At 42.3% G+C, this 72,089-nt stretch overlaps 2 protein-coding genes across 3 annotated transcripts in view; both read right to left on the bottom strand.

The window, feature by feature from the left end:
- Nucleotides 1-2,336: 2,336 nt before the first annotated feature.
- LOC132895157 (SWI/SNF-related matrix-associated actin-dependent regulator of chromatin subfamily B member 1-A) lies at nt 2,337-29,369 on the bottom strand. 2 transcript variants are annotated; one of them, XM_060935425.1, is made up of 9 exons: nt 29,276-29,369; nt 25,162-25,273; nt 24,719-24,827; nt 24,446-24,583; nt 18,421-18,548; nt 18,136-18,302; nt 17,836-18,026; nt 3,258-3,389; nt 2,337-2,521 (listed from the first exon to the last, which is right to left on the bottom strand). In XM_060935425.1, the coding sequence occupies exons 1-9, from the start codon at nt 29,357-29,359 to the stop codon at nt 2,482-2,484; spliced, it is 1,101 nt and encodes a 366-aa protein (XP_060791408.1). In that variant the 5' UTR covers nt 29,360-29,369; the 3' UTR covers nt 2,337-2,481. The 2 variants fall into 2 exon arrangements, with proteins under 2 accessions (XP_060791408.1, XP_060791407.1); XM_060935424.1 differs by having other exon boundaries at nt 24,719-24,848.
- A 20,143-nt stretch (nt 29,370-49,512) lies between these two features.
- The window catches only part of entpd2b (ectonucleoside triphosphate diphosphohydrolase 2b), a 34,360-nt gene continuing 11,783 nt past the window's right edge, over nt 49,513-72,089 (bottom strand). Inside the window, exons 3-9 of the mRNA XM_060934972.1 lie at nt 70,981-71,131; nt 69,181-69,340; nt 68,822-69,049; nt 68,141-68,410; nt 63,741-63,860; nt 62,144-62,278; nt 49,513-49,875 (exon numbers count right to left, since the gene is read on the bottom strand). Coding sequence (XP_060790955.1) covers nt 49,675-49,875; nt 62,144-62,278; nt 63,741-63,860; nt 68,141-68,410; nt 68,822-69,049; nt 69,181-69,340; nt 70,981-71,131 — 1,265 coding nt within the window. The 3' untranslated portion in view covers nt 49,513-49,674. The remainder of the gene's footprint in view (nt 49,876-62,143; nt 62,279-63,740; nt 63,861-68,140; nt 68,411-68,821; nt 69,050-69,180; nt 69,341-70,980; nt 71,132-72,089) is intronic.

The raw sequence follows: 72,089 nt of genomic DNA on the forward strand, positions 1-72,089 counted from the left end.
GATGCAAATCCGTGGCTGCCATCTTTCAAACAAAGTCGGAACGAATAGGATACGAATGTGGATTTGAGGGGAAAATCGGAAACATTTTTTTTTTCAAGTTTTGAGGTGAAAAAAGCGGAATTCCGCGAATTCGCGGAAAAAATCACATCCCTGTTTCCCTGTTCGCACAAGGCATTGTGGGATACAAATTTGAAACAGGAGAGAAAATGGAGGACGTGAGTGTGCGAATGAAACGTGAAAGACCGACTACAGTAACGGAAAGAAAGCGAGAAGAAAAGACGTTATGTTCTATACAAAGGAAAGGAAACGCAGGACCAAACTAAGACTACGTTCAGACTGCACCCTGAAACGACCCATATCCGATTTTTTTTGCCCATATGCGACCTGTATCCGATTTGTTATTGACAATCTGAACGACACAGATCCGATTTTTTCACATGCGACCCAGGCCGCTTGGATATGTGGTCCTAAATCCGATGCATATCCGTTATTTTCACATGCGACTGCAGTCTGACCGGACAGGTCGCATTCATGCGACCTGCACGTCATCAACAAGAGACAAACATCACTATTCTGCGTTGGCTAATCCCGCCTCTTTGGTGGAAAACAACATTTGTACAGTTTTCAGAATTTAAATAGACTTTTATAGACTTGATCAAGCTAATGGTGGATTTGGTAGGGACCTGGATGTTGATCTGTTAGCCTGATTAAATAAAACAGTTTCTATAACTGATTTATAACTTAAACCATCCTGTATTACAAGATTATTCTGGAAATTTCCAGTAATTTGACACCTTCGGTCTCATTAGTCTGCTGCCCACATTAATCAGATTATTGTGTGAGTTCCGCCGCCGCCGCCACAAAAACCACATCGCCAGGTCTCGCCTCATCTCCATAGCAAACTGCACTGGTGTTTCTGCACCTTGAGCCAGCGCTGAGAGAAGTTGCAGAATTCAGCTGGCTATAAACAATCTAAATAAATATTTATAAAAATGTAGAAAAAGTTTATTAATATGACGAAATAAATGTGCAAATTATTAAGCCTGAATTAAGAGTTTGGTAATACAGCGGCCGTATCCCAAATGACTGCCTACTGAAGCTCGAGTGCACTATATAGAGTTTAAAAATCCATTACTTCCTAGCAACATGTAGTGCACTTATATAGAAATTAGAGACATATTTAGGAGTCAACCCTCGTTACCAGGCTACACGTTTTCATTTCGGTTCAGAAACAAACACACGAGACCTCACACTTTAACACTAACCAGATAATTAAACAAACAAAAAAAAGAAAAAATTAAACATGAAGAGTGCGCTTTTTTTTTGTTTACGTATTGCATAGATGTGCTTATTACGTGTCAATTTGCGCATGCGGGACACTTTTGGGTCGTTTTCCGTTCATATTGGAGATCGCATACAAGTCTCATATAATTGGTAATGTGAACGGCCTAACAAAAAAATCGGATTTCACAACAAATCGGATATGGGTCGTTTCAGGTTGCAGTCTGAACGTAGTGTAATAAATATCGGCGCTCAGCGAGCACCTCGGTGTGATCAGCTGTTCGTTTAGCGACAGAATGATGGAACTGTCAGTGCACGCTCAAAGGTAAACCTGCGCATGCGCGCACACACACACGGACTTCCTCTGTCTGCTTGACTGCGCGAAATAGCGAGCGATTTCACGCACATCACTTGCTTTAATCCCGTCAAATTAAATAACTTCCCAGCCACAGAATGGCCTGTTTTTTCTTGACAGATATTACAGAAATACACGCATTACAATGGCCAAATTTCAGATGGAACTAAATTTCACCGATTTTATGGAATTGAAAGGCCGTCTAGCTTTTACACAAGTGGTACATTTTACCCATTTACGGTTACATCTAATGTTGAACATACGTGAAACACTTTCGCTCTTATTATCACTTAGCTATAACACCTATAAACAATCGCTCTTTTACACCAGCTTCTCGTTTGTTCTTTTTCTTGATATTAGAGGTCTTGAAAACTTGTAGTTGCAGCTTTAAACCGAAAAATGTTCATCTCCTAAAAAAAAAAAAAAAAAAAAAAAAAAAAACAATCTCACCCCATCAACAATGCACGTTAAAAAAAAAAAAAATCAGTTGTTACTATAGAAACAATAATAACGTGTGCATGATGTGTATGCTTCATCAACGACACATCGACATACGAGTTCAGGAGGAACTTGTCGTGAAGAAGTCTGAAAACCATACAAGATATCTACGTGTGTGTTATGTACATTTAAAAAAAAAAAAATAGGTGACAGAAATTCCAGTATAAATGAATATCGAAGGGAAAAAAAATAAGCAGCAGCATATTAGTAATAGTTTATTTTATTAAAAAAAAAAGTAACTCAAATACATAGTACGTCTTAACATAAATGTCCCAGTGATGACAGGCAGATCCAGCGGCTCTGACGCCTTCAGCTTATCGAGTGGTGGATCAGAAAATGTTCCCTCTCTACCAGGCGGGGGCGGTGTTGGCAAGTCGCCGCATGCGCCTAGGAATACAAAAACAACAACAAAAAAATCTGTTTAGTGATGAAAACAAAGTCTAAAATAGCATGACAACAAACATATCAAATAATAGCACCATATATGTTTATAAACCAAATCTTATAAAACAGAATGATCATTTTTAGTGAATTTTTCAGAGCAATACAAATGAAGCCATTTTCATTTCCACACCCTGGAAATCTCGTCTCTCATACCCCTTTTCCACCAAATCAGTTCCAGGGCTGGTTCGGGCCCAGTGCTGGTGCTGGTTCACAACTCGTTCAACTTGCGAGCCAGCTGAGAACCAGTTTGCTTTTCCATAGCTCACGGTGCTAAGGGAAGCCACGTCATTACGTCGCTGTATACGTCAGTTACGTCGCTACGTTTGCATAAACCTTGGCGCGAATATCGAAGCAAAAACAACACGGAAGAAGCAGCAGCAACAACAACAATAATGGATGACTTCGCGTTTGTACAGCTGCTGCTTCTCGTCGCTTAAAAATGGCGATCTTTCGCGGTCTTGTTATTGTTGTTGGTCTTAATAACTCCGCCCCCTCCGCTGACGTAAGCGGTTCTTTCCTCTGGCCCAGCAGAGAGTTGGTGCTAGCCTGGAACCGGTTTTTCTGGCCCCAGAGCCAGTTCTTTGTCAGTGGAAACAGAAAACCCGGTTCCAAACTAAGCACTGGCCCCGAACCAGCCCTGGAACTGCTTTGGTGGAAAAGGGGCATCTCTGTATCTCACCTTGTGTTTCTGTCTTGGTCCCTGATCTTCTTTTCCATCTCTGCGTCTGTCAGAGTTTCCAGCAGGGGGCACCACTGATCAGCGTCGCCTGTGTTCCGAATGGCGATCTCAACCGTCGGTAAGGGGTTCTCACTACGGAAAAGAACGACATTGCGGTCACAGGAAGTCAGTACAGGCGCGCTAGATCATGACTGCATGTTGGAGGAAATGATATTTCCACTGGTCACCCTTAAGGCATAGTGGTGATGGAGATCTGCAGAGATGCCTTTAAATTATTATTATTATTATTAAATTATTTATAATATTAATATGTGAATATGTACATTAAATAATTGGATGATTCATGCACAAAATACCAATAAACTAAAATATCTAATTAACGCTATCAGTTTAACACATGCAGTGGAGCTACGAATCACTCAACCAAACCTCTGTGTTACTCTTAAATTTAATAATTGCAAATATTTTTGTCATTAAAAGTAGCTATAAAAAGATCCACCATTTTGCACTGGTGTCCTGGTAAAAACCAATTTACTGTATGCTCGTTGCATAGAAACCTTTAGCAACGAGCCCTGCAAAGGTGCAAGATCAAAAAAAGAAGAGATGAGGGTACTCAGCTTCCCAGGGCATGAAGGTGGAAGTGGGGGTAAACGTGGGGGTAAGGAGGGAGAGAAGGTCAAGAAATTTTGAAGTATATTGACCTGAAATCAGACCTATTGGAACAGACAGTGGGAGAAGCAAACAATTAGAAGATTACAGCAAAGCAAAAAGCAATGATGTTAAAATAGATGTTAAGATGCATCCATTTGAGAACCTGTTCATCACAATCTAAAATTTACTCCAAAACCACACCGTGTATGGTTAACACGTCAGCTCTCAACTGGATACACCCTACAAGGTTCTTTTAATATGAAGTTAATATTAATGAAAAATAAGCCAAAACTACTGTATTAAATCATTACATCATATTTTTCTGGTCTTTTCTCACTGACTAGTGATCTACAGACACTAATCATACAGCACAAACAAACAAGCCCAAGGCACTGTGTGAATATCCCAAATAAATAAAAAAAAAAAAGCAAAAAGCAATATGATGGTACATGCAGAATGATACCACACTAGCAGCACATTCAAAATAATCAGCTGTGAAAGGGAGAAAAAAAACCCCCACAAATTTGAAAATAGTAATTTTCAAATTGTTAGGGAATCTGCCATAGCGTTCACATCATGGAAAGTGTAAAGAACGAACCTGCGTGTCATATGGCTGCAACAATTAGTCAATGAGCGTACACGGTTTACAAAAAAACAAAATGGTTATAATGCAAGTTGTGAAAATGTGAAGGGACTGCTGAAACAGCGAGCATCGAGAACCACAACATGGCAAGGGGAAGAAAAAACAATAACCTGATTGTTAATTAAAATCAACAGCTAGCTTTATATTTTAAATACGGCTTGTTAAATGTTAGGTTTTGCTTGTTTTAAATTCCATGACCATTACACGGTAAATAAAGGGATCCATTAAAAGCTTTCAATTTCTGCTGCCTCTTGACTCCTTCCTTCCCATCTTTGACTTTTTCCTTCCTGCCTCATTCTTTTCTTGCTTTCCTTCCTTTTTTTTAAACTAATCAATCAGTCATCATTCCTTCCTTGCTTGCTTCCTGCCTTTTTCCTTTTGTTCTCTTTCTTCCTGGCTTTCTTTCATTTTTCTTGCTCTTTGTCCATCCTTATTTTGTTTTTTTTCTCCTTCTCACTGTTTCTTCTTGTTTTCCGTTTGGGCATCTTTTTTTTTTAATTTCATTTCTTTCTTCTCTCATTCTTCCTTCGTTCATTTCTTTCTTCCTCTCATTTTTCCTTGCTTCCTGCCTTTTCCTTCCCCCGCCTCTTCCTTCCCCTCTCCTGCCTTTTCCTTCCCCCCTGCCTTTTCCTCCCCCCCTTCCTGCCCCCCGCCTCTTCCTTCCCCTCTCCTGCCTTTTCCTCCCCCCCTTCCTGCCTCCCCCTGCCTTTTCCTTCCCCCTCTTCCTTCACCCCCTCCTGCCTTTTCCTTCCCCCCTTCTGCCTCCCCTGCCTTTTTCTTTCCCCCCTCCTTCCCCCCTTCCTGCCTTTTCCTTCCCCCTTTCCTGCCTTTTCCTCCCCCCCCCTTTTCCTTCCCCCCCTCCGCCTTTTCCTTCCCCCTTCCCTTCACCCCTTCCCTCCCCCCGGCCTTTCCCCCCCTTCCGGCCTCCCCCCCCCCTTCCGGCCTCCCCCCCCCTTCCGGCCTCCCCCCCCCTTTTCCTTCCCCCCCTTCCTGCCTTTTCCTAACCCCCCTTCCGCCTTTTCCTCCCCCCCGCTTTTTTCTTTCCCCACTCCCCACCTTTTCTCCCCCACTTTCTTTTTTCCTCTCTTCCTTCCTTCATTCAGTTTTCTCACACCCAACACTGCTGCCATCATTCCTCCCTACGTTTAGCTGTTCTGTTTGCAGTAGAACTCCCAATCAGAAAAAGTTGGGATTGTATGGAAAACACAAATAAAGAAAAGCAGTAATTTCTAAATTTAAAATCTTTCAATTTCTTTCAGATTTAAATCACAATTCGAAGTTGTTTACTGCTCTGAAACCTTGCAATACAAGGTGATGCTGTGTAACGCAAGCCTAGTGTATGATGCCACGTTAAAGAACAGATGTAGACATGTTTCATGATTTATGAAAAAAAGTGCAAACTGTGCTCTGTGAAAATACCAAGAGGAGGAACTACAGTATACAAATCATTTGTTGCAGCCATCGAATGTGTTGGAACATTAAGACGACTGTCCTGTTTACTATTCACTGTAAACAGAGTACGCGTGCTCATGTGTGTGGTTTGTGTGGATAATAAACAATCCAGGACACTAACAAATAAGGAAATAAAATAATCAGATCTGAAATGCATTACAGGGGATATTATGTTGATATGCAGAATGGAATGATGGGTCAAAAAAGGTAGCAGAGATGTCTGCTGAAAAGCAGTGAATACAGAGTATTAACCCTCGCTGTTTTAGTATCATGGCTGAAAATATTAGATAGCAAAAGAAGCAAAGGTATATACTAAAATAAAAGCACCTTTTCTGTGAACAGACTAAATCCATTTAAAAAAAAAAAATCATTTCATAAACACTCTGAATTAAGGTTGTAACTCATCATGAGGTGATCAAAATGACCTGTAATATGACCCAACAAAAATCCAAAATACTCCCATTTTTAACTTTGCACATCCATTACGTCATGCTCAACCATTTCCCTATAAACACACTCGAGTTTAAAACGTCTATGGGATCAGTTATGTAGTGCTGCCTCGGCAAGCCTGATCTCTTAAGTCATAATGCAGCATATACAAATACATTTCTGCTCACAGTGAGGTTTCATCTATAAGCTGGGGGGAAAGAATGAGCCGTTTCCACAGAACAACTGGAAAAGAGAAAAACCACAAACATGAAAGAGCTTCCTTTCCTTCCTACATCTGTGTATCCGAGGCGCAAGAGGACACTGGGATAGCCTACATGGAAATACACACACATTTATTTTGCCTTGTAAAATTTCTGCGAGAATGAAAGGCCGTTCTGGTGAGACCTGGGCATCGTTACCAGCAGGGCATTAGTGTTTAACTGGCGAGTGAAAGAATGATGAGTGGAAGCAGCTACATCCTAAACTCTTCCTGTTCTAATCACTGAATGCTTCATGATGCTTGGAGGCTCGGTCTTTATCAGCACAACGGAAACAGCACCACAATAAGCTTTACGTGTGTGTGTGTACACACACAGGATTCTCAGCTTACAACCTGAATGCTATCTGAACTCCAAATAAATATTTCAGCAACTCAAAGAGCTACAAGTTACAAGATACTGTGGTTTAACTCACAGTCCTGCCAACCTTGACGAGGGGTGATAAGTCGTCCTGATGTACGTTTCTACGGAAGCCGCAAGAGGCCCTTCATATAATCTTTTTTTATTCACCTTATCCCGAGATAACGACATAATTAATTCAGGATCTCGAGAGAACAACATGACTAATTCGAGATCTCGAGAAAACAAAACCGTTATTTCGAGATCTCGAGAAAACAAAACCGTTATTTCAAGATCTCGAAAAAAACAAAATTATTTCATGATCTCGAGAAAACAGCTGAGATTTCCAACAGAGCTGCGCCCCCCTGTGGGTCAGACAACGAAGACTTAGAAATTGGCGGACATGTAACAGAGCAGAAATGGCTTTTTACGATGTCTTGAGAGAGAGAGAGAGAGAGAGAGAGAGAGAGAGGGGGGGGGGGGGGGGTCACAGAGGAGAATTTTGAAATTATCCCTTATTAAAAGACTTAATGCAATCTCTCCGTGTCAAACCCTGATCAGGATATTGCCTTATTAGGTGATCGATTATTCCAGACATTCTAATGACCAAAGATGCGTCTATACAGAATGAGAAATAGCCCCAAAGTCAGCACATCACAAGTCTCTTGGCACACCTGAATGAACCATTTCTCAGCTGTTTACTCAAGATCATGAAATAATTTTGTTTTCTCGAGATCACGGAATAACGGTTTTGTTTTCTCGAGATCTCGAAATAACGGTTTTGGGCCCATTTTACACGGGGACGGTCTGAAACAAAAGCGCAAAAGTCCGTTTTCGTTCTCACTTTTTTCCGCGTCTACACGACCGTTTTCAAGGAGGAAATCTGCGTCTATACGGTGACGCATAAATGTGTGGAATTCAATTGGATGTGCATGCCAGGCGGTGCTGTGAAAGACCTCCGCTATGTCTGCACGCATGCGCAACGTCTTCCGTCTTGTCTGATCTGCACATCTGCGCCGCGAAAACTTTGACTACTCTGGCTATGGTAAGTAAGAAAGTAAGTAAAAAAGTAAGAGCATACTATACCCGCCTCTGTTCATTAACGGTATATGTGCAGATTCGGTATAGATGTTCGAAGGACTCCTGGACGTTTATTAAAGCTGCCAGAGCAGCTTGAAGGTCCGTTGGATCGATGTAATCAGACATGCTCTTACTTTTTTACTTCCCGGGCTGGCATGTACAGTATATGACATACGTATGACGTAAACGCGTACCCAACGTGAGCAGATCCGAGCAGAGTTTCGCGTATTGGGTAGTTTAGACGGATATGCAACGGGGGCTGTTTTTAACTTATCCACTCTGGAAGGCGTTTTCAATTTTTTCCGTTTTTCAGCCTCGGAAACGCCGTCCCCGTGTAGACGAAAGGCACTTCCGATAAAATATTTAGTCGTTTTTACCCGACAGCGTCCTCGTGTAAACGGGCCCTTGTTTTCTCGAGATCTCGAATTAGTTGTGCTGTTTTCTCGAGATCCTGAATTAATTATGTCGTTATCTCGGAATAACAAGGTGAATAAAAAAAAAGGATTATATGAAGGGCCTCTCGCGGCTTCCGTACATTTCTGATCGATCACATGTTCACAAATCACCTGTATAAAGGTAGAGATTGGAGTGTATGTAGATACAGGGCTCAACTATACTTGTGTTTAAATATGTGTATGCAAAACGGTTAATGTGCATATCCTGTGGTCTTTTGGAGTAGCACCTGCGCAGGGTTCCCGCTGGTGCTCGTCACGCTCATCACTGACGAACCTAATCCATCAACGATTGTGCTCCTTCAGAGCAGGGGTATACAGTGGTACCTCGGGTTACGAACTTAATTCGTTCTTTGACTTCGTTCGCATACCGAATTAATTTTTCCCCATTGAAATTAATGTAAATCCAATTAATCCGTTCACCGGCCCCAGAAACAGTTTTTTGGTAACTTATGGGTTTATGTGTGGAAAAAATACAGAAAGGGATTAAAAATAACCTTAATTATAGAAAAATACAGTAATACTAAAATAAAACAATAATTGTAGAGTACACTTTATCTTTGTGGTTGATAGTTGCTGGCACACGTGGATGATGGAGGAGGAGCACTATCACTAACACTTTTCACTTTCTTGGGAGCCATAATGAGGGTTAATTTAAAGTGCTGATGACACGTTTTTGACATCTTTGGCGATGTTTTATAACATAAAAAGTAATTCCCGATGATCCATATATTAATTCACGAAGGCGCCTATTTTACAAGTTATGATGATAAACGGGGCTATTTGGGCAAATTTGACGGGGCTGCAGCACCCAGGAGACGAAGGACGGGGAGGAGCTATATGACGTCAGCGAAAGAACCTTCCTCCTAACTTACCAGTTTGTTGTTGATGCGACAGGTGTTCAGTTTATCATTATTAGTATTTTTATTATACATTATTATATATATATAGTTATTATGCCTTCGCGTTGTGTTGCCGGCTTTTGCTCCAAAACCCACAAGGATGGGGTAAGTTTATTCAAGTTTCCCAGAGATCCCGAGCTGCATGCGAAGTGGGTGAAGCAAGTCAGGCGCACTCGTGACAAGTGGGAGCCCTCACCAACATCCGTCCTGTGCTCTGAACACTTCGATTTGGATTGTTTTGACACCCTTCCCAGTTTAAAAGAATCTCTTGGGTGTTCAGTTCAGCACAAACGTGTGCTGCTACCATCAGCAGTGCCTACACAGTGTTGCCAGATTGGGAGGTTTCCCGCCCAGTTGGGTGGTTTCAAGTGCATTTTTTGGTGGGTTTTGAACACATTTTGGGCTGGAAAATGTGAGGAGTATCTGCTGCCAGATACTGCTGACGTTTTCCAGCCCAAAATATGTTCAAAACCCACCAAAATGCACTTGAAACCGCCCAACTGTGCGGGAAACCTCCCAATCTGGCAACACTGCCAGTATTCCGGAGGGGGTCTACTAGTAGCTATGCCGGATCCAAAGACAGTCCTCCTGTCAGAACATGTGTTGTGAAACGACATAAGATAAAGGTACGTAGAGCTATAGATTCTACATGATAATCATAAATGTAATCATAAAGTCGGCGTGATATCAGTCATGTATTTGCTTGTGAAAGCTTGCGGCTTTCACGTAACTGCCGCCTAGCAACGAGAGGCAAAGGGTAAAGAAGGTAGGCTATCATAGATTCTATTCGGAAGAGATCAACACAATTCTGGACTCCCAGAAGAGGAAGAGCTAGCACTAGAGAGTTCACCGGCGTTTTCATGCGCCATTTCCATTGAGTAGAACCAGAGTAGAACAGCCAGTGAACCGCAGCGTGTTCTCCCGCTGACGTCACAACATGGCCGCGAGCCACGGACCCAGTTTTCTTGCGCTGTGCAATTAAAAGTTGGATATTTGCGTAACAGCTTCTTTTCACATAATTATAACAGAAATCTAACATGTTTGCCATGTTGTATAGTTTATTTAAGAAATTGCATAGAGTCATGTTCGTGTCATCAGCCCTTTAATGCAAAAAGCAAAAAAAGAAATCGTATCAACACAACGCAATGACGAACAATGTTCACAGCGTGTCACCTTGAGTACAACTGATGCTGCTGCACGCCTCGTAGTGCGGAAGCCCGCCAGTTTGTGTGTTCGTGCATCGAAGCAAAATTTGCTCGGAAATGGTGTTCGTAGCCCGATTTGTTCCTGAATAGGGACGCTCGTGACCCGAGGTTTGACTGTAATAATAATCTTAAAGGAGATACGCAGAACCATGGCCTCACTTTTTGCTTATAAATGCCTCGAGACCTCAAAAATGGCACAGGAATAGTTTTAAGCGTTAATAATAAATCTCATATAGTAATTTTTATGATTAAAGTGATTCATATAGGTAGCGGTCTGAGTGAATGACCTTGACATCTGTGACGTCACAGCAGGAATACTATCTGTCTCATTGCCATTTCCGCTATACTAAAAACACAGCTGACTGCAACTCCGAGCTTCCATTTTGAGCTAATTTATCGCCATGCCACGTAGATGTGTTGCTGGTGGGTGCAGCAACACAACAGAAGGTGGATTTATGTTGCATTCATGGCCCAAGAATGTTCAAACTGCAAAGATTTGGACGTGTTTTGTGAGAAGTTCACGGGCACACTGGGCACCTATGAAGGTGTCTCTCTTCTGCTCTGCACATTTTACTGAAGACTCGTACGAAACCTCTGAGCTGTTGAGGAGCGTTGGCTATAAGCCTGTTTTGAAAGAGGGTGCAGTACCAACAATTAAAGGAAACAAAAACTACAAGTAAAGGAAAGCGAGTTCAGTTGCACCAGTTCTCCAGGAGTGTGAGCCGAGGGTTGTTGCTAAAACCTGGGACATACTATCGCTCAGGCAGTTACCGCCCCACGGCTGTTGCTAAAACTGGTGACGTCCCGTTCTGGGTTTTAGTAATTGCCTGAGTCGAGCAGTAATGGCGGAGTACTCAGGATGGAGAATGAGTGGACCAGCCGTCTGATTTCTCCGCTGGATATGCTTGCCTCAGCAGCAATATCTCGCCCTTATGTGGAAAAAGAGAATGAACGGAGAACTGAAAGTCAGATTGTTTCAAAAAATAATTGGCCGCAAGGTCAGCCTTCAAGAAGCGAGAACACAGATGGGTAAGCTCCGACTCTCATTTGGATACAAAACACTCATTGTTTACCTGCATTTAGATTAATACATGTAACTTGTATTGTGTGTTTAAGTTACCAGTATAAGATTATTTAATTTGCTTCAGAATGCGATTGTCTCAGTTCATCTGATTTATTTAATTAGCCTTTTACGTTTTATCAGTGAAAATGCATGCATGTACGCTGCATAAGTTATAACACCTATCCTGTTTTAATGACAGTCAACCCACGATCAATGAAGTCAAATCAGTCTTAGGTTGAGCAACTCGGTAACGGTATTTCTTACTTTCACTATAAATTTTTATGACTTTGGTCTATAGCTGTCAAAGGCCTCGGCCTGAAAACCGGTTCCTGCTGTGATGTCATGCACTCAGGGCTGGCTGGCTCGGCGGGGCAGCTTGAACGCCAACTTTGCAGTCGATTTTAACTCATTATTTATATTAATCCCCATTTATGTGGCATACAAGACTCAAGGATGGAGATACTCATCTCATCTCATTATCTCTAGCCGCTTTATCCTTCTACAGGGTCGCAGGCAAGCTGGAGCCTATCCCAGCTGACTACGGGCGAAAGGCGGGGTACACCCTGGACAAGTCGCCAGGTCATCACAGGGCTGACACATAGACACAGACAACCATTCACACTCACATTCACACCTACGCTCAATTTAGAGTCACCAGTTAACCTAACCTGCATGTCTTTGGACTGTGGGGGAAACCGGAGCACCCGGAGGAAACCCACGCGGACACGGGGAGAACATGCAAACTCCGCACAGAAAGGCCCTCGCCAGCCCCGGGGCTCGAACCCAGGACCTTCTTGCTGTGAGGCGACAGCGCTAACCACTACACCACCGTGCCGCCGGATGGAGATACTATCCACTCAAATTTATTTAAAAATAAAGGTTCTGTGTATCTCCTTTAAGTAAGCTCAAACGAAAGGGGTTTATTATTTTAGCTTGATGGTTCACAGGCTGCCCAAAATCAAGTCTCTCTTATTAGAGGCTGGAGTGGAGCCCAAATTTTATATGCAATGGAGACGCCTGTACAAATATTTGAATTGTGCCAGTTTGGTTGGTATAAACCTGCATTCAGTCCACTCTGACATGCCGGTAACTAAGGAAAAATACAGACTAAGTGAAGAAAGTATCTTGGACTTGATTTTTCAAAACCCGGGGGAGAACCCTGCCTGTGCATGTCCCTGGAAATTAAAGAAACATGTCTGTATAGTGTAATCCCATTGTAAATAGAGGTGATCAGGAAAGCACCGAGCCATACTCTGTCTGCAACTCGCCAACATCATGTATCAAAGCGCATTAGCATGGCGTTATGAACTATTTCATACCATTATTAACGAGTTTTTGTATTACAGTTAGCCTTTAAACCTTCTGGATCTTCTAGATTAATAACTACTTCTGAATGTGGACGGTGGGTGAGTGATGGTTCATGACAACACTCATGTCAACAGCAGACGGAGAAAACTAACGTGAGAGTTTAATCCTGCTGTGCATGAAATCACTAAACATTACAGTTCAATTCAGAAACCAACCCCCCCCCCCCCCCCCCCCCAAAAAAAGTGCCTGGTGGTCAGTGGGAAATAGAGCCCTGCACTCCCGCGGGACCCGACGCAAAGCAGTGCGACGCGGGACAAATTTTGAAAGCTCATTGCGGGCTCGGGCGGGAGGGGGAGTGCACAATGCGGGAGCGGGCGGGAGAGGTGATAAGCTGCAGTCCCGCTAACTACAAACGTGTTTAAAATAAAATTTATAAATTTATATCTATCATATATAATTTGTGCTGGATATTTTATTTGGCATTAATAAAAACATTTTAAGATGCCTAAATTTGCGGATGTGGTCTAATCTCGCGTACGTTTCCGATTCATTTCCGCTCTTCCGTGTTTGAGATCTCCGATCATGGCAGAAGAGCAGAGCTTCTCTAGTGAAGCTCACAATGGGTATCTCTGTAAAGCCTCAGCTGCGCATGCCGCCTGGCAGCGCGCACCCTCGCTACGTGCACTAGGTGAAGGATCGGTCAGTGGAGAGCTCAGCTAAGCTCAGCATGTTTAATTCCCCAAGCCAATGACAAGAACTTTCGTGAGAAATAACGCGAATGTCTGCATCATGCGGGATTTGCGGGCGGGAGCGGGACAAAATATGGCAGGCGGGAGCGGGACTGAAAATCAGTGGTTACGTTAGACTTTTTCATTGTCCGTCATTTTGACGGACAGGGTCGTAAAAATTCCGTCATTGTCCATTATTATCTGTCATTTTATTTTAACTTTTAAATGACAATGTATATAGGCTATAAATGCTATATATTTAATAACTTGTGTTTTCATGGACTCTTTCATTTAAAAATTAATTCACAGAACAAGCTTGTATTATTTAATCATTTATTTATGTACTTATGATGCAAAAAGATTGAACAGAGATTCTGACGTTCGGTCACTTGTGAACCCATTTTCCCTCCGCTAAAAACATTGCGGCTGTTGTGCCTTAACGGGCATATGAACGATGTTATTTTACAACGTAGCAAGACAATTGCAGTTAAAATATGAACAGTCCACTACAACGATTTAAGTGACGATCTAATTTGACCTGTTTGCGTGAGCTCAAACCTTCCTTCTGGCCCACATGGATTTAAATTGGGAGCTCGCTTGTGCATAATCAAAGTCGTCAACGGAGACTGCTGCCGAGGCAATTGTCATTAAATTTTGCGTCTTTGCCTCGGACAGACGACTTCTCATTGACGTTTTAATTTTATTCTGAAGGCTGAACCCGCGCTCTGCTGCGACACTGGAGACTGGAATAACCAGCGCCACTTCAGCCAAAGTTCTGAAGTCGGGAAACATTTCTTCCAGGGAAGTGATCAAAAGCTGGCAAGAGCCTCCCGACCCTGCTAGTACTCTCTTCATAGGGAGGAAATCCTGCAGCATGCGGTCTTTCTGCACCAGTGGTGCAGCTGCACCCCGCGGTGACCCGTAGTGGGCTGACACGGAAGGTCTTAAATAAAACGAAGTTATGTTTAAATGTTAGTTTGTCTACCCGTGCTCTCATTAAAATGATAGTTTAGCAGATATTCGAGCAGTGATGTTCCTAAGCTTGCTGGGGAAGAATACACTAAATCGGCATTTGTTTCATTTTAAAAACAAGAAAACAACTAGCCTAAACGAGCGCTATTGCATTAAGACGTACAGGCAGGGAAACGACACAAACAACCCAATGCATCTCTTTTTTTAATAGCAAAAATGACGTGTCTTCTGCAGAGAAGGGAAACATTAGTCCATCTCACTGTGCTAGTGGTTAGGAAAGTCAGAGCGCGGTCAGGAGCGCGATGGGCGGAACAGCCTTGCGCAGTGGCTGCAATGTATACATGAGTAGCCTATGCACTGAACATCAAGACTGCCGCAACGTCGGCTCAGATTGAAAGTGACGGCAGTGAAGACTATGTATACTGTATGTAAGAAAACTCTGCCACAACTTGCCAATCATTTCAATTGTATGTTTCATTATGTTTTATTATTAGGCTATTATTGTTATTGGTAATGGTAATGGTAAACATCCGTCAAAATGACCGACGGCCTTCAGATTTTTCCGTCATAGCTAAAAAAAATCCGCCAATGACGGACAATTGTCGGTTAACGCGACCTATGCTGAAAATCATAATTCCTTGCGGGAGCGGGCCTGCACAATGCGGGAGCGGGACTGAAAATTCTGTCCCGCGCAGACCTCTAGTGGGAAACCCTGTCCACACACACACACACACCACTTTCTACCACGATAGGCTTGATGATGCTGTTTGAACCCGAATCTCATTTTTTAAAATCATTTTCGGATTACCATTAAAATTTCGTAAACTGTTACATTTGACATGTCGCTGTAGACGTTCTTTTTTCAAAATCACCAGTTTTCAGACTTTTTTCCTGGATTTTATTTCATATCAATGAACTCAAAACCTGTATTTGCCTTAACAGAAAGTGAGGGCACGTCAGAACATCTTTCAGGCAGGAAAATCACGGAAAGACCATCGGATGCAAAGAAAAGGAGAGGGCCGCTAATGTGAAGATGGGGTGAAGTGGGCAGGGGATCTGGGGTTGTTCGTTAATGTCGGAGAACTTGAAAGACCTACACTACCGTTCAAAAGTTTGGGGTCACTTTGAAATGTCCTTATTTTTGAAAGAAAAGCACTGTTCTTTTCAATGAAGATCACTTTAAACTAATCAGAAATCCACTCTATACATTGCTAATGTGGTAAATGACTATTCTAGCTGCAAATGTCTGGTTTTTGGTGCAATATCTCCATAGGTGTATAGAGGCCCATTTCCAGCAACTCTCACTCCAGTGTTCTAATGGTACAATGTGTTTGCTCATTGCCTCAGAAGGCTAATGGATGATTAGAAAACCCTTGTACAATCATGTTAGCACAGCTGAAAACAGTTGAGCTCTTTAGAGAAGCTATAAAACTGACCTTCCTTTGAGCAGATTGAGTTTCTGGAGCATCACATTCGTGGGGTCGATTAAATGCTCAAACGCTACGTTCACACTGCAAGGCTTAATGCTCAATTCCGATTTTTTTGTGAAATCCGATTTTTTTGTGAGGTCGTTCACATTAACAAATATATGCGACTTGTATGTGATCCTCAGTATGAACGAAAAGCGACCTAAAAGTGTTCCGCATGCGCATTGCAGGATACGACGACGTCACATGCAGTGAGCATGGCCAGTGTTTACGGAAGTAAAACCGCCCGGTTGCGGTATGACTCATCCAATCTAGCTTGAATAGCTGCATCCCCCCAAATGGAAATCAGCTCCCTAACCTCTGCGTCCTTCCATTCAGAAGATTCAGAACCTTCACAGCCCGAAGCGTCCCTCGCATTGATGTCATGCGCAGGGGCGCAGATACGTTTTTTGAACTGGGAGGGACAAAAAACTGGGGGGGGGACAAAGCTGCCAGCAAACCAACCCCAACCCCGATATGCCTGTCAAACTTGTTGTTAGTAACCATAGCAACCAAGCTCAAGCTCGCAACCTGTGCAGTCTGCGCAGCTCAACCAACCGAATATCAGTCTTTGTTTTGTTTTATGTGAGTTGTTGCAGCTATGTATACACTGCTGTGCACCTCAATAAACCGAATGGTAATTAGTCTTTTGATTTTTCCGTGAGGTTTGCCTTATGCAAAGAAAGACAGCATAGACGTTTTTTCCTCCCTATAAGTGGGGGGGACCGAGCGAGGTGAATTTAAATCTGGGTGGGACGAGTCCCACCCTCTATCTGCGCCCGTGATTATGCGCCATGTTGTTGTAACTTTTTTTGAGAGACCCGCCGCCTACTTCAGCGCAGAATAGTGACGTTTGTGGCTTGTTGATGACGTGTAAGTCGGATGAATGCGACCTGGCGGTTCAGACTGAAGTCGCATATGAAAAGAGCGGATAGGAATCGGAATTAGGACCACATATCCAAACGGCCTGGGTCGGATTTGAAAAAATCGGATCTGTGTCGTTCATATTGTCAATAAAAGATCGGATACAGGTCACATATGGGCGAAAAGATCGGATTTGAGTCACTTCAGCCTGCAGTGTGAACGTAGCCAAAATGGCCAGAAAAATGTCTTGACTATATTTTCTATTCATTTTACAACTTATGGTGGTAAATAAAAGTGTGACTTTTCATGGAAAACACAAAATTGTCTGGGTGACCCCAAACTTTCGAACGGTAGTGTACACTTGCATTCGCTCCAGACTCGTGTGCCTTTTTAATCTGGGGGAATCTCTGGGCGTATTTTTGCGCCGCATAAAACGTATAAAAAGGTTGGCAGGTCTGAGTTTAACAGCCAATTACTGACCAGTCAAATCTGAGTGTCAGGTGATGATTCTGTGTACGGAACGAAACGTTACACAGGGTTAATAAAACATGCTGTGGAGCTAAGTTTGTAGCTTTATACATAAATAAGGTCCAAGTGAGCTGACTACGTGATCACTGCATTTAAGAACACCTGACCTGAGCTTGCTTCATGGTAAAGCTCTCAGTGAGACGTTTCATTTTTGGATTTTTTTTTTCTTCCCTGCATTGGAACGAGGTGATGTGTCCGTGAATAACTGCGTGTCTCACCTGAAGGCGTATGTCCTCTGATGCCAGCTGAGCTGGCCGCGGATGCTGTAGGCGATGGTGGTGACGAACTCTCCTCCGAGGCCGAGCTCAGAGCACAACTTCAGCGCAAACGTTTCTGGAGAGTTCTCCTTCTCGGACATGTCCCACTCAAACTGGTCCACCAAGGAAATGTTTCCGACATGGATGTTCAGCTAGCAATGCAAACGTGCAGTATGTGACATTCTATATCACGGAAAGGAATTTTTCCAGTTTTAAACTTAATTATATACATCTCTCTAGCCATCTGTGCTACACACTTACCTTAATAATGACTCTCTGATCGGTCTGTTCGTCCAGGATGCTGTCAGTAGGATAGGACTCTATCTGCTGCCGGATCGCGGAGGCGATGGCTGGGACAAACGTCAGCGGGTTCAGGTCCAAATCATCACACAGTATCTCTGCAAACATCTCTGGGGTCATCAGCTTTTCTGGAATGAAAAGGATTGAGATGGCTGTGTTAAATATTCAGCCATCTGCTTCACTAGAAAACCCTGTTGCTTATTATTTTCCTTTAACAGCATGCTGCTGAATGCTCTCCAGGACTACCGTTCATATTCCAAGTGAAAGCGTCTCTGAGTTTCTGGCCGTCTATCTCCATGTCTAATCGGATTGGAACCAGAACCTCTGTCTGTGAGGCGTTTTCATGGATCACCGCTGGGTCGTGGTCATCAAAACTGCAAAGGAAGAGAAGACAAGAGAGAAGCCCTTCAACACAAACACCGTGTTCATTACACTGCTTACATCCAAAAGCTTTAATCAACCAGACACAAAGTTTTTGATTTGCAACAGGCAGTCATAAATAAGATGCCTGTTGACGCACGGTCACTACATGGCCATGCAGGATCTGTATGAAGAGAACAGAAGCGAAAAAGACACACTAGGGCTGTGCGATGTCCCCTTAATTGGCATCGACGATGTTTACAGTGCAAACATCGTGATGGACGATCATATCGTGGGGGGGTGGATTTTAATACCACATTATAAAATATTATTATTATTATAAGTATTAGATACTCATCCGAGGCTTTGGCACGTAAAGAAAAAAAAAATTCCATTGCGCTGAGAATTGTGATACTATATCCCATAGCCTACTATCTCTTTAAATTTAGGCTACCTAATTTTTTATGTTTGATCTTCACGCCACAAAATCTGAGTTGATGGAAGAGATGGTGACAGAGATCGTTCCGTCGCTGTCAGGTGCTACAACACCCGGTCCGTCACATGATGAAGGGGAGGAACCAGGTGACTGCGCCGCGGCAGTGCCTAAGAAAAAGAGAGGGTCTTTGGGCAGTCTTCTTGGGAAGAAAGCAGCAGCCAGAGCATCCACGCTTACTGATGAAGAAAAGTCTGAGGCAGAAATGACCATGTACCTGCAGGAAATTGTCATTGATGGGGGGAAGACTCCCTGATGTGGTGGAAAAGGAACGAGAAAAGACTTCCATTAATGGCAAGATTAGCATGTAAATATTTGTGCATATGCGCCACCAGTACTCCATCAGAACTGTTCAACGAGAACTGACGGAGGCAGACATGCCAACCTTTTGTGAAATCAATGCGTAGTGACACATGCATACGAGCGGAGTGCCCGCAGGGTGCGTAGCGAGTCCAATCCAGCTGGGGGTTCGGGGGGGGGGGGGGGGGGGGGGGGGCGCTATAAGCCCCCCGAGAAAATTTTGGAAATTGGTGCTTTTTTAGGGCCATTCTGAGTGAATACAGGTGACTAAAATGAACTGGGACATGTTGGTTTTGGGGGGAGAAAATTGTTGACTTGGTTTTTTTTTTTTCAATTATCTGAAAAATAAAACCAAACCACAATCACTCATGATTTTCTCATAAGTGATGCTCATAACTCACCACATTCACACAAAGTAAAGCAGAGGTGGGCAAACTACGGCCCGCGGACCGCATCCGGCCCGTTGGCGTTTTTAATCCGGCCCGCGGAAGACAATCATATAAACATGATTGAGCAGATCTATAAACTATAAGCATCAGTGTTATCACGTAGACAGGTGTTCTAGAGATCCGTCTTTCCAGTCAGTCGTATTCACGCGAGATTACATTTGCAGAGTGGTGCAGCGCGTGCCATGGAAATCATTCTGGCGCCCGTGCCACTGATGATCTCGAGAACACAGGATAAAACTTTACAATGAGTGGTCCTAAAAAAAGAAAAGTGGACAGTGAGTGCAGGGTGTTCAATAAAGAATGGACAACTCAATATTTTTTTTTGCTGAAGTCCGATCAAAGGCTGTATGCCTTATTTGCAAAGAAACCGTTGCAGTTTTAAAGGAATGTAACATCAAACGGCACTTTTCCTCCAAGCATGCTAATTATGCTAACAACCAGTCAGCGCAAGCACGGACGAATACAGCTCAGCGGTTGCTGAGTGAATGTGAGTATTAACACTTTCTCTTTTTAAAACTATGTTGGAGCTGTAATAAGATGGTAGTCACATGTTTACAGACATAATAATGTAAAAAGTATAACTCTTAGTAATTTTGGTTGTCGTGGGTGGCTGCTGTAGTGCTGGTGTTTGTTTTTATGTGTATATATTTTTTTATGTGCCAATCTATTGAACTGCAAGCATTTTTCTGCTCTGCCCTTGTTGACCGAGAACTAAAATAAATGTCAATCTGATCTGCATTTGGGTCTGTCAGTGAAGGCCTTACAATAACACTAAAGCTTTTCCAGTTTATGTTCGATATGTATGAATTTGGTGTTGGCCCGGCCCGCCTGGCAAATTTCAAAAGTCAATGTGGTCCCTGAGCCAAAAAGTTTGCCCACCCCTGAAGTAAAGACTTCTCTGGTAATTTGTATACAATCAACTTTCAAACAGTGAATATTATTTTCTTAACTTTACTACACAAATGCAGATTACATACCATCAATATTTATAGATAACATACTGGAACACTCAATTAGCAAATACTCAAACAGTTGTACTGGAACATGTCTATTTCCTTTTTATTCCCATGATTAATGTCAAGTCACTTTGATTACTTTTAATTTTTATCAACTTCCTTTCACTTTTAATCTCATCAATATCAAGTCAGAGTACTTATTCAGTTCTGATTGATTTACTTCAGAAGATGACTTTCAGTTCCAACAGTGTTTCGTTTCTTTTTGCGAATATATCGTGAAATATTTATTGCATATTTGGAACATGGTGTTTTGGGTGGATGACGACCCTGAGCTCATGTTTTGAGCGATAGTTTGTGAGGTTACAACACCCCGACAGCCCCTCAATACCTAGTGACATGGGCTGTTCGACATTCCATCGCGGCATCGATAATTAATTCGCGCATGCGCAGAACGCTTGTCAACAAAGATGGCGGCACCCATCGAAGCAAACTTTGACCATAAACACAGTCAAAATATTGAATTATCAAGCGATAATTGGCCTCAAATGTACCGAACACCGGCAAAATATTGTGAACCCTTATTGATTCACGCGTTTCGAACCGCATCCATGCTAAAATCGTATGAATCCCATATAAACTGAATAGACGGTCGTAGCCTCGTAGTGCTACTGTCAAAAACGTAGCGACTACGCACGAATCGTAGTGATCGGCATCTCTGCGGAGGAGATACGATTCAACTGAAAATAAACAAATTGTTTACAAGAAGAAAATCAACAAATGAACAACCAAGTTTTGCTCCTCATGGGAAGATCGACCCAAAACATCAATCGGAACTGGAATTGGTTGAAAACTGCGAAAGGCGACGCAATTCTAATGAGAAGTCCCAAAATTCGTTAAGGTGACCTAATTAGCAGCTTGTTAGCAAAAAATTTGACAATACAACGACCGAGTGTTGTGCAGAAGGTCTAGTTCTTTCAAACAAAACAATCAGTGTCGAGTTTCCCAAAAGCATCGTAGCACAAAGATCATTGTTAAATGGTCACGTGAGCAGCACAATGAACACTTTCTCTCCTAGTTAAAATGCTCTTAGCGTTAAGAGGCTTTTGGGAAACCCACCACGGAACTGAAATACATTGAGAATAGAGGAAAGAGATATGATTTAACTGAAAATAAACAAACAAAGCTGTAAACAAATTGTTTACAACAGGAAAAATCAAACAAATGACCAAGTTTTGTTCCTCGATGGAAGATCGACCCAAAAACATCAATCAGAACTGGAATCTGATTAGAAATCAGATAGAAGATAAAATTTTAATGAGAGGCCTGGAAAATTTGTTAACTTGGCCTAATTACTAACTCACTGTCAAATTTTTTGCTAAAACAACAACCAAGTTGTGTGTGGAGTGATGAGCTCTTTCAAACAAAACAATCAGGAGAATTGACGGAGGAGATACGATTTTACTGAACTGCGGACGACAGTCGGACGATGGACGCCATGCCACGGCAACAGCTCATCGGCTTTAAGGCCACATAAGCTAATAAACTGCTTAATAACATTTATACCACAGCGATACTGAATTCTCATATCTGATTGATCAGGAAGATTCGTTTTCTAGAACATCAGCACCACTGGAATTCAAATCGCAAGTTCATATATTACTGCACTTGTTCCAAGACGTTATCAGTTCCATAGTAATATCTCATTCACACAGGGAATTGTATGGTGGAGACGCCACATAATCTAATAATAAACCATTTATTTATTTAGCTCATGTAAAACTGAATAATTGTTGATATGGTGATGTTTTCTACAAGGATATGTTTATTTAGCATTTATGGAAGGAGCCCAGAGTCTGAGCTTTTATAAGAGCCGATGTCTTTCCCAGTGGTGCTGGAAAACTTTTCAGAACAGAGCTTTGAAGTTTCTCAATAACATGACAAGCTGGATCATTTTCTATTTTTGTCTTATTACCTTCAGTCCACAGCAAAAAAACAAACAAATAATTAAAAAAAGGCTTGCTGATAAAGATACGACTGTTTATAGCTGCTATGACGTTCCACAACGTTAATATAACCGTAAATGGATAAAAAAATGACGTTCTTTAATAATTTGAAAATTGATAATGGAGGCAAATTGATGCAGTATAACAAGAATAAAAACAGCAGGGGGTGCTGTTTGAGGAAAATAATACACAAACTAGAAAAGCACTGGGAGAGCGCAGACCTCCGCCAAGAATCCTTTAAAAAAATCCGGGATCCAGAAGGTGATCCGGATCACTGCCAAAATTTATGCCATGTACACACGTAGCCGGGTATTTTTAAAACCGAACATTTTCCCCCCCTCCGTTTATAAAAATGTTTTATCCACACCACCTCGTCTTCGAAAAAAATCCCTTCCACACATAACCGAACATCTGCGTTTTCAATCACATTCATAAGCATTCCAAACCTGTAGATGGCTATTTCCCCAAATCCTACCCCCTAATCACATCGCCTGTGCTCTTGGAGCAGCAGTTGGGCTTCTAAAATTAAACATGTAAATAGCACCTGCACTATAACGCTTTCAAGGCACTCCTCCGATCCATTACTCTTTAGCTAGCCGCACACTACGCCGATTTTCAGCGTACCGAGCCAACTGAAGTCGCGAGTCAGGCGTAAAGACTAGTTTTCGATGGTACCGACTCATCTCACAGCCGATTCGAAAAACTAATCGGGAGCCAGACTGATCGGCGAGAGTCGCTAGCAATAGCCAATCATATCTTTCGCATATAACACGTGACATCATTAAACAATTTCTAGCGCGAGAAATACGTGTTGGTAGCACCTAATGCAGGTATATACTGTAATTCCATAGACTGAAGCTTTATCCATAGACACAGTGGGCTGGAAAGCCACTCTGCTCAAGTTGTGTGGCTGAATTCCAAATCGCTTTAACTCCCCTATATAAGTGCACTATTTAAGGTTGGAAATAATAGCTCATGCAGCCTAGATAGTGCGCTACATATTCCATGTTGTGTCATTTGTAATTCAGCCTGTAGCATCTTCAAGTGTTGGATTTAACAGTAACTATATCCAATAGCCAATCACAAGGCTATTGTCACGTGTCGCTTCAATCACGACTGCACTCGTCAACAGTCGGGAGTCGGCTCTGAAATGGGTCGGTTCGGTACCGCGTGGATCGCTGTGGTGTGCAGCTAGCTTAAGTCCATGCTTAATCTGGCTTCTGCAGTAAACAAAGGTCGCACGTTTGACGTCAGGGCAGATTTGTTGTCATTTTTTTGGCGCAGATTGTGACGTTCTAAAACGCAAAACTCCGGTTATCTCTGTCTACACGAAAAGGCATACACGGAGTTTTCAAAAATCTTCACTTTGCCCGGAGTTTTTTTAAATATTCGTTTTTGATGTGTTTTCATGTGGATGACAGGCCAAAACGTAGAAAAATATCTTCGATTTAGCAGATACCCGGCTACGTGTGGACAGGGTCTTAATGGATTGTTACTTGTGCCCAGTCACACCTCTGGGAAAAATTTCAGAGCAATCTGTTCATTACTTTTTCCGTAATGTTGCTAACAGACAAACCAACGCTACCGAAAACATAACCTCCTTGGCGGAGGTAACAATGGTTAGTACGTTCCTTATGTAATTTAAAAAATAATTTGTATAACTAAAAAGCTCTAGAATATAATTTTATCGTAATGGTGGCTGCGTCTCACCACAAGGGGAAGGTCCGTTTCTTGTCGCGTCCCATGCGGTTCCGGTTGATTGTAGTGGAGCAAGGCACAGCGTCCAGGTGGTGAGAACTGTTGGGGAGTGTGGGAACCCACTGGCTGTTCCTCTTGGCCTTCTGCTCCCTGATAGCAGCAGAGAAGACGACAGAGAACTTATTTATTCATCACAATAATGACGGTGAGGTAAAAATCTATGATGTTTAAAAATACTTTCTACTTCTTTTCAGGCTGAAGGGAACCAGTGGCTCTTTTCTTTACCTGAGGTAGGCTGGAGGTTCTGTGCTGATAGACACTGCCTTGTACTTCTCATCGTTGCCCTCGAAGATCTCTTCACACTCAGACGCCTTCAGCAGAGTCACACTGGTGGCTAAAGTTGTGTAACCATGATCTAACACAAAATAAAACACTGCACAAACTGCTGTCCAGAAGCAGGACTAAAAGCGCTTACTGGATATTGAGCATGCATTCGTGAGGCTGCTAGATTACTAATCGGTTTACAATCTGCGTATCTTCCGTTCAATGCGTGCGTGATTTAAAACAAAAATATTTTCTCTTCATTAAATATGATTCATGTCACATTTTCAAGAAATATCAGTTGAATGGAAGATAGACAGATTGGTTACAACTGCTTTCTGGACTGTAAGTCATAAGCAAAGATTTAAATTGTGCACGTTGAACGCAAAGGCCAGCGAATCACTTACCGTGCGACGATGCTGCGATCTTTTTCCTCTCCTCTACGGATGCGAGTCTGCGCCACAAAGATGGGTATCTTTTGTACAGTGAACCTCTGAACATACGCAGATAATTCCCAACCTGGAGAAAACATGCCATGCAAAGTGAAACGGAAAGTCCTTTTATTGTCATGCACAGTCAGGTACAACAAGCTAGAAACAGGAGAACAGAAGCAGCAGCAATCGGGACGAACCAATGCAAAATGGAAAGCTTTCTCTGTATATAAAGTGAATGATGCAGCGGCGCTTTAGTCTTTTACTCTGTCCAGCTCTCTTGCCTCTTTATCTGTACACTCTGTTCAAACTGATCAGCTCCCAAAGCATTCACCACCGTCGTCGTCGTCTCACAAAAGACTAACTAGCCAAGTCTCTCCCAGAACGTTCTACAGGAATTCTGGGACACCAAGGCTACGTTTACATTACGTCGAATCAGCGGATCATCAGATTAACGTTCTTAAAACGATTCGCGTTTACACTAAAACCGTTAGCCGTGCACACAGCAACACCAATACACGGATACGCTCGGCTCCGCAGGCATCCTGCGCTCCAAATCACTCCGCCCTGAACAGCGAGTGCCCTCTGGAGGGTGCGCACTCCGGCCCTGCGCAGCTCACACAGTGCGAGAGTGAAGTGCACAAGCCACGATTCGGGACTGAGCCGCTGTGTGTGTGATCCCAGCGCATATCACTTACTACTTGCAAGTGGAAGGATGGCAAGCCTAAAGACAATCATAACTACACAATGGGCAGTATTTGCATCAGTATTTGCAGTATTTTCATACTTTTATACTCTTTAATGAAAGGTGATACAAGGCGGAAGTCCGCGCCGTTTTTCAGCAGTCGCGTCACATGACCAACGCCAGAGAATCAGGAAGGTGGATGTCACAGTGACGTTGTCCAATGAGGACGCCAGCTAGAGCTCAGCACAGCGTATTCGCGTATCTCAATGTTTACACAGCACCGGACCAGATACGATCTAGATTGAATACGTGGACGCTGGCGGATTCCCGTTTCCCGGCTTTTCCAGGTGGTTTAATGTAAACGGACAGTGCATCCGCGAAGAAAACGAGATAGATACGGTCTAGTGTAAACGTAGCCCAAGTCTAGCGTTTGCACCAATGTTCCTACTATTTATTTATTTATTCATTAATTTGATTTCTCTTTAATATATCGATGCACGAGTGAGAAAAGAAGTCTAGTTTTGGAAGCGAACAACAAAACCTGTTGTTATAATGGCATTTAGCAGGATATATGGTATTATAAGGGTTGTTTTACAATCAGGGTACAAAGTTTGTGTCACAGGGGTCCAAAATTCAAATTGATTCAAACTGGTTCTTGTACCAGTTTTTAAGTGAAGGACAAGTTAAAGAACAGATTTCAGGTAATTTTTTGACATGTGTATGGTAGTTTTGTGTAATCTGCATAAGATGGGAGAAATAAATGAAGTGATTCTCGGAGAGGACGTTTTTTTTTTGACAATTCAGAATCCACTACTTCCATAGTGCTTTTAAATATAAGGCTGCAAGCTTTGTGTTAGTTGTCTCTAATATTTATGTCCCGATATCTTGAACACATTTTAGGATGAAAATAATCATTTTAGATACACCACCGTTCAAAAGTTTGGGGTCACTTTGAAATGTCCTTATTTTTGAAAGAAAAGCACTGTTCTTTTCGATGAAGATCACTTTAAACTAATCAGAAATCCACTCTATACATTGCTAATGTGGTAAATGACTATTCTAGCTGCAAATGTCTGGTTTTTGGTGCAATATCTCCATAGGTGTATAGAGGCCCATTTCCAGCAACTCTCACTCCAGTGTTCTAATGGTACAATGTGTTTGCTCATTGCCTCAGAAGGCTAATGGATGATTAGAAAACCCTTGTACAATCATGTTAGCACAGCTGAAAACAGTTTAGCTCTTTAGAAAAGCTATAAAACTGACCTTCCTTTGAGCAGATTGAGGCCCTGTCCACACGGCAACGGATTCAGGTGAATCTGATAAAATTGTTTATCGTTTCGGCCTGGCGTCCACACGGCACCGGCGTTTTGGGTGCCCCAAAACGAAATCTTTTGAGAACGGGTTCCAGAGTGGAAAAATCTGGCAACGGCACCATTGCGAAGTCGTCTGGATGAGTAGAACGGATTTGTTTATGATGACGTCACAACCACATGACTGTCAGTGCTTCACGCCCGGTAGAAGTGTAACGAACTCGATGCGAGTTGTCAACAAATCCTATAACTTGGTTCATGAAGCGCGCTTACAAAATATTTTCACTGTGAATATTTATTGTGTAATGGTGCAAAGTGAGAGAGAGAGAGAGAGAGAGAGAGAGAGAATAGCCCTTAGGGCAGAGTCTTTAGTCCAAACACTGCGGAAGCAGTACCAAACCGTGCACCGCCTGTGCGCTTTCCAAAAACAAAAACAATCCTGCCAGCAAAAATAGGAAAAAAAAAAAAAAAAGGAGCCATCTCACCTCTTCAGATGTTGGTTTAAGTCCGACAATACATTCCTCAAAAAGGGCGTAGAAGAACAAAGTAATCCATCAGCGTGTAGCATTCAATTTATTCCGGACCATTAAAGAATTCTGGAGGATATCAGAATGTTGGCGTAACGGCTTCCATCTACCCCCATTCATTCCTCTTTCCGCATCTTTCATTTTACGCTACTGATTAATAATCAAAACTTTATGTGGCTGATACTACCAAAGAAGGGGTTTATGCGCATGCGTCTACTTCTTCTATTGTTCTGGTGTCTCCGATGGGACCGTCTTACAGCGCACGTAGAGGTGTGGCATGTGTATTGCATCGTTTTCAGCAAGCGTTGCGTTGCCATATGTACCTGATATTTTACTGATCCGTTGCCCATGTGGACGCGATATTTCAAAAAATATATATATCTCGTTGCCGTTGTCGTGTGGATGTAGCCTGAGTTTCTGGAGCATCACATTTGTGGGGTCGATTAAATGCTCAAAATGGCCAGAAAAATGTCTTGACTATATTTTCTATTCATTTTACAACTTACAGTGGTAAATAAAAGTGTGACTTCATGGAAAACACAAAATTGCCTGGGTGACCCCAAACTTTTGAACGGTAGTGTATGTTATTTTATATTGAAAAATTAGCTGTCTCGGAGAGGACATTTTTTTGACACAATTACATACTAATTTGATCAAAATAGTCTGAAAACTTACTGGCATTCAACATTAAAACTTAACTATGTTTCCAATGATATGGAACCAAATATTTGTTTTATGGTATAAAGAATGATTTAAGTGCATCCCTTTTGGAGCTACCTGTGGTCAAAAAAAAAAAAAGCACTTTTTCTAAATGACACAAGTAATTTTGCTAAATATGACATATACTGCCATACATTCACCAAAAATAACGTTATCACCATTTTTTTTTTTGCATGGTAAATAGAGCGATCACAGGGCTACAATAAACAAGTTTATTTAGTCAAGCCTTTTGATATTGAAGATAATAAGTGTTAAATGTGATTTTTAGCTTGCGTACCCTGACTGTAAAACAACTGTGCTAATGTCCCCCGTGTGACGTCACAGCGGGACACAAGAGCCAAGTTCTCAGGGAAAAACAAAAACAGAGCACCAAGGAATGAATTAGGACCAGAATAGCTTTACACATCGGAAATATTTCAATATAAACATGTTTATTGTGTCTCAGAGTGGACTTTAGCTTTAAATTCAAGGCCTGGTAGAGAATAACAGCAGACAAGTTTTTTTTCCCCTTCTTCTTCTTAGCCACTTCATGCTAAACAGTACAGAGATAAATTACACACACACAAAAAAAAAGGCTGGGTCGAGGTTATGAAATAAGCAATAAAACAAACCGCCTAACTATATAATTATTCAAATAAATTCACTATTTCTCATCCAATCATTGATTCCTTCATTCATTCACTCACTGTGGACGCGTCAGAAGCTACATCCGAGCTAGCATGCTAACTAACGAAGCATCAAACAACTCCTCACAATAACGAGATATTCTCGGTCAAAACTGTTAAATATCGCTGTAGTTAATTCAAACGAACATATTAGAGAGTTTAATTTCCTAATAAAAAGCATACCTCTGAACCTATCATGTAAAAATCGCCATCTTCTTCGAGCTGGAATTTTATCGGCTTCTGACCGAATGTTTTACTCAACGCCATCTTTAGAAGACACAATACTGCAGCACACTGCGCATGCGCGGTACAAAGGCACGGAAGCACAACAAACAGCCAATTCAAGTATCGACAATATCGATCATTTTTACAGGATTAACGATAACGATACAATTAAATGTTTGGTGTAAAACTGGAACTTGACTTCACAAAAAAGCATACAAATGTCAAGTCAAGTTTATTTATAAAGCACTTTAAAATAGTACAACAGAGGCAGCCGACCAAAGTGCTGGACAAGCAGGTAAAAAGACTTCAGGACACCATAAAACACAAAGACAACGTAACTTGAGGACACCATACACACAGAGAGATGACAAGATGGCCATGACAACTAAGGACCAATAACACAAGTCAGTGCAATCTTAAAACAAGAAATCATGTAATAAAAGGCACCAAGGCATAGTAATGAATTTAGAGTAATAAATAACTAAGAGTAAGTAATTAAAAAAAATAAATAAATAAAGTAAAAAGACTCATGTAACATTAAAAGAAAAACAAAAAATGAATAAATAAGTAAATAAAAGCTATACAGAGTTACAACCCCGATTCCAAAAAAGTTGGGACAAAGTACAAATTGTAAATAAAAACGGAATGCAATGATGTGGAAGTTTCAAAATTCCATATTTTATTCAGAATAGAACATAGATGACATATCAAATGTTTAAACTGAGAAAATGTATCATTTAAAGAGAAAAATTAGGTGATTTTAAATTTCATGACAACAACACATCTCAAAAAAGTTGGGACAAGGCCATGTTTACCACTGTGAGACATCCCCTTTTCTCTTTACAACAGTCTGTAAACGTCTGGGGACTGAGGAGACAAGTTGCTCAAGTTTAGGGATAGGAATGTTAACCCATTCTTGTCTAATGTAGGATTCTAGTTGCTCAACTGTCTTAGGTCTTTTTTGTCATATCTTCCGTTTTATGATGCGCCAAATGTTTTCTATGGGTGAAAGATCTGGACTGCAGGCTGGTCAGTTCAGTACCCGGACCCTTCTTCTACGCAGCCATGATGCTGTAATTGATGCAGTATGTGGTTTGGCATTGTCATGTTGAAAATGCAAGGTCTTCCCTGAAAGAGACGTTGTCTGGATGGGAGCATATGTTGCTCTAGAACCTGGATATACCTTTCAGCATTGATGGTGTCTTTCCAGATGTGTAAGCTGCCCATGCCACATGCACTAATGCAACCCCATACCATCAGAGATGCAGGCTTCTGAACTGAGCGCTGATAACAACTTGGGTCGTCCTTCTCCTCTTTAGTCCGAATGACACGGCGTCCCTGATTTCCATAAAGAACTTCAAATTTTGATTCATCTGACCACAGAACAGTTTTCCACTTTGCCACAGTCCATTTTAAATGAGCCTTGGCCCAGAGAAGACGTCTGCGCTTCTGGATCATGTTTAGATACGGCTTCTTCTTTGAACTATAGAGTTTTAGCTGGCAACGGCGGATGGCACGGTGAATTGTGTTCACAGATAATGTTCTCTGGAAATATTCCTGAGCCCATTTTGTGATTTCCAATGCAGAAGCATGCCTGTATGTGATGCAGTGCCGTCTAAGGGCCCGAAGATCACGGGCACCCTGTATGGTTTTCTGGCCTTGACCCTTACACACAGAGATTCTTCCAGATTCTCTGAATTTTTTGATGATATTATGCACTGTAGATGATGATATGTTCAAACTCTTTGCAATTTTACACTGTCGAACTCCTGTCCCAACTTTTTTGATATGTGCTGCTGTCATGAAATTTCAAATGAGCCAATATTTGGCATGAAATTTCAAAATGTCTCACTTTCGACATTTGATATGTTGTCTATGTTCTACTGTGAATACAATATCAGTTTTTGAGATTTGTAAATTATTGCATTCCGTTTTTATTTACAATTTGTACTTTGTCCCAACTTTTTTGGAATCGGGGTTGTAAAAGCCAAGGCATAAAAATAGGTTTTGAGATGAGTTTTAAAAACAACTAAGGACGGGGCTAAATGTATATGTAGTGGAAGCTCGTTCCAGAGTTTAGGGCCAATGACTGCAAAGGCTTGGTCCCCTCTACTTTTCAGTCTGGAGGGTGGTACAACTAGGCGTAATTGGTCGGCTGACCTGAGGGCCCTGGCGGGGGTGTGAATTTTTAGGAGGTCAGACAAGTAAGAGGGTGCCAGTCCATGTAGGGATTTAAAAACAAATAAAAGAATCTTAAAATGTATCCTGTAGCGTATGGGGAGCCAGTGAAGAGCAGCAAGTCAAGTTTATTTGTATAGCGCTTTTAACAATAAACATTATCGCAAAGCAGCTTTACAGAATTTGAACATGAGCTAATTTTATCCCTAATCTATCCCCAATGAGCGCGACGGTGGCAAGGAAAAACTCCCATATACCCCTTTTCCACCAAGTCAGTTCCAGGGCTGGTTCGGGGCCAGTGCTTAGTTTGGAACCGGGTTTTCTGTTTCCACTGACAAAGAACCGGTTCCAGGGTAGCACCAGCTCTTTGCTGGGCTAGAGGAAAGAACTGCTTACGTCAGTGGGGGGCAGAGTTGTTAAGACCAACAACAATATCAAGACTGCGAGAGGGCGCCATGTTTAAATAAGCGACAAGATATCATGGATGCAGTAAAGCAGCAGTCATCCATTATTGTTGTTGTTGCTGCTTCTTCTTCTTCTCTGTGTTGTTGTTGCTTCAATGTTCGCGCCAAGGTTTATGCAAACGCAGCGACGTAACTGACGTATACAGTGATGTAATGACGTGGCTCCCCTTAGCACCCTGAGCTATGGAAAAGCAAACTGGTTCTCAGCTGGTGAACGAGTTGTGAACCAGCATTGGCCCCGAACCAGCCCTGGAACTGATTTGGTGGAAAAGGGGTATCAGACGACATGAGGAAGAAACCTCGAGAGGAACCAGACTCAAAAGGGAACCCATCCTCATTTGGGCAACAACAGACAACATGACTATAACATTAACAGTTTTAACATGAAGTCAGTTTCATTGATGTTATAAACTCTTCATTGATGGAAACTTGAGTGCAAAACTGTTCATGACAACTGCAGTCCTAATTTACAGTGTGCGAAATGAGGGGGGCTCTGGGGGGGTTTGACCCTCCCAAAAGCTAAACAAGCCCCCTCAAAAGATGTATTTTAAAAGACCAGGGTGGGTCCCAAAAAGACCCCTCTAAAACCTGTGCATGAGCCTAGAACCCCCACATGAGTCAAAGCTATACCCTTATTCGGGTCTGTACGTTTATTGAACTCCCACATGAGTCAAAGCTATACCCTTATTCGGGTCTGTATGCTGTTGTGTGACGTCGCGTTACTAAGTAGTCTCTCGTGCACCAGTCAGACAGCACCAGAAACCATTTCCAAAGGCTCCAGAACTTATTACAAAATTAAAATGCTATAGCATGACTAATACATGTATTTGTCAAGACAGTAAACACATCAATGATAAAGAAAACAAATGCTTTTAATCCATTTGTTGAAACAAGTAAAGATAATATGCATCGTTACATAAAAAGTATTCTAAAACAATTTATTACAATTAATTACAAAGCCTGTGGTAAAATACAAGCCATTGAGAGATATTTCTGCTCTATATTATTATTCCGTCCTGTACTATTATTATCACTCAAGAATTTCTTGGCTATATTGTTATTTGGGCCTGCACTGTTATTAAGATTTATACATTGTTTATTTACCTTATTATTATGGTATAACATATTATTACGGTATAACAACAACTGATTTCCATAAAGTTTATTATCTAAGTTTTGGGTGACCAGGGTCACTGACACTGACCCCCCCCCCCCCCCCAACCAAAATTCATTTCGCACACTGGTCCTAAAGTTAGCAAGTCAACTGTAGTCCTCAGCCATAAAAGCATTACTGTAAGTGTCCAGAGCGTCCTCCACGTGTGACTTTCAACTGTCCTCATGGGGCCGTCCTCCACAGGAGCGATACGATGAGACTCCAACCAGACACAGGGCACCAGGATGGATCAGACAGGTCCGAGGAGCAGAAGAGGTCAGGATCTCGATCCCAGGATCGACATGTAACTCAGAGGGACAGATTTGGGGGGGGGGGGGGGGGGGGGGGGGAGAAAACACAGGTTGTTAGGTATGCCCAATGTCACCTGAATAAGTAGGAACAGTATCCATATTGCACTGAGTACAAGCAGGGACTCCTTACAAATTTACAAATGTTATTTATCTTTCAAATTAGTTAACTTCACTCAAAATCATTAGCTTAATCTTTAAATCTTTAATAAGTATACTCCTAAGTCAGCATAACTATACTAGGAGTTTAAAAAAAAACCCAAAACATACAGTACGTACATAATTACAGAGGTGGACAAAGTACCCAACTTCATTACTTAAGTCAAAGTACAGATCCCACTGGTCAAATGTTACTCCGATATAAGTGAAAGTTGTCCAGTCAAATTTGTACTTAAAGTACTGAAGTACTTGCTCTTAAAAATACTTAAGTATGAAAAGTACATTTTCTGTCAACGCATTGTTGTATTATTGACACAACGCTTATAATACCTCATGCCTCTGAAGCAACCTACTGGATTATTTTGTGAATTCATAAAATGAACGCATGCTGTGCATCATGCTGGTTTAACATTAAGCTAGCTAGTCAGTGTAGCTCCACCTGACATGCTAACAAACTCCTTTCAAACTCAAAATCATATTGGGTAGCTAACGTTCCTAGAAAAGAAAGATTTCTACATTGTTTATTTGGCAAGATTATGCTAAAACATATTTCTGAAAGGACTTCAGATAAGTTCACATTATTCATGTTAGCGTAACCCCGTTTTTATACATGCTAACTAACAGTGTCCAAGTTAACTAGCTATGTGTTAACGTTAGCCGTGGACAAGGCTACGGCAACTTGGCGGGCAAATCCATAGAAAGTCATGTGACTCACCAGACTGCATAGCTATTGCAACATTATCGCTAGCTCTAAAAGCACAGACAGCTTCATTGGAAGCTTTCTCTTGGAAAAAAACATTTACAGACCTCAATATGCTTCCGCAGGTCGCAGTTTTTGTAGGCCTTGATGTGGTTTGTTTTAGATAAACAAAGCAAACATTTAAAACGAAATGAATCTTTAATCCTTTCAGAAAACTGATACATGGGTTCTAGGTATGGCCATGGTTGTGTGCGTTCGACAGAAGAACCGCCTCCTTTCATTCTGTCATCAACTGATTGTGTTCAAATAAAGCTGCTGAGAAATCACTGAACTTGATTTTATCCAGTCTATGGACGTGACGTGACCCTAGTGATTACTGATCGGCTCTCAGTGTCACCTGCGAAGAAACCATCACATTTTAGAAAAGAAAAGAAAAAACATCCACTTTCTAAGCTGCTTCATAGTAACAAGTAACGAGGACCTTGATAGAAATGTAGTGGAGTGAAAAGTACGATATTTGTCTTTCAAATGTAGTGAAGTTAAAGTCATAAGTTTCCAAAAAAATAATACTCAAGTAAAGTACAGATACTCAAAAAGTGTACTTAAGTACAGTACTCAAGTAAATGTACAACCCCGATTCCAAAAAAGTTGGGACAAAGTACAAATCGTAAATAAAAACGGAATGCAATGATGTGGAAGTTTCAAAATTCCATATTTTATTCAGAATAGAACATAGATGACATATCAAATGTTTAAACTGAGAAAATGTATCATTTAAAGAGAAAAAATTGGTGATTTTAAATTTCATGACAACACCACATCTCAAAAAAGTTACCACTGTGAGACATCCCCTTTTCTCTTTACAACAGTCTGTAAACGTCTGGGGACTGAGGAGACAAGTTGCTCAAGTTTAGGGATAGGAATGTTAACCCATTCTTGTCTAATGTAGGATTCTAGTTGCTCAACTGTCTTAGGTCTTTTTTGTCGTATCTTCCGTTTTATGATGCGCCAAATGTTTTCTATGGGTGAAAGATCTGGACTGCAGGCTGGCCAGTTCAGTACCCGGACCCTTCTTCTACGCAGCCATGATGCGGTAATTGATGCAGTACAGTATGTGGTTTGGCATTGTCATGTTGGAAAATGCAAGGTCTTCCCTGAAAGAGAAGTCATCTGGATGGGAGCATATGTTGCTCTAGAACCTGGATATACCTTTCAGCATTGATGGTGTCTTTCCAGATGTGTAAGCTGCCCATGCCACACGCACTAATGCAACCCCATACCATCAGAGATGCAGGCTTCTGAACTGAGCGCTGATAACAACTTGGGTCGTCCTTCTCCTCTTTAGTCCGAATGGCACGGCGTTTCCATAAAGAACTTCAAATTTTGATTCGTCTGACCACAGAACAGTTTTCCACTTTGCCACAGTCCATTTTAAATGAGCCTTGGCCCAGAGAAGACGTCTGCGCTTCTGGATCATGTTTAGATACGGCTTCTTCTTTGAACTATAGAGTTTTAGCTGGCAATGGCAGATGGCACGGTGAATTGTGTTCACAGATAATGTTCTCTGGAAATATTCCTGAGCCCATTTTGTGATTTCCAATACAGAAGCATGCCTGTATGTGATGCAGTGCCGTCTAAGGGCCCGAAGATCACGGGCACCCAGTATGGTTTTCCGGCCTTGACCCTTATGCACAGAGATTCTTCCAGATTCTCTGAATCTTTTGATGATATTATGCACTGTAGATGATGATATGTTCAAACTCTTTGCAATTTTACACTGTCAAACTCCTTTCTGATATTGCTCCACTATTTGTCGGCGCAGAATTAGGGGGATTGGTGATCCTCTTCCCATCTTTACTTCTGAGAGCCGCTGCCACGCCAAGATGCTCTTTTTATACCCAGTCATGTTAATGACCTATTGCCAATTGACCTAATGAGTTGCAATTTGGTCCTCCAGCTGTTCCTTTTTTGTACCTTTTAACTTTTCCAGCCTCTTATTGCCCCTGTCCCAACTTTTTTGATATGTGTTGCTGTCATGAAATTTTAAATGAGCCAATATTTGGCATGAAATTTCAAAATGTCTCACTTTCGACATTTGATATGTTGTCTATGTTCTATTGTGAATACAATATCGGTTTTTGAGATTTGTAAATTATTGCATTCCATTTTTATTTACAATTTGTACTTTGTCCCAACTTTTTTGGAATCAGGGTTGTACTTCGTTACTGTCCACCTCTGCATAATTATAAATAATCAAGTAACATTTGATTCAATTAGACGAGAATAGTAATTCAATAACATAAAATGAAACATAAAATATGAGATATCAACATATTAATACTTGCGGGAATGGCATTACATTTATCAAGAGTCTCAGGAATTGTGGATATAGGTAAATTATTCCAAGTCTTTATTGTTCTCAGGTAAAAGGAGTATTTAAATATATTGTTCGATGTACTAAGTTGGTGAAAGGAAGCTTTCTATTCTGTCATACTCCTTTTTTCTTTCTTTTAATCTATTCTGTTGTATTGTCATGACTGTCTATTCTTTTCTACAAACTAAAAAGAATATGTGTAGCATTTTGTCGTATTCTTTTCTATGTCTTCAAAGTGCTTTCTATTCGATCACATTCCCTTCTGTTCTCTTATAATATACTCTATTATATTGTCCTAATGTCTATGCTAGTCTATATTCTTCTTTTTCCTCATGTTCTCTTCTGTTCTGTGCACATGCATTCTATTCTCTATGTTCTATCTTTATATATACTTATCTGTGATATTCTATTCTATTCTCTCCTAAGTTATCCTACTCTATCCTATTCTATTCTCGATTTCTATCCATAAAGCATTATCCTGGGTATGACTTTAAATTGCAACGGGTGGTGAGTTTCAAGTCCAGGAGGACTTGAGTATTGGGGAAAGTAAAGTTACCCCTTAATCACCATTGCTTACAGGTCTGCTCTGACCCGGAGTGGTAGCACCTGCCTGGGTTCCAGCTATGGGTTAAATAGTACATCAATAATAAGGCGCTGGCAGCAGGGCGCTTTTTGGTGCAATGTGGCAGATGAACCCAACAGGGTCAATGGCGCACCACCAGATGGCATGCAGAAGAGACACTCAAATGGCCAACTGATGGCATCACTCGGCAAGTCAGTTGTCACTGCGGGACAACGTCAGGTCTGTGGCACTTTTGTGCACCACTTGGCATCAGGTCTGGAGGTCCAGAGAGACAACACGATGGGGGCACGACACCATTTGTCTTACCTTACTGTGCAAGGCGCTTCATTAGGAAAGGAGAACAAGTCTGGTGAGCTCTGGTGTGGGCCTTGCAGCCCATCTGTGTTTCTGTGCATCCTAATGAAGCAATCATCATCGCTAGCGATGGTCAGCTGATGAAGAAGACGAAGTTGGTGAAAAGGCTTACAGTTAGGTAATCTGGATGCTTTTGTGTTACGAGACACTTCGGGTGGAAGACAAATGCCAAAATGCCCTTGATGGATCTTGGAGAACATACGCACTTGGTTATTGTTGTGACGTCCACATAGAAAACATTTTACAGGTTCTTTTTGTGTCCCACTGATCAGTCTACAAATCATGGATGTAAAATAAAGGTAAATACTTTTTAAGTGCACATACAGTATCCTCAAAAACAACACGTTTTATCTCATCTCATTATCTCTAGCCGCTTGATTCTGTTCTACAGGGTCGCAGGCAAGCTGGAGCCTATCCCAGCTGACTACGGGCGAAAGGCGGGGTACACCCTGGACAAGTCGCCAGGTCATCACAGGGCTGGCACATAGACACAGACAACCATTCACACAACCATTCACACCTACGGTCAATTTAGAGTCACCAGTTAACCTAACCTGCATGTCTTTGGACTGTGGGGGAAACCGGAGCACCCGGAGGAAACCCACGCGGACACGGGGAGAACATGCAAACTCCACACAGAAAGGCCCTCGCCGGCCACGGGGCTCGAACCCGGACCTTCTTGCTGTGAGGCGACAGTGCTAACCACTACACCACCGTGCCGCCAACACGTTTTATTTTTAATTTAAAACATTAATAAAATCTGCAAAGTCTATACCCATTACACCTAACTGCACTCTCTTTTGAAATATAGTGCAGTCATTAAAATACTTCAAAACTTGTATTATTTTTGCTTTCATTTTCTGGATCCATTTCACATCTCATGCCTGAAACATCCTTTTCCATGAGTCGACCATTATATAGGTTACGTGTACTGTGCTAGGGGTGGTGTAGTGGTTAGCACTGTTGCCTCACAGCAAGAAGGTTGTGGATTCAAGCCCAGTGGAGTGTGCATGTTCTCCCATGTCTGCATCGGTTTTCTCCACAGTCCAAAGACATGCAGTCAGATTAACTGGATACTCTAAATTGCCCACAGGGGTGTGTGTGTGTGTGTGTGTGAGTGCGTAAAAGGAACCAGCCACCATACTGCTGTAATTCTGGCCAAGCCAACCAAACATGGTTTGCCTTAAGCCTGGATCGAGTAGACAGTAATGATGATGTGCTGTGCTACTCAAACACCTTCCCCTCTACGAATCTTTGGAATATTCTACAACAGGAAGTTGCATCGTATGACTTTTCTGATGATCATGGGAAGAAAAAAAATCTTTCTGCAAACTGTTTTTATTTGTTTATTTTTTCAGTGATACTGTGATGCTGACTGATAAAATCACCTAGAAAGTATACCTCATTAACTAACATATTCATTATGTATATTTGAAACAAATTATTAAATTGTCATGAACCTCCATGTCGCTTGAGATGGGTTCAGACATTTTTTAAAGAGCCTAGGAAACACATAGTTTCCTGCCTTTACAAAATATTTGGGCTAAGGTTTGACCAAAATTGACCCAACCAAAATTAGACCAAAAAATAGGGCAAATTATTATTTTTTTTGCGGTCTGGTTTCCATCAAATCCTGCGCTCTGATTGGCTGGCGAGCGGGTCCGTATTCTACGATATGGACCCCAGTTACGGACCCCGGTTATGGACCTCTGGTGACTCATTCTTTCACAACAATGTGGCAGCGGGGGCGTGGTCAAGCGCCGGTCTGTGACAGGAGGGCGGAGTCAGGGAAGGTGAGTGGCAGAATCACTACACCTGAGAGCAATTAACTTGTGTTTGTGTGTCTTCCCAGTGACCGCGCCCTATATAAGGAGGGAGAGCAGAGAAGCGCTTCCCTGAACAGACACCCGTCGTGTGTGTCTGAGTGACTGTTATACTGAAAAGTGTGACAATAAATGCTAAATTTGAACCTGATCTCTGTCCTGCCGTCCTCTGTGCTCCACCCACCTGCTCCGAACTGCCACAGTGGTGCTGAAACCCGGGATCTGGAGCACAGCAGCCTCACAGCCCCATGGAGTCCTCCCCGTTCGCTGAACTGGTCCACGCCCTCGCCACGGCCCAGCAAAGCCAGCACCAGGCGCTACTCACCCTCCGAAAGGAGCAAGAAGAGCGGTTCAAGGCCCTGGTGTTGGCCCAACAAGAAGATCGACAGGCGTTCCGGCACCTCGTCGCGTCGGCGGGGCCCACCAGCGCTCCTACCGCAGGCCCGTCTCCCCTCACCGTCACCAAGATGGGCCCGCAGGACGACCCCAAGGCGTTCATCATGCTCTTTGAGCAAGTCGCCGAAGCCTAGGGGTGGTCGATGGAGCAGCGCGCGGCGTGCCTCCTCCCCCTGCTCACGGGATAAGCACAGCTGGCCGTACTACAGCTCCCCGCCGACCGCCGGCTGGCCTACGCGGACCTCCGCCGGGCTGTCCTGCAGCGCGTGGGGCGCACTCCAGAACAGCAGCGCCAGCGCTTCCGCGCGCTGCGCTTGGAGGAAGTCGGCCGGCCGTTCGCGTTTGGCCAGCAGCTCCGGGACGCCTGCTGGCGGTGGCTGAGGGTCAACAACCGCGACGCCGAAGGAATCCTCGACCAGGTGGTGCTGGAACAGTTCGTCGCTCGCTTGCCAGCAGGAACTGCGGAGTGGGTCCGGTGCCACCGCCCGGCGTCGCTGGATCAGGCAGTCGAGCTGGCGGAGGACCATTTGGCGGCTGTCCCGGCGGCAGGACAGCAGATGGCATCTCCTCTTCTCTCCTTTTCTCTCTCTCTCTCTCTCTCTCTCTCTCTCTCTCTCCAACCTCCTCCTGTGTTCCGTCCTCGCCCCATTCCCCCACCGCGGAGGCGGGGGCCGGCACCACCCCAGCCGGCCCGCCGCACCCGCGGTGCCCTCCCGTTTCTCCCTTCTGTGTCTGTCTCTCCCCCACCTCAGGTGAGTGAGCCCCAGATCACCGGTGCAGAGGGAAAGCCCGGGCCGGTTTGCTGGCGCTGCGGGGAGCCGGGCCACCTTCAACAGCAGTGCACGGCAATGGAAGTGGGCGCGGTGGTTCGGATCCCCGACGCGCCAGAGGCCACCCTCGATCGGGCCAGAGCGTATCGCATACCGGTGAGTATCCAAGGGGATACATATCAGGCGTTGGTGGATTCTGGTTGCAATCAGACCTCAATTCGCCAAAGCCTGGTTCAAAACGAGGCATTGGGGGGAGCACAGGGGGTGAAGGTGTTGTGTGTGTGCACGGGGACGTTCACCGCTACCCTTTGGTGTCAGTCCACATTTTTTTCAGAGGGGAAAAAGCCATAGTGAAGGCAGCGGTTAATCCTCGCCTTACCCACTCTTTAATTTTGGGGACTGATTGGCCGGGATTTCGGGATTTAATGACACATTTAGTGAGGATTGGGTCCTGCCATTTAACAGGGGGAGGTCCCGGTGTCGCTTTGGTGGGAGCAGCTGTCACAGAGCCATCTACGTCATCTCCGCGTCAGAGTGAGGAGCCGCCGGCTCCTCCTCTCTCTATAGACCCCTTTCACATGACGTCACCGCGCCGTGAGATTTTGTTAGGCGCCATATTGGAAGACCAAGTACATGCACTCACAATATAAAACAAAGTACGAGCGAGAGTAAAGTGACACGATGGATGATAATTCTGGTTATGTGAGTACATTACCAGCTGCAGAAAGGGCACGGTATGTGGAGAAACTGGCTGTGATTGATGGGTTTGACCCATATGATAAGACTCAGAAAAAATGATGTGAATCCAAGCACACAGTTTAACGCAAAAGTTCGTTTATATCCCGACCTTGTCAGCTGTCAGATTTATGTTAATGGACCCGGTAAGCTGGTAAATAATATTTATTTTTTTTCTTTACCAAATTCTAACAGAAAACGAGAGCACCCGAAAGGGAAAACCGAGCCGAGCCGCCTCACGGCTGTAATGCAAATTGCTTTCCTCCTCAGTATACAAGTGCGCTTCCATGGCAGGGAAAAAGAAACTACATTCTGCCGCCTATGTAGTCCCCTATTTAAACAAATAGGAGTCATTCAGGATTCAGCCATGTTTTTGCTCCGTGTTTTTACTCGACCAAAGTTATACAGTATTATGAGCTTTAAATTGCATAAATAAAACCATTTGGTGAAACTTTGAAGAAGAGATTGTACTGGTTTAAAGTTTTTACCTAACGTTTTCATGTCAACTCCAATTAATACACTAGTAGAATCGATGACTAGTTTAGTAGGCCAAAACCTTTTTCAATTTTTGACTGTACCAGCCTGAAAAAACTTGCGACAGTCAAATGGAAAAAAGCAAGCTGGTCATGTTGTACTGGACTAATCTATGACTGATGAGTATAGTAAGTGATACTAGTACTGATACAATAAAACAGACGACTGTAATCTGGTAGGCAGCACGATTTATATTATTTCTCCGTGTCAGATACATAAGGAGGACCGGACACCAATTCTGCCATCTGTTTGCTACCCAGACATTGTAAACTATTTGTTGTTTACACCCAGTGCCTACACTGCTGATGACTTGAAAGCCTACAAAGGGCTACAGGCTTACAATTATGTTGTTAGTGGCTTGGGTCATGATATTACAGCTGTTATTAAGAATAACCTACACATAGTTATGGCCAAGGTAATCTTGTTGATATTTATCTTTTAATATCTTTTCAGTTGAAAAATTAATACTTTTTGTTACTATTAAGGTATCCATAATTTAGGTTAATTTATCCAAATTATACATATATATTTATAATATATGCCTACACAACAACTATGTTTTATTTATATAATAGGAGGGAGAGCAAGCCCCAAACCATCCTTTATTATTATTATTATTATTATTATTATTATTATTATTATTAAATTGTAGAAGTCTGGGAGGCTTGCTCCTCATACAGTTATCAACTTGAGGCCAATTTAGCATGTTTTAAATCTGAATTTCTTGCGTTTGCTTACCTCAGTGTCCGCAGATCATGCACAGACTTATCCATTATATCCACAGTTTTTTGCCAAGTCTCACACAGGTTTCTTTCAAGTCTACTGTTGGGCCAATAAATCATAAATAAAACAGCTCAGATTTGTTTAAGTCGTTTGCCACTCTACTTTATTCTCGTGGGTTCACGTACCGCTGCCGTTATTTCCCCCTAATCACGAGTTGGTTGGTCTTCCAATATGGCGCAGGGTCTGTTTACTTCCGGTTTGGGGTGACGTCAGTGAAAGATTAATACTTTTTGTTACTATTAAGGTATGGGGTGACGTCAGTGAAAGGGGTCTAATGGGAAATCCGCGAGGGATTCCCCAATAGAACAGTCGCGAGACGAGAGACTCTGAGGCATGCGTTTGACCAAGTGAGAGTAATCGATGGTCAAACGCTCCCGCCGAACGCCACCCTGTCCTTCCCTTACTTCGCGATTATGAAGGATAGGTTATACCGAGAGACGCAGGACACTCAAACTAAAGAGCGAGTCATGCAGCTTTTGATTCCGAAGAGCCGCCGGGAATTGGTATTCCAGGCGGCTCACTTTAATCCCATGGCTGGACACTTAGGGCAGGATAAAACACTAGCCCGAATAATGGCCCGATTCTATTGGTCGGGGATTCGCGGCGATGTCCGTAGGTGGTGTACGGCGTGCCGCGAATGCCTGTTAGTAAATCCAGCGGCCATTCCAAAAGCGCCTTTGCGCCCTCTACCATTAATCGAGACCCCGTTCGAAAGAATTGGGATGGATCTCGTCGGGCCATTAGATCGGTCAGCACGAGGGTACCGCTTTATATTAGTTCTAGTGGACTATGCAATGCGATACCCAGAAGCACTGCCTCTTCGCAATATCTCAGCACGCAGTATTGCGGAGGCACTCTTCCGCGTTATCTCCCGAGTTGGAATCCCGAAAGAGATTCTGACTGACCAAGGCACCTCGTTTATGTCACGTACACTGAACGAACTGTATGGGTTATTGGGTATTAAGCCGATCTGCACCAGCGTGTATCACCCACAAACGGATGGTTTAGTTGAACGGTTCAACCGCACCCTCAAGAACATAATTTAAAAATTCGTAAGTGAGGACGCACGTAATTGGGATAGATGGCTTGAACCCTTGCTCTTTGCAGTGCGAGAGGTCCCCCAAGCCTCCACGGGGTTCTCCCCGTTTGAATTGTTATATGGGCGTAAGCCGCGCGGCATCCTAGACGTGCTGTGGGAAAATTGGGAGGAGGGACCTTCACCAAGTAAAAACGAAATCCAATACGTTATTGACCTGCTCGCAAAACTCCACACGCTCATGCACCTAACTCAGGAGAATTTGCGGCAGGCCCAAGAACGACAAGCCCGCCTGTACGACAAGGGTACGGGCCTTAGGGAGTTCGCACTGGGAGAGAAAGTACTCGTACTGTTGCCCACATCGAGCTCCAAATTAGTCGCCAAGTGGCAAGGACCCTTTGAGGTCACACGGCGAGTCGGGGACGTTGACTATGAGGTGAGGCGGACGGATGGGGCGGAGCGCTACAGATTTACCATCTCAACCTACTCAAACTCTGGAACGAGGAGGTCCCCGTGGCGTTGGTGTCAGTGGTTCCGGAGAAGGCGGAGCTGGGGCCGGAGGTTCAAAAAGGGACATTGGCATCACGTACCTCTCCGGTCCCCTGTGGAGACCACCTCTCCCCGACCCAACTCACGGAGGTCGCCCAGTTGCAGACCGAGTTTTTGGATGTGTTCTCGCCCCTGCCTGGTCGCACTAACCTCATAGAGCACCACATAGAGATGCCCCCGGGGGTGGTAGTGCGTAGCTGCCCTTACAGGCTACCCGAACACAAAAAAAAGGTGGTTCGGGAAGAACTTCAGACCATGCTCGAAATGGGCATCGTCGAGGAGTCCCACAGTGACTGGAGCAGCCCGGTGGTCTTGGTACCCAAGGCCGACGGGTCGGTCTGGTTCTGTGTGGACTATAGAAAAGTCAACGCGGTGTCTAAATTCGACGCGTACCCAATGCCTTGTATTGACGAGCTGTTTGATCGACTAGGCACGGCTCGCTTTTATTCGACACTGGATTTGACGAAGGGATATTGGCAGATCCCCTTGACTCCACTATCCCGAGAAAAAATGGCCTTTTCCACACCGTTTGGGTTGCACCAATTCGTCACACTTCCGTTTGGGCTGTTTGGGGCGCCCGCTACGTTTCAGCGGCTGATGGACCGGGTCCTCCGCCCCCACGCCACCTATGCGGCCGCCTATCTTGATGACATCATCATATATAATAATGACTGGACGAGGCACTTGGAACACCCAAGGGCCGTCCTTAGGTCGCTGAGGCGAGCGGGTCTCACAGCCAACCCAACGAAGTGTGCGATTGGGCGGGTGGAAGTACGGTATCTGGGCTTCCACTTGGGCAACGGGCAGGTGCGTCCCCAAATTAACAAGACCGCAGCAATTGCGGCCTGCCCGAGGCCCAAGACCAAAAAGGGGGTGAGACAGTTCCTGGGGCTGGCTGGCTATTATCGTAGGTTTATACCTAATTATTCGGACGTCACCAGCCCGCTGACTGATCTCACTAAAAAGGGGGCACCAGATCCGGTCCAGTGGACGGAGCAATGCCAGCGGGCTTTTTCGGAGGTAAAGGCTGCACTGTGTGGGGGGCCACTTCTACACTCCCCTGACTTTTCTCTCCCCTTTATGTTGCAGACCGATGCGTCAGACAGAGGGCTGGGGGCGGTTTTGTCCCAGGAGGTGGAGGGGGAGGACCGCCCCGTCCTGTATATCAGCAGGAAGCTGTCGGTGCGTGAGGGGCGCTACAGCACCGTAGAGAAAGAGTGTCTGGCCATCAAGTGGGCAGTCCTCGCCCTCCGGTACTACCTGCTGGGGCGCGCTTTCACCCTCTGTTCGGACCACGCGCCCCTCCAGTGGCTCCACCGCATGAAAGATGCCAACGCGCGGATCACCCGTTAGTATCTGGCACTCCAACCTTTAATTTCAAGGTGGTCCACAGACCGGGGCGCAGATGGTCGTGGCGGACTTCCTCTCCCGTCAAGGGGGGGGGGAGTCGGCTGCAGGCCGGATGACCGCCCGGCCTGAGTCGGGCGGTGGGGGTATGTGGCAGCGGGGGCGTGGTCAAGTGCCGGTCTGTGACATGAGGGTGGAGTCAGGGAAGGTGAGTGGCAGAATCACTACACCTGAGAGCAATTAACCTGTGTTTGTGTGTCTTCCCAGTGACCGCGCCCTATATAAGGAGGGAGAGCAGAGAGCAGAGGAGCGCTTCCCTGAACAGACACCCATCGTGTGTGTATGTCTGAGTGACTGTTATACTGAAAAGTGTGACAATAAATGCTAAATTTGAACCTGATCTCTGTCCTGCCGTCCTCTGTGCTCCACCCACCTGCTCCGAACTGCCACAAACAACAACAAACATAGTAGCAATTTTTGTCAACATTTATTTTCGCATGGAGAATAGCATTAATTTTACATCATGGATAGCGATAACGACAGTGTTCACAGCGAAAGCGAGTTTTACTACCCTGAGGAAGAAGAAATAAAAGAAAACATTTCAGGAGAAAGCTAAAAACCTCTAACTGTTGCTAACGCCGAGCAAAAACATGGCTGAATCCTGAATGACTCCTATTTGTATAAATAGGGGACTACATAGGCGGCAAAATGTAGTTTTTTTTCCTGCCATGGAAGTGCACTTGTATACCGAGGAGGAAGCCATTTGCATTACAGCCGTGAATGAGGATTCAAAATGGCGGTTCGCCTTGGCTCGGTTTTCCCTTTCGGGCGCTCTCGTTTTCTGTTAGAATTTGGTAAAGAAGAAAATAAATATATTATTTACCAGCTTAAGATCAGTCCGTATGGTGAAGTACTGTGACCTCGGCCTTGAATACTGAGCGAGGCCCTCTGGGCCAAGGTCAGTATTCAAGGCCGAGGTCACGGTATTTTACCATACGGACCGACCTTAAGCTGGTAAATAACATATGTATATTTAAATGAGCTTGACCAAAATGTGGTTTAAATTTTGGTCGAGTCTTGAGGCAAATTTTGGTTTACAGTTTGGCTTAATTTTGATCTAGTTTTGGCAACATTTTGGCTTGACTTTGATTTAAAAAAAAAAAAGAATTCTCAGTTTCTCATGTTCTGGTACTTAGAAATTTTTTGAGCTGAAGCCTCCTCCAACTCTGGACTTGTAATGATTCACCTCAGACTCTTGACCAAAATTTGGTCAAAGGATAGCTTTTCATTCCTGAGAGCATAAACTGGTCCACTGAGCAAGGTTGTAAACCAACATTTGACTTTGGGACACAAGTGAAAATGTGGTTACGACTGAATTTTGTACTAATTTTGGTTAAAGAACAGGGAATAAGCCAAATTTAGGTCTAATTTTGACCAAATTGTTTCGTACGGGTGATTTCAATGCTGAAAAAAAATGCATTCAAACCAACTTTGAAGTAGATTTATTAATTTTTGCAAAAAGGATAGCAAATTTCATGATATTACTAAGTCCAGATGAATTTGTGTTACAACTTATTAACAAGACCATTATTGTATCCGACTGAAATACATTCCTGTAGGCATTTTTGTAGACTCGTAGAGAAATTTTCAAAGACATTGAATTTTCAACATAGGACATATTAATCACAAATAAATGATCATACAGTAGCCTCAATATTAGTGTTGACAAAGTGAATATGGTGACATTTTTCTGTGAAAACTAGCAAAAAAAATCCTTTGAGGAACAGCAGCTCATCTTGGATAGCCTACCATTTCAGCAATTTATACCTCCTTGGTTGCAATTCCTACTTTAAAATCTAAGTTAAAATAAACAACGGCAGGATTAATAATCCATCCATTCTTTATCTGTAGCCACTTATCCTGTGCAAGGTTGTGGGGTGAGCTGGAGCCTATCCCAGTTGACTATGGGCGAAAGGCGGGGTACACCCTGGACAAGTCGCCAGATCATCACAGGGCTGACACAGACAAACAACCATTCACACTCACATTCACACCTACGGTCAATTTAGAACCACCAATTAGCCTAACCTGCATGTCTTTGGACTGTGGGGGAAACCGGAGCACCCGGAGGAAACCCAGACAAACACGGGGAGAACATGCAAACCCCACACAGAAACCCCACACTACACCACCGTGCCACCAACTTTGATTTAATCCATGTCAAATCTGACAGTGCAGAAAAAAAATAAATCAATAAAAACAACCCAGTTGTGTTCATCAAATGATGTCTGAATGGTGTAGATTTTATTTGTGACCTTATAAATGGGGCGGCACGGTGGTGTAGTGGTTAGCGCTGTCGCCTCACAGCAAGAAGGTCCGGGTTCGAGCCCCGTGGCCGGCGAGGGCCTTTCTGTGCGGAGTTTGCATGTTCTCCCCGTGTCCGCATGGGTTTCCTCCAGGTGCTCCGGTTTCCCCCACAGTCCAAAGACATGCAGGTTAGGTTAACTGGTGACTCTAAATTGAGCGTAGGTGTGAATGTGAGTGTGAATGGTTGTCTGTGTCTATGTGTCAGCCCTGTGATGACCTGGCGACTTGTCCAGGGTGTACCCCGCCTTTCGCCCGTAGTCAGCTGGGATAGGCTCCAGCTTGCCTGCGACCCTGTAGAACAGGATAAAGCGGCTAGAAATAATGAGATGAGATGAGACCTTATAAATGTTACAAAGGAAGTCGTATGGCTTGTTTTTCACTATCTTCCAGCTGCTGAGAAAAATATCTTAAAAGGTTAATCCTCAATCTAGAAATAAACAAAAGATCACTAAGCTAAAGCAAGGTACAGTAAAGTACAGTCCTGTGCAAAAGTCTTAGTCACATGTAAAGAAATGCTGTCGGCCAAAAATGGCTTAAAAATAATAAAATGAAATGTTTCAACATTAAAAAATACTATAAATCATAATCAGTAAGCCATAATAAATGAAACAAAGTCAATATTTGGTGTGAGACGACCCTTATACGGAAATTTTATAAGGAAATGAGCTGTAGGTTTTACTGAGCATTTTACACAACCAGCCACGGTTCTTTTGGACACTTTGACTGTCACACTCGCGTCTTCATTTTGCCCCAAAACCCAGCAGCCTTCATTATGTTTTCTTTTTTAATCTGAAAAGTGCTCTCTTATGGAATATGCTGCTCAGACATTTGCAAAAAATTTTTTTTTTCTGTAACATTTGATTTTGTCCTGGAAAGAAAACAAACAACCGTTTGGAACTCTAAAATGTTTTTGTAATGTTTTGATTCAATAATATAGAGGTCACAAAATATAAATCTATAACAAAGTTTGTGGGGTGGCACGGTGGTGTAGTGGTTAGCGCTGTCGCCTCACAGCGAGAAGGTCCGGGTTCGAGCCCCGTGGCCGGCGAGGGCCTTTCTGTGCGGAGTTTGCATGTTCTCCCCGTGTCCGCGTGGGTTTCCTCCGGGTGCTCCGGTTTCCCCCACAGTCCAAAGACATGCAGGTTAGGTTAACTGGTGACTCTAAATTGAGCATAGGTGTGAATGTGAGTGTGAATGGTTGTCTGTGTCTATGTGTCAGCCCTGTGATGACCTGGCGACTTGTCCAGGGTGTACCCCGCCTTTCGCCCGTAGTCAGCTGGGATAGGCTCCAGCTCGCCTGCGACCCTGTAGAACAGGATAAAGCGGCTAGAGATAATGAGATGAGAACAAAGTTTGTATGATGAAAAAAAAATATGGTGCCTAAGGGTGCTTTTTACACAGTACAGTAGATTACAGATGAGGCTTCGGATGAACCTGAACAGACTTTCGTGTTGTCTGTTTTTTGTCATTCCATAGGCATTAATGGAAACTCTTCCTGAACTGTGTGTACACAAGTTGAAGTATTTGTAATCTGACTACAGTCTTGAATTCAGTCACACAAATCCAAGAGACCAAAATGAATGCTTCAGGTGTTTTTAATGTTGTTAAAAATGAGTAGTTTTACTGTTACTGTGAGGTTACAAAGTCTTATTTAACTGTTTCCAGTTATCTGTAAGTTCTAAAAGGGAGGGAAGTCACAATCCTTAGTTATCCTTGGAGCAGTCACGCCCCCCATTGGTCATGATCAAACATTACTCCTTGTCTTTCGGCAGACGTGGAGAACGATGAAGATGAGCATGGTGCTGATGAGGAGTGCTAGGAGAAGCAGGAGGGAGATCCAGGCTCCAGGATGCAGGGTTCTTCTCAAATTTACACTCTCCTCAGGTAACATACTGCTCATGTTGAGCATGTAACCCAATGACCAGCCCAGGGAGGTGTCCCCAGCCTCTCACACACACACACACACACACACACACACACACACACACACACACACACATTATTTATATACAGTATATACTGTATATATACAGTGCTGAGTGTAAATGAGTGCACCCCCTTTGAAAAGTAACATCTTAAACAATATCTCAATGAACACACACAATTTCCAAAATGTTGACAAGACAAAGTTTAATATAACATCTGTTTAACTTATAACATGAAAGTAAGGTTAATAATATAACTTAGATTACACACTTTTTCAGTTTTACTCAAATTAGGGTGGTGCAAAAATGAGTACACCTCACAACAAAAACTACTACATCTAGTACTTTGTAATGATGATCTTTCTGCTCCGCCTACTCAAGCGAGTAGGACGCTTCTTTGCTTTGCTCCTGCTTTGCTCCTGCTTGATCTTTATTTTACTTTACTTTCTCATTTAATTTCCACTATTTTTTCATTTTATTTTTCATCTTTATAAGTGGGCGGCACGGTGGTGTAGTGGTTAGTGCTGTCGCCTCACAGCAAGAAGGTCCTGGGTTCGAGCCCCGGGGCTGGCGAGGGCCTTTCTGTGCGGAGTTTGCATGTTCTCCCCGTGTCTGCGTGGGTTTCCTCCAGGTGCTCCGGTTTCCCCCACAGTCCAAAGACATGCAGGTTAGGTTAACTGGTGACTCTAAATTGACCGTAGGTGTGAATGTGAGTGTGAATGGTTGTCTGTGTCTATGTGTCAGCCCTGTGATGACCTGGCGACTTGTCCAGGGTGTACCCTGCCTTTCGCCCGTAGTCAGCTGGGATAGGCTCCAGCTTGCCTGCGACCCTGTAGAAGGATAAAGCGGCTAGAGATAATGAGATGAGATCTTTATAAGTTAGCTTTTAAAACAAAATGCCAGGGGGCAAAAAATCCAAGAGATCTTGCAGAAAATGCACAGAACTAGAAGAGAGGATTTCTATCCTGGAATCAAAGATTGATGCTCTGCCAAAGACGGACGAATTAAGAGCGATATCTCAGGAAAGGAGTACAGAAACAGTGGCTGAGAATGCAGAGATTGCACCCCGACAGGCCGATAGCATTGCAGATCGAGTGGATAAATTCATCGATCTAACAGGGCAAAATGTGAGTACAGAAAACTGGCACATGATGGGTGGCAGGCCCAAAAATAAAAACAGAAGAGTAATTACCTCAACACCAGTTCGTTCTGATACTATGCAACCCATGCTCCACAGCCATGCTATTAGAAATACATACATGTCAACCTTTGGTCAATCAAACCTGTATAACCAACCTCCAAAATCCGTATTTCCCTTATAAAATCCGTATAAGATGCAAATTAAAATAATTTACCTAAAATTTGAATGATAATTAACAATGATATATCCCAGTTACTTTTTATTCAATATTAATAACAATAAACCTTCAGAATGAATACAAAGCTCCAATGTTTGACAAAAACACAAAGTGTTATCAGCGTAGTTACGAAGGAAATACTTCGTTGCTTGGAGACAGGTTTCACCGAGCGGCTATTATGCGCGAGACTTCATATTAGCCACAAAGTCAGAAAAATCTGTTCGGAAAATTACGTTATAATGACCAAATACAATGAAAAGTATTTTTCCAGTCTCACCTGTGAAAGGTAATCCCATGTGATCTCGTTTGGACGGTAAACCTGTTGGTACAGTTATGCAGCACATGAATGAGGCATCTTTATTCTCGGGCGAGGATGACGTATGATTCTACGCAGAAGCCGGCGTCTATGACTTCACGGTTGGCGGGATTCTTGCAATGCGGTGTGCGCATGATCAAAAGTGGAACGAAGTCTCGCTACCACAAGATAACACGCGATTTCATAAGACTCTTTACTGGCTGTCTGTGGTGTACAGTATGTTTGTAAATGTTATGCATTCTTTTATCATCGTGGGAATTGATTATAGCTCTAAATAAATATTGAAGTTTTTTTTTAAAGAATCCGTATAACTTTATACGCCCGTATACTACGTTTATTGAATCAAATCCGTATAAAATACGGACATTCCATATAGGTTGACATGTATGGAAATAGAGCCAGGTCTACAAACTACAATAGGATTTACAATCCTATGGAAAATCCACAGCCCATAAGGCTTCAGAACAAATTTGAATGCCTCAGGGATGTGGAAGCGGAATTTTCAGGCGGACAAACACATCATAGAAAGAGATCGCACCACAACCGAAGAGCTGTGGGAAGAGGCAAAAAGCAGCTCGTAACACCACCTGATCCCACAACCCTTGTTCTTGGTGATTCCACTGTAAGACATTTAAAAGGACATGGGATGATTATTTGCTGCCTTCCAAATGCATCCATCTCTGACACCAAAGACAGCATTTTGAAACTCATGTCCGAGCATAAAACTATCAAACGTATTGTTGTGCATGTGGGAGCAAATTATGTTTTCAGAGAACAGCTGTTTGTCCAAGATGATTTCAGAAAACTTTTTTCTGATCTCTATAAGACTGGAATACAATCTTTTATCAGTGGCCCACTCCCTGCAAGGGGAAGCTTTGCATTTACTCGACTCTTCAGTCTTAACACCTGGCTTGGAAAACTTGTTTTTTATTTGGTATGAACTTCATAGACAATTTTAACCTTTTCTGGAATTGCAGAGAATTCTTCAAGCCAAATAGCACTGAACTCAGCCGGATTGGGACCAAAGTTTTAGCGGATCACTATAGCCTCGCTCTACAACATGCAATTTTCTCTCAGCCAACATTGAGGAAAACAGTTGATAAGATATCGCAGACTGACCCAGTTACAAATATCAACAATACCTCTGCAAAGCCAAAACAATCATCCATGCAAGTCTTCACCAAGGACACACAGCCATCTGGGGCAGACTGCCAAGAACCATCTGGGGCAGACTGCCAAGGACATCAACAATTACATGAAGAATGTGATCATGCGATTCCATCATGCGATTCCATCCAGATTGAGGACCTGACCAAAGACAATCATGCCAAGGCTGCATCATCCACATCTGGACCCCATGCAAGTATCACAGAGACTGTCAGGGAGACAGTCACCACAGAGACAGTCATGAAGACACTCACAAAGACCTCACCGAAGTCCCAATCTCAGTCTTGCTCTTCTGACTTTATTGTACCATCTCCGTCTCCCCCCTGCATGGATTTCCCTAAAAGTATGCAGAGACTGCTGCCAGTGGCTGCACTCTCTTTTTCCAGCCCAAATCATTCACGACAAGCAGTGTACCCAGTTCATCAAAAATCAACCAACAGACTGAATTGTGTTCGCCCAGGACTTTCAGCTGGCTACCAATCTTTTTCATCATCTAAAAAATACGACATCTCCAATCCTTCCCCCCCCCCAACGTCATGGAACATATAGAGAGTCTTGTATGATGTGCTGTGGGTCCCTGCATTGGGTGTAGTTTTGAAAACAAGCTGGGACCCAGTATGCCTCTGCCATTCTCTATTCCTGTGTTGATAAGAAATAGAAAACATAGAGCATATTTAACCCAGGGGGTAAACCAGTCTAGTCTCCTTCCTGTTTCAAAACAACATCAGAGTGCCCAAGCGGATATTACGTCTAGACTTTCTGTAAAGCTAGCTCTTCTGAACATTAGATCACTTTCAAACAAGTCATTTTTAATTAATGATCTTATCTGCAAACACAATCTTGATTTTTTGCTTATAACTGAAACTTGGCTGGATCAAGCAAATAGTGCTACCACCCTTATTGAAGCAGCTCCCCCAAATTTTAATTTTATGAATGCTACCCGACAGGGGAAAGGTGGAGGGATCGCAAATATATTCAAAGCCTCTTTTCAATGTAAACAATCCTCACTTGGTGATTTTACATCCTTTGAACACTTATGTGCACTTGTTACATGCTCTCCTAACATATTGTTATTAACTATTTACAGGCCTCCGAGACATTCAGCCAAAGTTTTTCTAGAAGAGTTTGGTGAACTGTTGTCAGTCATTTGCTTAGAGTTTGACTGTCTTATTATATCTGGGGATTTTAACTTGCATGTAGATAATCCTGAAAACACTTATGCCAGAGAACTACTTGCACTTATTGACAACTTCAACCTAGTACAACATGTACAGGGGCCGACCCACTCTCGTGGTCATACCCTTGACCTCGTCATCACAAAGGGTCTTACTGTTTCTACTACTGTTGTTGACCTGGCCTTATCTGATCATTTCTGTGTTTTCTCTGATGTTTCTATGTCTCCTCACATTCAGAACAGCTCAATGACGATGGGTAGGAGAGTCATAAACGACAACACATGTGTTCTCTTTGAGCAAGCTCTCTCTCGGATCTCAACCAAGATGTCAGATTCTGTAGATGATTTACTGGAAATTTTTTATTTAAATATGACCCAAATTATGGATGACATTGCTCCATTCAAAATCAAAAGAGTCAATGACAAGCAGAAAGCACCATGGAAGCAATACCCAGCTGTTAAAGAGAGAATGTAGAAAGACTGAAAGAAAATGGCGTAAATCTAAACTTCACATCCATTATCAAATTCATAAAGAGATGCTAGGCGGCACGGTGGTGTAGTGGTTAGCGCTGTCGCCTCACAGCAAGAAGGTCCTGGGTTCGAGCCCCGGGGTCGGCGAGGGCCTTTCTGTGTGGAGTTTGCATGTTCTCCCCGTGTCCGCGTGGGTTTCCTCCGGGTGCTCCGGTTTCCCCCACAGTCCAAAGACATGCAGGTTAGGTTAACTGGTGACTCTAAATTGACCGTAGGTGTGAATGTGAGTGTGAATGGTTGTCTGTGTCTATGTGTCAGCCCTGTGATGACCTGGCGACTTGTCCAGGGTGTACCCCGCCTTTCGCCCGTAGTCAGCTGGGATAGGCTCCAGCTTGCCTGCGACCCTGTAGAAGGATAAAGCGGCTAGAGATAATGATAAAGAGATGCTTTGTAAATATAATTATGAAATTCGTAAAGCAAGACAATCTTTCTTCTCCAACATCATCAACAGGAATATGAACAATGCCCGTGTGCTATTTTCAACAGTAGAGAAGCTAACTAATCCCCCACCACAATTAGTACCTGAACTTCTCTCAGTTAATAAATGCAATGAGTTTGCATCCTTCTTCAAAGGTAAAATTGATAAAATACAGCAGACTATTGCTCATAATATATCTCAGTTGCAAATAATTGAAAAGCTGCAATCACCAGTGACACAGACATACAACTTCAACACAATGTCAGAATTTTGTTTAATTGATTACGAGACTCTTGAAAAAACTGTACAAAATCTCAGTTCCTCAACATCTGAATTGGACATTCTGCCCACCAACTTTTTTTAAATCTGTTCTTCACCTTATAATTACAGATGTGCTTCAGATCATAAATACATCCCTAGAGACTGGCATTGTTCCTGTATCCCTGAAAAAAGCCGTTGTAAAGCCCCTACTTAAAAAGAATAATCTGGATGCTTCAGTATTAAACAACTACAGGCCAATATCAAATCTACCATTCATCGGGAAAATCCTTGAAAAAATTGTCTTCAATCAATTAACTGCCTTCTTGATATCAAACAGCTGTTTTGATAACTTTCAGTCAGGATTTCGTGCCAATCATAGCACTGAAACAGCGCTGATTAAAGTTATAAATGACATACATCTTAATACTGATGCAGGCAAAACATCGGTCCTGGTGTTACTGGACCTCAGTGCAGCTTTTGATACTGTTGATCACAACATACTGCTATATCGACTTGAACACTGGGTTGGGTTGACTGGTAAAGTTATCGATTGGTTAAAATCATACTTAAAAGATAGAAGCTTATTTGTTACCATGGGAAATTGTACCTCAACATCAATGTCCTTGACCTGTGGTGTTCCCCAGGGGTCGATTCTTGGACCATTACTATTCAACCTTTATATGCTCCCACTTGGACAAATTATCAAGAACAACTCAATTTTCTATCACTGCTATGCAGATGACACCCAAATTTATTTTGCTCTATCACCTAATGATTATGCCCCCCTTGAATGTCTCTACCAGTGTATCGACCAAATCAACAACTGGATGTCACAAAATTTTCTTCAGCTGAACACAGATAAAACAGAAGTAATTCTATTTGGGAAAAAAGATGAAAGACTCAGGATTACCACTATTCTTGACACAAAGGGGATTAAAACAAAAGATATGGTTAAAAATCTTGGTGTTTTCATTGACAGCGAGCTAAACTTTGACAGTCACATGAAAGCAATCACTAAAACGGCATTTTATCACCTAAAAAAACATTTCCAAACTAAGAGGACTTATGTCAAAAAATGATCTGGAAAAACTTATACATGCCTTCATCTCTAGTAGGGTTGATTACTGCAATGGCCTCTTCACAGGCCTCCCAAAAAAGACCATCAAACGACTTCAGGTGATTCAAAATGCAGCGGCTAGGGTTCTCACACAAACAAAAAGAACAGAGCACATTACTCCAATTCTAAGGTCCCTTCACTGGCTTCCAGTAAGCTATAGAATTGATTTTAAAGTATTGCTGCTGGTGTACAAATCTCTAAATGGTACAGGGCCCAATTACCTCTCTGATATGTTGCAGCGGCCTAACCCAATCAGATCTACCAGATCGCAGCAGCAAAATTTACTGGTAAAACCTGTTGTTAAAACAAAGTGTGGTGAAGCAGCTTTTAGCTACTATGCAGTACAGCTATGGAACCAACTCCCAGAGGACATTAAAAATGCTCCTGCTGTTGGCAGCTTCAAATCTAGACTAAAGACCAAGCTGTTCTCAGATGCTTTCTGCTAACTGATTAATATTGTCATCTTTACATGTTTTAAACTTTACTTAACTTTTACAGTCTCTGCATGTTTTAAACTTTACTTAACTTTTATTCTATTTTATTCTGCTGTTTTTTAACTGAATTTTTACTTCATTTTATTATTTTATTTCTACTATTGTTTAATTCTTATTATTTTTCTTCCCCATTTATTTTATGTAGTTTTATTTTCTATTGTTTACTGTTTTGCTTTTACTTCTGTAAAGCACATTGAACTGCCACTGTGTATGAAATGTGCTATATAAGTAAACTTGCCTTGCCTTGCCTAGTACTTTGTATGGCCTCCATGATTTTTAATGACGGCACCAAGTCTTCTAGGCATGGAATGAACAAGTTGGCGACATTTTGCAACATCAATCTTTTTCCATTCTTCAACAATGACCTCTTTTAGTGACTGGATGCTAGATGGAGAGTGATGCTCAACTTGTCTCTTCAGAATTCCCCAAAGAAAATAATTTCTTTACACCACAAAGGTGAAGGCTACAAGAAGATCAGCAAAGCTTTACTTATCAGTCAGAATACTGTAGCAAAAGTGGTACAAACATTTAAGAAAGATGGAACTGCAACCATCTCACAGAGACGTCCAGGTCATCCACAGAAGTTAACACCTTGACAGGAGCGTCTTCTGATGAGAAGGGTTGAAGAAAATCGGCATGCAAGTTCACTGCAGTTATCTAAAGAAGTAGAAAGCCAAACTGGGGTGACTATTTCCCGTGACACAATATGGCATACGCTGCAGAGGAATGGCATGCATGGATGCCATCCACGAAAGAAGCCTCTTCTAAAGCCCAGGCACAAAAAAGCCTGCCTAGAGTTTGCCAGGGCCCATGCTGACAAAGATGAAGACTACTGGGACTCTATACTCTGGAGTGATGAGACCAAGATAAATGTTTTTGGAACTGATGGCTTCAAAACTGTATGGCGTCACAAAGGTGAGGAATACAAAGAAAAATGCATGGTGCCTACAGTGAAGCATGGTGGTGGCAGTGTCCTTATGTGGGGCTGCATGAGTGCTGCTGGTGTCGGGGAGCTGCATTTCATTGATGGCATCATGAATTCACAGATGTATTGCTCTATACTGAAAGAGAAGATGCTACCATCACTCTGTGCCCTTGGTCGTCGTGCACTTTTCCAACATGACTAAACACACATCTAAGGCCACTGTTGGATTTCTGAAGAAGAACAGGGTGAAAGTGATTCAGTGGCCAAGTATGTCTCCTGATCTGAACCCAATCGAACACCTATGGGGAATTCTGAAGAGACAAGTTGAGCATCACGCTCCATCCAGCAACCAGTCACTAAAAGAGGTCGTTGTTGAAGAATGGAAAAAGATTGATGTTGCAAAATGTCGCCAACTTGTTCATTCCATGCCTAGAAGACTTGGTGCTGTCATTAAAAATCATGGAGGCCATACAAAGTACTAGATGTAGTAGTTTTTGTTGTGGGGTATACTCATTTTTGCACCACCCTAATTTGAGTAAAACTAAAAAAGTGTGTAATCTAAGTTATATTATTAACCTTACGTGAAAATGTTATAAGTTAAACAGATGTTATATTAAACTTTGTCTTGTCAAGATTTTGGATGTGTTCATTGAGATATTGTTTAAAATGTTACTTTTCAAAGGGGGTGCACTCATTTACACTGAGCACTGTATAAACCAGTCCAAAAAATTAGACACACCTCCCTATTCATAGATTTTTCTGTATTTTGACAATTTTCTACATTGTAGAACAATACTGAAGACATCAAAACTATAAAATAACATATGGAATTATGTGTAAAACAACAACAAAAAAAAGTGTTAAAAAACCAAAATGTTTCCTATTTTAGATTCTTCAGCGTAGCCAGTATTTACCTTGATGATGCTTTGCACATTACTGGCATTATCTTAACCAGCTTCATGAGGTAGTCACCTGGAACGCTTTTCAATTAACACGTCTGTCTCGTCAAAAGTTAATTAGTGGATGAGTTTCTTGCCTTCTTAATGCGTTTGAGATCAAACTGTAATTATTCTATCCACATTCACTGGATATGAGCAATCACACGCTCTGATTGGCTACTCTACTACTAGGATATCAGCTCATATACTGTGAGTAGAGAAAAATAAAATGGCGGCGCGTATTGCTGAATCAACCGAGGACGAAATAAAAACTCTACTCCAAAACAAAACCCTAAAAATGACAAAATATGGAATGAAAGTATTTGATGGTCAGAATGTATCTTTTTTTATTTTTCAAGAATTATTATTATTATTATTATTACAGGGTCGCAGGCAAGCTGGAGCATATCCCAGCTGACTACGGGCGAAAAGCGGCTAGAGATAATGAGATGAGATGAGATGATATTATTATTATTATAGCATTTTTCACAAATTGCGCCTGTAATTTCACCAGTTTGTTTACATTCTAAGCAGAAATGATTTTATCAGATGTTTTATATAAAGTTTTTTTTTATTGATCGAATTTGCAAAAAGATAAAAATAAAAATGCTCTGTTTCTCAAAATCCCATGAATGTGGGTAGAATAAAGCAGTTACTCCAATCAGTGCTACGTGCCTCGTCGGCTATCAGCTCATGTACGACTCGATTTCATGGACTAACTGTTAAATAGTACATAGTCCTATTCCATACCACAATTGTAATAATCCATCCATATTATGTCACGAAACGCTCAACTAAGTAAATAGAGACAACATCCATCATTACTTTAAGACATGAGGTGACTTTTAATTAATAAAAATAAAGAAAAAACATTGAATTAGAAGGTGTGTCCAAACTTTTGACTGGCGCTGTAAATACATCTTATCCTCACTGATGTGTCCTGAGAGATTAAATGGTTAACCTTGATATACAGTTGTGGTCAGAAGTTTACATACAGTGACATTAATTTTATCTTGGATATGAATGTCATGGCAATATTTGGTCTTTCAGTAATTTCTTTGAACTGTTCTGAAACTTCCAAAATGTCTCTTATCTTGCCAAGGCCGAGGTCTCTTAACTTTCTGTTAGTGATCATGATTGACTACAGCTGGTAGCTTCTCTGTGCCTTCATAAAAAGGGTTTGTTTACAGCACTCATTGTATTGACTAACACACAGTAAAATGGGAAAGTCCAAGGAGTTCAGTGCAGATCTGAGAAAGAGGATCGCAGATATACACAACTCCGGAATGTCTCTTGGAGCCATGTCTAAACAACTGCAAATTCCAAGATCAGTTCAAACAATTGTATCCAAGTTAATGTGAGGTGTAGTCACTTTGCCAAGCCACTTTGCTTCAAAAAAACCCCAAACTGTCACCCTCAGCTGAAAGGAAATTGATTTGGATGGTCAGGAACAACCTGGGAACCACCATAGCACAGCCCTGCCATGAACTGGAAGCAGATGGATCACTGTCTACAGTTCAGATCACCATGGACTAAGAGGCTGCTATCCAAGAAATAGCCCCCTGCTCTAAAATTGACAACTTCAACCTTAACTAAAGTTTGAAGCTGACCACATGGACAAAGAAAAAGCCTTCTGGAGGAAAGCTGTATGGTCAGATGAGACAAAGATTGAGTTGTTTGGCCACAATGACCACCATGTACAGAGGGACACTGTACCAGCTGTTGGTGGTGGTAGGATCATCATGCTCTGGGGCTGTTTTACTGCCAGAGGAACTGGTTCATTGCACAAAGTGGATGGAATAATGAAGAAGGAGGACTACCTCAAAATTATTCAGCATAAATCATCAGAAACTTGAACACGACTTGGGACTTGGGAGTTACAACAGGACAATGAACCCAAACATGCATCAGAGCTGGTTGTGGAGGATAAAGTAGGCTAACATTAAGCTTAAAACAAGTCCTGACTTCAACCCTATTGAAAATATATGGACAATGCTTACAGTGATGCTTGAAAGTTTGTGAACCCTTTAGAACTTTTTATATTTCTGCATAAATATGACCTAACAGCAGTTAATCTGAAGCTGAAATTAGAGTCAGGTGTTTTCAATCAATGGGATGACAATCAGGTGTGAGTGGGCACCCTGTTTTATTTAAAGAACAGGGATCTATCAAAGTCTGATCTTCACAACACATATTTGTGGAAGTGTATCATAGCACAAACAAAGGAGCTTTTTGAGGACCTCAGAAAAAGCGTTGTTGATGCTCATCAGGCTGGAAAAGGTTACAAAACCATTTCTAAAGAGTTCAGACTCCACCAATCCACAGTCAGACAGATTGTGTACAAATGGAGGAAATTCAAGACCATTGTTACCCTCCCCAGGAGTGGTCGACCAACAAAGATCACTCCAAGAGCAAGGCATGTAATAGTTGGCGAGGTCACAAAGGACCCCAGGGTAACTTCTAAGCAACTGAAGGCCTCTCTCACATTGGCTAATGTTAATGTTCATGAGTCCACCATCAGGAGAACACTGCACAACAATGGTGTGCATGGCAGAGAAAGGAAAACACTGCATTCCAGGATAAAAACCTTATACCAGCTGTGAAACATGGTGGTGGTAGTATCATGGTTTGGGCCCATTTTGCTGCATCTGAGCCAGGACGGCTTGCCATCATTGATGGAACAATGAATTCTGAATTATACCAGCGAATTCTAAAGGAAAATGTCAGGACATCTGTCCATGAACTGAATCTCAAGAGAAGGTGGGTCATGCAGCAAGACAACGACCCTAAGAACACAAGTCGTTCTACCAAAGAATGGTTAAAGAAGAATAAAGTTAATGTTTTGGAATGGCCAAGTCAAAGTCCTGACCTTAATCCAATCGAAATGTTGTGGAAGGACCTGAAGCAAGCAGTTCATGTGAGGAAACACACCAACATCCCAGAGTTGAAGCTGTTCTGTACGGAGGAACGGGCTAAAATTCCTCCAAGCTGGTGTGCAGGACTGATCAACAGTTACCGCAAACGTTTAGTTGCAGTTATTCCTGCACAAGGGGGTCACACCAGATACTGAAAGCAAAGGTTCACATACTTTTGCCACTCACAGATATGTAATATTGGATCATTTTCTTCAATAAATAAATGACCAAGTATAATATTTTTGTCTCATTTGTTTAACTGGGTTCTCTTTATCTACTTTTAGGACTTGTGTGAAAATCTGATGATGTTTTAGGTCATATTTATGCAGAAATATAGAAAATTCTAAAGGGTTCACAAACTTTCAAGCACCACTGTATTAGGTTTGCTGTACATATATTTTTGACCCTGTGTTGATTTCAGAAAACCCAAAGAAAATTAAAACTTTTGCACCAAATTTTAGTGTTGTTTTTTTTATTAAAGATGTGTGCTGTACATTATGCCACAAAAAACAAACAGTTCAAAGAAATTACTGAAAGCCCAAATATTGCCATGACATTCATATCCAAGATGACGTTCATGCCACTGTATGTAAACTTCTGACCACAACTGTAGTTATTTACTAAGATGATAGTTACATTTGAAAACCTGCTGCGAACTGGAACAGTGAGCTCACCTTGTTCTGAAAGGAAACTTTGGGGAAGGAGTGGTTGTCGAAGTGGTAGCCTTTCAGCAGAAGAACCTGGATGTACACCGTCAGTGCACAGTAGTCCCTCAGGTACGACTTCTGCTCTGGAAAATCCTTCAACATCTAACGGTAAGAAAACGTATATTAATATGTGCAGGATGGAAAGAATTCATTCAATCATTCAATTCGTTTAGCCAGCTTCGTTCTGTTTAGACCTAAGACAGACACGAAGCACTTTTTGACTGAAAATTGCAGTACAGGTAAATTTCTGTGATATGAAATAAAAAGACAGGTATACACAGTACTGTGCAAAAGTCTTGGCTCCCCTATTTTTTTCATACAAACTTTGTTATAGATTTTTATTTCATGACTTCTACATTAGGGCGGCATGGTGGTGTAGTGGTTAGCACTGTTGCCTCACAGCAAGAAGGTCTGGGTCTGAGCCCCGTGGCCGGCGAGGGCCTTTCTGTGTGGAGTTTGCATGTTCTCCCCGTGTCCGCGTAGGTTTCCTCCGGGTGCTCCGGTTTCCCCCGCAGTCCAAAGACATGCAGGTTAGGTTAACTGGTGACTCTAAATTGAGCGTAGGTGTGAATGTGAGTGTGAATGGTTGTCTGTGTCTATGTGTCAGCCCTGTGATGACCTGGCGACTTGTCCAGGGTGTACCCCGCCTTTCGCCGGTAGTCAGCTGGGATAGGCTCCAGCTTGCCTGTGACCCTGTAGAACAGGATAAAGCGGCTAGAGATAATGAGATGAGACTTCTACATTATCGAGTCAAAACATTACAGAAACATTTTAGAGTTCCAAACGTTCGTATTTTTTCCAGCACAAAATTAAATGTTACAGAAAACAAAATGTTTTGACCCTAAAAAAAAGCATAGAAAAATTGGTTATACATTTAACTCTGAACGCAAAATCTTTTATGAGGAAAGAAAAGTCAGGAACGGAATTACGTCAGGAAAAAAACCAAACTTTTATTTCTTTAAATTTAAACCAAGATTTCTCTGAAGCAACATTGCGATAATTGGGGGGGGGGGGGGGGGGGGGGGGGGGATGATTTTTAAATATGGCTTTCAATACATTTTGCCTTGAATTACATTAATAAATTTAATAATTTTGGCCTCCCTGCTAAAGAATTGCCCTTAACCTACAGGATCTTGAACAATTTTGTTTAATCTTGCCTCCTGTAATTCACCTCTAAATACATATGTATAAACACAAAATATCCCAAAAGTCCTCATATACATCAAGTTCATTTGTGATGCATGTATACAATCAAAAGTAAGGTACTGTGCAAAAGTCTTAGCCCCCCTGTTTTTTTCATACAAACTTTGTTATAGATTTCTATTTTATGATTTCTACATTATCGAGTTAAAACATTACAAAAACATTTTAGAGTTCCAAACGTTCATATTTTAAAGAACGTTTAAAAATCCTTTAAAGAATCCTTTGCCCTGTTGTTTATTTGGTGTCTGGCTAAGGTTTGGCTGAACTCAAGTCCCAGCTCTAATAGTAACGGTTCACCACTGGTTGTTCCTTACATAAATGACAGTGAGAATCACTTATGTACTCCGACATACTCTAGTACCTTCACGAGGGTCATGGTACACACAGCCTGAGCAGCCTGTTGGAGCTGATCCGGGGTGCTGATGTAGATCCCTGTGCTCTTCTTTAGAAAGCTGTGCGTGAAAAAGAAGCCTGAAAAAGCCTGAAAGAGCAAAGCATAAAATATCATGAAAACACACACACACAAATGTACCATATATAAATATGACTTCTTACAGATTCTCTACTAATAACAGTTGAAAATATATTGAAGAAGAAAAGCGAGGTTTACTTTTGAGTGGAAACAACTTCAATATCACAGATTATTATACACACAGGCCACTTTTTCGATGGAATAAAAACATGTGTTCTATTCCCTTCTAGCTGGTTTCATTCATTTGGTTTGATAGCATGCAATATTGTTAGCATATCGCTTATCCTACATGTATTACATCACTCTACCCAACGGAGAATGAGCGTTGAATATGATTTACAATATTGCATGGTTGTCAAGACAACATGACGTCACACGTCGGAGACGTAAAACTTCTGCGCTAGTGAGCGACTGTGATGATTTGTAAACAAACATGGCTGCCAGGTTTGCTTCGTTAAATACGGAAGATTTTGAGAGGGCTGCCAGGCTGCTCCGTTGTGTGTAGTTGTTGATGTTGATTTTAAAAGTAACTAAGTAAATTACACAGGGAAAATAATAATAATAATAATAATAATAATAATAATAATAATAATAATAAGTGTTGCCAGGCAAAACAAACCTCGCCTGGTAGCACTTATGATGAATATGAAGAAAGATACAGTGGGGCAAAAAAGTATTTAGTCAGCCACCAATTGTGCAAGTTCTCCCACTTAAAAAGATGAGAGAGGCCTGTAATTTTCATCATAGGTACACTTCAACTATGAGAGACAGAATGGGGGGAAAGAATCCAGGAAATCACATTGTAGGATTTTTAATGAATTTATTGGTAAATACCTCGGTAAAATAAGTATTTGGTCACCTACAAACAAGCAATATTTCTGGCTCTCACAGACCTGTAACTTCTTCTTTAAGAGGCTCCTCTGTCCTCCACTCGTTACCTGTATTAATGGCACCTGTTTGAACTCGTTATCAGTACAAAAGACACCTGTCCACAACCTCAAACAGTCACACTCCAAACTCCACTATGGCCAAGACCAAAGAGCTGTTAAAGGACACCAGAAACAAAATTGTAGACCTGCACCAGGCTGGGAAGACTGAATCTGCAATAGGTAAGCAGCTTGGTGTGAAGAAATCAACTGTGGGAGCAATTATTAGAAAATGGAAGACATACAAGACCACTGATAATCTCCCTCGATCTGGGGCTCCACGCAAGATCTCACCCCGTGGGGTCAAAATGATCACAAGAACGGTGAGCAAAAATCCCAGAACCACACGGGGGACCTAGTGAATGACCTGCAGAGAGCTGGGACCAAAGTAACAAAGGCTGCCATCAGTAACACACTACGCCACCAGGGACTCAAATCCTGCAGTGCCAGACGTGTCCCCCTGCTTAAACCAGTACATGTCCAGGCCAGTCTGAAGTTTGCTAGAGAGCATTTGGATGATCCAGAAGAGGATTGGGAGAATGTCATATGGTCAGATGAAACCAAAATAGAACTTTTTGGTAAAAACTCAACTTGTCGTGTTTGGAGGAGAAAGAATGCTGAGTTGCATCCAAAGAACACCATACCTACTGTGAAGCATGGGGGTGGAAACATCATGCTTTGGGGCTGTTTTTCTGCAAAGGGACCAGGACGACTGATCCGTGTAAAGGAAAGAATGAATGGGGCCATGTATCGTGAGATTTTGAGTGAAAACCTCCTTCCATCAGCAAGGGCATTGAAGATGAAACGTGGTTGGGTCTTTCAGCATGACAATGATCCCAAACACACTGCCCGGGCAATGAAGGAGTGGCTTCGTAAGAAGCATTTCAAGGTCCTGGAGTGGCTTAGCCAGTCTCCAGATCTCAACCCCATAGAAAATCTTTGGAGGGAGATGAAAGTCCGTGTTGCCCAGCGACAGCCCCAAAACATCACTGCTCTAGAGGAGATCTGCATGGAGGAATGGGCCAAAATACCAGCAACAGTGTGTGAAACAGGGGCGATTCTAGCATCTGATCTTTGGGGCTGCTTAGCCCCCAGAGCTGACAGAGGCACCTGGCTTGAACGACAGTGTTTCCACGTTTATTCCGCATTTAGACTAGACTTAACTAGACAAGAAGATAAGACTAGACTTATGCAATGTTTTAACAGAAGCTGACCCAATAAACTATGATATCTACACATTTACAACCACTGACAGAAATATTTACGTTATATTTTTAACTAAAGACCTACTACTGCATTTGTAATGTTGGAGCTATTCATTTTGAACAGTGGTAATTGTTAATGTGTTATTGTGTAATAATAGTGTGTATTATTATGATTTTACATTAGTTTACATTAGTTTATATTTTTTGTTATATTTGTTATATTTTGGTAGTGTTCTTTTGAAAATGTAGGCTATATCCAAACCACACTCACTGTCCCCCCAGACAATGACCAGGGTTTGGATTTGTGAATGATAAGCAAACGTAAACGCTATGTTACATTAAATAAAATTGACTAACACACGGTGGTCTAGCACCGTAGCACTTGTACAGCTCTGCACAAAAGTATCTCGATATGGATGATAAATGTCGTTTTTATCATTCTGTTCATAGACCAGGGAACATCAGTATTGCATTATGCATATTATTGTGTTGTGTTTAACAATTGTAACTCCAGTCCGTACCTTCACATCTCGCTATGCCAGTAATACTCAGGTGCTACTTCGAGTTCCTCATCGGCGTGGAATCCAGTTAAAAAAAACACCATGTCGTAGCAAGCACTCGCGCGGACAGGCAACCCAATCAGAGGGGACGCAAGGAGGAGAGGTATTTTACTGCTCATAGAACTATCACGTAACAGGTGAATTCAAGAACACACACACGCCCGCGCACACATTCATTGCGCAGTGCGCAAGGGCACTTATTTCTGAAAATTACGTCCAAAAGCAGTGTTTTTGAGGGTGCTGAGCTAGGGGGTGCTGAGCTCGTTTTTGGGGGTGCTTGAGCACCCCCAAAAATAGGCTAAACACACCCCGGGTGTGAAAACCTTGTGAAGACTTACAGAAAACGTTTGACGTCTGTCATTGCCAACAAAGGGTATATAACAAAATATTGAGATGGACTTTTGTTATTGACCAAATACTTACCATAATTTGCAAATAAATTCTTTAAAAATCAGACAATGTGATTTTCTGGATTTTTTTTCTCATTTTGTCTCACATAGTTGAGGTATACCTATGATGAAAATTACAGGCCTCTCTCATCTTTTTAAGTGGGAGAACTTGCACAATTGGTGACTGACTAAATACTTTTTTGCCCCACTGTATCGTGAAAAACAATTTTGACCTTTTTGGTGACCTTGACCTTGATTTTGACCTTGTGTGTGAACATACTTGGCCAATAAACATGGTTCTGATTCTCTGCTGCTCTCAGCCAATCAGACCACACCATACTGCTATACTGCTCTCAGCCAATCAGAACACACCGTACTGCTCTCACACTGTACTGCTCTCACACCATACTGCACGATTGTTACACTCTTACATTCTTACAGCACGATGACATAGTGGCTAGCACCTCTATATGATGCAGTAGCCACAAAAACCTTGACCTTGACCAGATGACCCTCAAAATGTTGGAGGTTCTATTTGAGACCAATGCCCATCTATCCTGAAAATTTCATGAAGGTTGGTCCAGCCATTTTCCCATAATATCGTTTACAAAAAAAAAGAAACAAAGAAACTCGACTGAAAACAATACCTCGCCCCCTGGTGGACTCTGTCCCAGGGCAAGGTAATAATAATAATAATAATAATAATAATAATAATAATAATCGGTTTGACTACGCTAGCGTTGGCCTCCGCTAACAGGACACCAGCTGGAAGGTAATTGGACTGCCGCGCTAAGAGCACTGAGTTGCAAGTAAGCTAGCGTTGGCCTTCGCTAATGCTACTACTCAATGCTGCACTGGCTGGAAAGTAACTGGACTGCTGCGCTAACAGCACTGAGTTGTGGGTAAGCTAGTTTTGACCTTCGCTAACACTATTGATGAATGCTACACCGGCTGGAAGGTAACTGGACTGCCGTGCTAATAGCACCGAGTCGTGGGTAAGCTAGTGTTGGTCTTCGAGAATGCTGATATGAAGAGAGTGTGTATGTATAATAATAATAATAATAATAATAATATTGGCTGGCATTTTTTTCATGGTATATCATATATATTCCATTTAGCTACTTGTCTTTGACTCGTTCACTATCATGCTAGCTGAATGGAATATATCTGATATACCACTCAACACCAGCCAATATTATTTAATTGTACCATGAAACTGCCGCTGGTGTTGGGCTGGAAGACTCTGTCAAAAGAGCACTGGGAGAACGGACAGTTCTGGAAGGAGAAGATCTCGGATATGTTCCCCAGACAGTGCTGGTAGTCTCCTGTGCCTTGTATGATCACTGGCGTCTCAGGGTTATATAATGCAGGACGCTGTGATTTAGTGCAAGGTGACTCAAACACTTGTTGCAGGTTCAGGGTCTCTCTGTGGTCTGAAGGGTAGCACGGATGGTGCACGGTGTCTGTGCTGTCCTGGGTCTAGAAAAATAAAAAATGAGCAGGTAGCAGATAAAATTGATGACAAAAGCATCCTTGACTGTTGAAGTTACAGTGTGTAAAGTGTATTTATACACCTATAATAAGGGTTATTATTTGTGTGAATCCGTCCTTTTCTGAGTGACGCTGGATAGTAGGATTATAAATCATTACAGTATACAGGTGTAAAAAAAAAAAGTCATAATAAATAGTACTAAGTGTGCTGAAAAGTACTAAGTGTGCTGAAAAGTAGATCGAGTCCTGAGATGAGTACAGGACAGGCTTTATGATTACAACAGCAGTCCAGGTGAGATGATTATCCATTGGTTATATAGAAAAACAACATATATTTAGAGGTCTAAAACAATGTAGGATATAATAAAAGACAATTTGGTGGTCTTCAAGCTACAGTACCTTAAGAAGGTGGGCCAGGAGCCGGCGCAGAACCTCATTTGTTCCATAGCACAGGTAGCTGTGTGTGTACAGAGAATAGTCCCGGCCATAGAGACGCAAAGTCATGCTGTTGTCCAAATCTTCCATCTTCTCCTGGTTGATGAATGTTATCTGAGTGGACGCTCCTCCTAAATCCAACGCACCAACCGTCTGCTTACCTGGGTTTAACCACCGGCCTATGAAGCCATACTGATGGAAAAGCAAAATGAAAAATGCCTTGACCACTAGAGGGCAGTGGTTGCACATGTTGTGAGAGCAAGTAGAAAACAAAACACAACGAGACAAAGGAACCATGGGAGAAATTTCAAACAATAAGATACCTTGATGAAATTTTCAAGCAGATAGTTGTTGGTGACCCATCCGTATGCTCCTTCCTCCTTCCCACTCAAGATTCTTGCTCCTTCAAATTTGAAAGGAAAGGATTTGATGGTTTGTTTCACTTCTTGAAGAACCTGCGTTGACTTCTCAGGGCTGGAAATGCTGAAAGGAAAGAAGAAGAAGAAGAAGAAGAAGAACAATAACAACGAGCTCTAATGTACTTGTCAACAGAGAACAATGTGATATGGTGGTCACTCATCGGGGCGCAGATAGGATTTTTGAACTGGGGGGGACTGAGTTGTCAGCAAATGATTCCATTTTGTGTATATATGTGTGTGTGTGTATATATATATATATATATATATATATATATATATATATATATATATATATACTACCGTTCAAAAGTTTGGGGTCACTTTGAAATGTCCTTATTTTTGAAAGAAAAGCACTGTTCTTTTCAGTGAAGATCACTTTAAACTAATCAGAAATCCACTCTATACATTGCTAATGTGGCAAATGACTATTCTAGCTGCAAATGTCTGGTTTTTGGTGCAATATCTCCATAGGTGTATAGAGGCCCATTTCCAGCAACTCTCACTCCAGTGTTCTAATGGTACAATGTGTTTGCTCATTGCCTCAGAAGGCTAATGGATGATTAGAAAACCCTTGTACAATCATGTTAGCACAGCTGAAAACAGTTGAGCTCTTTAGAGAAGCTATAAAACTGACCTTCCTTTGAGCAGATTGAGTTTCTGGAGCATCACATTTGTGGGGTCGATTAAATGCTCAAAATGGCCAGAAAAATGTCTTGACTATATTTTCTATTCATTTTACAACTTATGGTGGGAAATAAAAGTGTGACTTTTCATGGAAAACACAAAATTGTCTGGGTGACCCCAAACTTTTGAACGGTAGTGTGTATACATGTTATTTCACCTCCCTCACTGCCATCACCAGGAACTACCTGCAGGCCAGGACAATGATAACATTTTAACATAGCCTATGGAAATCCAAAGTTTACACATTATCATCACGCACAGAAATTGCAAAACTAGTTTTAAAACCGCTCAGTTCCAACTGTTAACCATAGCGAGAGGCTGGGCTACGTGTGTGTGTGTAAAGTGTAAACCAGTGCATCCTGACTTTCTAACTATGCCTGTGTGTTGCGTGAACGGCAGTCAGTCAACAACTCTTCGCAAAGTTTCCTTATGAAACACTATGCTCGCTGAAATTATGGCAGGGAACGCCAGATTAAACATTAAAACTGCCTTCTGAGCACTGTATCTACAGGCTACCACCAAAAGAAGGAGGCTACCAGAAAGGCATCTCCGTACGATTTTACTTTCACTACGACATTACTTTGAACAGACTATCAAAAAATTGCAAGGTGATATGATAAAGGAAGGCACAGTTTACAGTCTTTTTTTTTTTTTTAAAAACGATGCAATCGTTTTCTGCCTTTTGGCACCCTTCATCATGCCGTGTTGGGGTCCTGAACTAGGAGGCGCTGTCCCCGATATGCCTGTCAAACTTGTAACCATAGCAACCAAGCTCGAGCTCGCAACCTGTGCAGTCTGCGCAGGTGCAGCTATGTCTGTACTGCTGTGCACCTCAATAAACCGAATGGTAATCAGTCTTTTGATTTTTCCGTGAGGTTTGCCTTATGCAAAGAAATAAGACAGCATAGACGTTTTTTCCTCCCTATAAGTGGGGGGGACCGAACGAGGTGAATTTAAATCTGGGTGGGACGAATCCCCCCCGTCCCCCCCTCTATCTGCGCCCGTGTCACTCATACATACTTCAGGAGCCTCATGCCTGCCGTAGCTCCCAGGTACACAGGTGTGAGGTGATGCCGTACTTGGGGTATGTCCACCATGGCTTGTTTGAGACATGCCTCCAGACTGCGGCCTGCAGCCCCCTGCTGACCAGCATAGCTTGAAATGCCTCCTCCTGTAGCACGAAACAGTGCCAAAGTGGCTCAGAAGAACATGGTATGAAGAACAAAGTATGATGAAGAGAAGTGGAGAAAGTAAATATCACTATGCTTAAGTTAGCTTCAGGATCAACATTAGTAGTAGTAGTTCCAGCTTGGATGAAAAAGAAAGCCATGAAATATGAAATAACATCTATAGGATAAAACGTAAGAGATGAAAAACACATAGATGTTTAGTGGTTTTCAGCTTGAAATGGTCTAAAAAGAAGCTTTAATAATAATAATAATAATAATAATGAGACCGTCAATGATGGTGTAGCTCACTCCGGCCCCGTGAGAAATCAAATCTGGGTAGAAGTTACGTATATGCACCCTAGGTACCCCTACCTTCATGCCAGAAAGAATCAAAATCGGTGAAGAATTGAGGGAGAAGAAGCAATTTGTGTGGAAACTGCTCATTAGGGTTTAATTAGTCCATATCTTCATTATTAATTGCAATTATGCAAATTTGGGTAGAAGTGACTGTATATGCACCCCAGACAGACCTACCTTCCTGCCAAAAAGAATAAAAAATCGGTGAAGAATTGAGAGAGAAGAAACGATTTTTGTGAAATGTGGACGACGCCGGATGATGGCTGACAGACGGACGATGAACAGCACATGATGATGATAATAATAATAATAAAGATCTTCTTCTTTTTCTGGCTGTTCCCGTTAGGCGTCACCACAGTGGATAATGTCCCTCCATCTCCTCCTGTCCTCCGTATCTTTTTCTGTTGCACCAACTGTCCTCATCTCACCACATCCATAAATCTCATCTTTGCTCTTCCTCTTTTCCTTCTTTTTTTTTGGGGGCTTTTTTCACCTTTTTTATTATTGGATAGGACAGTGTAGAGGCAGGAAATGAGTGGGAGAGGGGAGATCGGGAAATGACCTCGGGCCGGAATCGAACCCGGGTCCCCGGATTTATGGTAT

Source organism: Neoarius graeffei, chromosome 12, assembly GCF_027579695.1.
Source record: "Neoarius graeffei isolate fNeoGra1 chromosome 12, fNeoGra1.pri, whole genome shotgun sequence".
NCBI classification, from domain to species: Eukaryota; Metazoa; Chordata; class Actinopteri; order Siluriformes; family Ariidae; genus Neoarius; species Neoarius graeffei.

Excerpts from the sequence above, each read along its gene's own strand:
- LOC132895157 (XM_060935424.1), bottom strand. The coding sequence starts at position 29,359 with ATGGCGTTGAGTAAAACATTCGGTCAGAAGCCGATAAAATTCCAGCTC. Across the intron at positions 18,027-18,135 it reads ATCAGAGAGTCATTATTAAG|CTGAACATCCATGTCGGAAA; the intron begins GTAAGTGTGTAG and ends TTGCATTGCTAG. Across the intron at positions 2,522-3,257 it reads GACCAAGACAGAAACACAAG|GCGCATGCGGCGACTTGCCA; the intron begins GTGAGATACAGA and ends TTGTATTCCTAG.